The sequence below is a fragment of the Microcebus murinus genome, chromosome 9, assembly GCF_040939455.1.
Source record: "Microcebus murinus isolate Inina chromosome 9, M.murinus_Inina_mat1.0, whole genome shotgun sequence".
Classification (NCBI taxonomy): Eukaryota; Metazoa; Chordata; class Mammalia; order Primates; family Cheirogaleidae; genus Microcebus; species Microcebus murinus.
The window spans coordinates 77,562,033-77,634,121 of NC_134112.1; the positions used below are offsets into that span (position 1 = coordinate 77,562,033).

At 34.3% G+C, this 72,089-nt stretch overlaps 1 protein-coding gene and 1 pseudogene across 1 annotated transcript; one reads left to right on the plus strand and one right to left on the minus strand.

Annotated features, from left to right (window-relative positions):
- The first annotated feature begins 22,772 nt into the window (after positions 1-22,772).
- LOC105884818 (etoposide-induced protein 2.4 homolog pseudogene) lies at positions 22,773-23,921 on the plus strand (annotated as a pseudogene).
- Positions 23,922-37,307: 13,386 nt separating this feature from the next.
- Positions 37,308-38,006, minus strand: LOC105884808 (chromobox protein homolog 3). The gene has a single exon (XM_020289622.2). It carries the CDS (start codon positions 37,944-37,946, stop codon positions 37,395-37,397), a length of 552 nt encoding a protein of 183 aa, XP_020145211.1. The 5' UTR covers positions 37,947-38,006; the 3' UTR covers positions 37,308-37,394.
- Between the last annotated feature and the right edge of the window lie 34,083 nt (positions 38,007-72,089).

Genomic DNA, 72,089 nt, shown 5'->3' on the forward strand with positions numbered 1-72,089 from the left:
TTGCTCTACAGAAGGCTATGCAACCTCTTAGAGACTCTGAAATGTTTCCCATTTAATTGTGAACTTGTTATCAATCCAATTAGACTTTTCACCTATTTCACTACTGAAATCACCTTCAATTTTCTAATTTATCGAAAAAGAGTCCCACAGATTTCCTTCCTGTGATAATATCAAGGCAGTTTGTCTGCTGAGTGGCTGGCAAGGATAGGGGGCTGGAATGCATGGCGGGAGCGAGATGGCCCCTTGCCATTGGTATGACTCAAGAAGTTCATATGGTTTTCCCTCTCCACCCCTCTCTTCAGCCTCCTTGCTGCCTATAAATTAGCCCTCAAAGCTGTGGAGCTAGTGATTAAGTGATTTTTTCTTTTTAGGGCCACCATGTCATGTTTTTCCTGACACAAGAATTTACCCATCATGAAATTATTTTTGTCTTGTGCAAAGGTAACAGTTTGCAACCTGGTTAGCAAACAGAAACTATCCATCTAATAAATTCAGTGTTTTTTGTTTTTTTTTACATATATGTGGCACAATATGTCTTAACTACATATTCACATCCTTTAACATTAAACATGATATCCTTTACTTAAGAAACTTACTTCGAATCCAAGAAGTAATAGTTGTTAAGTCAGTTTTTATTGGACTAAATATAATAAGTTAATCCGTCTATTTGTTCATGTAGTTAAAAAAAAATCTGAGAGCTCAATACATGCCAAACACTGACAGCTGACTGGGAAGCTTTTGGCATTTGGAGACATAAAGACAAGTTAACAAATAATTATAGTATTCTGAGAAGTCACGCAAAGGAGGCATCTACATTTTGGAAACAAGTACCAAGGGACTGACTCTACTTGAAGATGCACGTCTCCATCTACTTGACAGAAAACACATGAACAAAATTTGGAATACTTATAGATTCATCTGATGGATAAAGCTTGGAGGTACAATCCACTGGGGAGAAAAGACTGAGAAAAATGGCAAAAGGTAGCCTGGCAAATTGATATACTTTAAGTAGATTAATATAAAAGAAGTATAATATGCTTATGGAAGAATAGTCAACTTTTTAAGTCAAGATTCATAGTTGAAAGCTATAAAAATCTGACTCTAGAGGTATTTTTTAAAAAAAACAACAGAAATGGATTGGCTCAATAGCCCAAGAGTAAATCCTTTGGATGTGGCTAAATCTAGGTGCTATTTTAAAAACAATATAGAGAATCTATAATTACATATTTCAATTTATTTAATGTATTCATTTTCCTGATGTCACATATATCTCTTGATAATGTCTTATGCAACTAATCCACTTTCTGCATTGTTTTTCCACTTTAAATCTATCTTAAATAAATTTCCAAATAACCATACTAATAAAGAAAGATGATACATATATAGTAATGTGTATATTTGCTTATACTCTTAAATGCAAACAACTGAATTCATTGGACACATTGACCATGTGAAGCATTTACTTGTAATAAAGGCTGAGTTCAATTTTAACTCTAATGTTTGGATAAGAACTATAGGAATTTATTATCCTCCAACTGTTAGGACATTAAATAACTTGAAGTTTCCTCATGCCTCATCATGCCTGTCATCATTCTCATTTAGTACAAAATATTTTTATCTACTGATCTCACAACCCATATATAACAAATCAAACAGTAGAAGACTTCCCAAAAATGACCTCGCCTCAGAGAATTCACCATGCTCAATTTTATATTTGGCTAGAATAAAACGCTCATTCCTTTCTAAAAATTTCATGTAGAAAAAATCTGACATCCATTATAACTTAGCTTAAATTTCTCAGCAAAAGAATAGACAAGAAACAAGGAAATAATTCCTGAAGTTGAGAGATAATTTTGGCCATACCTACACAAATCCAAATTGACTAATTATAATAGAAAAGTAAAGATCCAGTCTCATTGTTTTGTCATTAGCATGGCATCAACATATACTTTTTAACCTAAAATAATTTTTGATCTAGTTTTGCCTTGACAGCCAAAGTTTCTTATTAATGTCATATGAGATATACAAAGAATTTAACAATAACTCTGGTTCAAAATCTGTTTAATGTTCATAGACTAATATATACTTCTATTTTATATTTATTATACATACTCTGACCAAAATACTGCACAGTATGTCAATTTTTCTTTTCAAGGGTACAATTGCTAGTTGCCTGTTTTTATTATGAAAAACTGATATATGTGCACATTAAAATGCTTCTTAATTTTTAATCTACATCTTCAGAGAACAATTCATATTTTGCCACTTTCTTTCTTAGAAGGAAACAAACTTGGGCCAAATTATATATTATATTGCTCTTCAACCAGAGCCAGGTTTCTGCCTTAAATACATTTTCTGCAACATGTCATTTATACTTTAAAAATATTCTGTTGCTACCAGTTTTCTTTTCTTATAGAAACCAACTACCAATTGCTTCCAGCCTCTATTATTTATTCATGTAAAATAAATAGAGTGAAAAATGTTTTTTCAACTGCAGATTTCTACTAAAAAGAAATTATAAATAAGGCTCAGGAATGAAATTCCATTTCCTTGCATAAACACTACAGTGCAATGTGTAAATAGATAATTTTTAAATATTATCAAATCTAGAAGCTTAAAATTGAACTTGAAGGACATTTAGTCCAACCTCTCATACAATTTAAGATTCCTTTCAACAATACCCCTGGCAAACAATCATATTAAAATTTCCCAATTAAGCCCCTAAAAAAGTATTTCACATACATAGTGAATTTTATCTCACATCATTCAAATGTGTCATTAATTGACTATTATGGCTGTCAAACATTGTATGTTGAGGGAAGCATAGTGGGTGAAAGAAGGGAGGAAAAAGAAGAACTGAGACTCCTGTCTCTAAACTCCTGTCTCTAAACTCCCCTGCAGGACCTCTGTAGCCTGGCAAGTTGATAATCTTGAATGATCCAGAAAGATTCCAAATTGTACCATCCAGCCAGCCTGCCTGGAGAAGGCAGAATATTGGCTCAGGGAAAACCACAAGGGCATATCTAGGGCATTAGTTCACCCTTCTCTTGTAAGAAAAAAAATGCTTTTGTTCTAAAAATAGATACCTTAAATATATATATCTAGACTTACAAGTAAGTCTGATATTCTGTCTAGAAAATGGTCTGACTGATCAGGGCAGCACAACATTGTAAAGAAAATCCTTAGCATGTCGTTCTGGTAACACCTAAAGTTTCAAGATGTCTCTGAGCAAAGCTCTTCAATAATTCCACTCAGTTACCTTGGTATTATTTATGCAAAATAATTTTAAATCGCAAATTGATGATTCTTACTTTGTTCATGTCTCCTAGCATGCCTCTTCACTTCCGTTTATATGCATGCAAAAATTTTATGAATCTAAGAAATTTATGAAGTGTCTATTTTGTGTATCTTATGTAAGGTAATGGAAGTACAATGTAATAAAACCTAAATTTGATATCAGCATATGCAAAATATTTTTGAAAAATAAGTTCTATTTTCCAAAAATAACATAATTCACTCTGAAGTTTAAAAGTGTGCTGTATTAGTTGTAGTTTTGTGTGTACTCATTAATCCATTCTACAAATATTTATTGTGTACTCAATATGCTTCAGACACTATTTTGGGTTCTGTTGATACAGGACTGAATGAAAGAGATTTAAAAACGTACATTCTTGTTTTGAGAGAGACAGATTATAAGCAAGTTAAATTCAAAAATATATAGTATGTTAGATGCCACCATGATGACTACTACATAGGGAAACAAATGAGGGAAATAGGATAGGGGACATGTGGAGGTGAAATTCTAAACAGAACATGCAGGAAAAGTGTCCCTGAAAAACATGACATTAAAGACCTGAAGGCGGTGACTATGTAGATATCCGAGAGAAGAACGTTTCAGACAAAGGGAGAAGCAAATGCAAAAGCTCCGAGCTAGAAAACCATCTGGACTATTCAAGGAAAATCCAGGAGGTCAGTGTGGCTGGTAGAGAGGGAGAGGTCAGGGTAGCCATATGTTAGGTCCTTTTTGGGCATAGTAAGAACAGTTTATTTTACTATGAGAGAGATGGGAAGCTGTCAGAAAGTTCTGAGTGGAGGAATGATGTGGTTCACTCATATTTTAACAAGATCTCTTGTATTGTGGAAAATAAGGGCACAAGGACAGAAGCAGAAAGACCACTTACGAGGTTGTCACAATGATCAGCTAAAAGATGATGGCAACTTGGATCCTATCAACAGCACAGGATGTCTTTAGAAGAGAAAATCCAAACGAATTTTCCAATGAAATGAATGTGAAATTTGAGAGCATAAAATTTGGCTCCAAGTTTTTATTGGCTTTATCCACTGGAAGGATGGAGTGGCCATTAATCGAGATGGGAGAAACTATAGCGGGAAGAGTTTAGATATTAACGTTTGAGTTGCCTATTAGAAGTCCAAAAGAAATTTAGATGAGGCAATAGGCTAGATAAGAATGGCATTTAAAAAGACTTTCAGAAATGGTGACTACGTTTGGGCAGCACTGGCCTGTCAGAGGGATCTAAATCAATGAGACCAGATGAAGTCATAAAAGGAAAAGGTGCTGAGAGAGAAGAGAAGTTCGAAGACTGAGTATGGGTCATTCCACTATTTAGTGATTGGAAAAATGAGGAAGAGCTGCCAAAAGAAACTGGGTAGAAGTAAAACTCCTGAAAGCTAAAAAAATTTCTTAAGGAGGGAAGGATCAGCTGTGTCAATGGCTGCTAATAGGTCAGCCATGTTGGAGATTGACAGATGGCATCAGATTTAACTATGTAGAGGTCATTAAAGACCTTAACAAAAGTAGTTTTAGTGAAGTGGTGTAAACAAAAGTTAGTTAGAATGGTTCAAGGCAGACTAAAAGAGGAGATTTGGAGATTATGAATTTAATTTGAGATTGCAGATCAGAGATTGTAAGTAAAAAAACTTCTTGGGGAATGTTTATGTAAAGGAAAACAAATGAGAAATGGGGACTAGCAAATTTTCTTTTCCTTTGTTTTTAAATGAGAAAAATAATATGGATGCTCCTTTATGAGAACTCCATGAAAGTTAATTAAAAAAGGAAGAAAGGCAATTTGTTCAAGAATCTGTATCACAAATAAATATAATGTACAATCTTTTGCAAGCCTATTTTTAGGCCAGGGAAACATTAATATTGGGGGGGGGTGGTTTCTGTAATTACAAGAGCAGTGGTTTAAAGTCCATAAATATAATCTGACCTTTTGCCTTTCTCAAACACACTAAGCTACTTCTTTCTATGTTTACAAAATATTAGAAGCAAAGCCGAAATCCTTGAATAAATTTTGAGAGACAGGGAGGTTGAGACTAGAAGCAGTGTTTTAAGAGCAGAACTTCCAAGGACATTAAATTTCCTCACTTTTATTTATGTTTTGTCTGAGTTACACTAGGAAAAATGCAAGTCAAATATTAGTTTAACAAATGTTTTTATTTTACAGAAGCTGACAAAACCTAAAGGTATAACTTACTTTTGGCATATTTTTAAGTTAAATTAAAAAATACTTTATTGCTGAAAAATGCTAACACTCATCTTAGCCTTCAGCAAGTTGTAATCTTTTTGCTGGTAGAGGGTCTTGCCAAGATGTTGATGGCTGCTGACTGATCAGAGTGGTGGTTGCTAAAGTTTTCAGTGGCTGTAGTAATTTTTTAAAAGAAGACAAATAAAGTTTGCCACATTGATTGACTCTGCCTTTCACAAAAGACTTCTTGTGTAGCATGTGATGCTGTTTGATAGCATTTGTTGTTGTTGTTGTTGTAGCTGGAACTACAGGCATGTGACAACACACTCAGCTAATTTTTCTATTTTTTGTAGAGATGGGGCCTCGCTACTGGCCCCATCAAGCAATCCTCCCATCTAACCTCAAGCGATCCTCCCATCTCAGCCTCCCAAAGTACTAGGATTATAGGCATGAGCCAATGCTCCTGATTAACCATTTTTTAATGAAATGAAATTCTCTTTGGGGAAATAATCTGAACACTCTTATGGTATTGTCATGAAAATCAAACAATCATTTTGACAGCAAGTGAAGGGGGGAGAGGACTACTGCCAGCTAGCTGTCTACAGTTGTTATTCAGTCCTAGAGCCAAAACAATCTTAACCAGAAAAATTCTTTTTACTGTGCCTGTATCTGCAAATTCAAAGCCACTCATACTGCCAGGAAATGCAGAAAAATTTAATGGTACAGATTAAAGAAAAAACCTTTTAAAATTTTTGGTTTCTGACACTATTGCCAATATTAAAGTAATTAGATATAACAACATACTTTTGTTTAGAATTCCTAATACACCACACACACACACACACACACACACACACACAGCTAAAACAAAGTCCCTAAAGTAATAATTTAGCTAAATAATTTAGCTAAATTAGCTAAAAAGTAGTAATTTAGCTGTGAATGTAGACTAGATAAGAAAGGGAAGAAAGCACATTTATCCCACCCTTAAGAGAGTATATTTTTATTGTGAAGAAAAGATTAAGACCAAGAAAAATAAATTACCAAATGTTCAATGAACTGGAAGCTGTACTAAATTAGCACTTGTTTTGCTGAGGAGAGAAAGTCACTCATAACTCAACATGAGCAATTACAACTCATCTCTTGTTTTTATCTCCTTTGAAATAAAATACATTCTATATGTTCTCAATATGTGGGGAATTATACTAATGTCAATAGTAGAGAATAATATAACAGTGGAATTAACATAATTATGCATGGGGGAAATGGCAGCATTCTAATCATGATATATCTTGCACTAACAGATTTTTCACACTACCTTTTTCAGAATATGAAAGCCATTGAAGCTAAAATGTAAAATTAAATAGTGTGGAAAAGTTCAATTCCTTTAGTGTTGGCATGCTAGAAAATAAGTCTGGTTTTCAAAAGAAAGAGTCAGTATGTTGAAATTTGTGTCAACTTTACTTACTTCACAAGTTATAGGCAATTCCTGAGTCCAAGTGATCAACTAGAGTCCCAACGCGTATGATTTTGACACATTAGGTTTTCACCTTTAATAAAAAAAAAAACACCTGGACTGTTATGGCAAGAAGAGAACTATCTCTGGATAATTCTAGAGGAAAATCACAATTTCTTTGGAGGTAAAGGTCTTATATTTTCCTTCGTAAGCTTAAACAGGTGGTGGCTTTTATGAGGGGAAGGGAGAGGATTTCAGTCAACATTTTAGAATGACAAAATAATACCAATATCTGTTCTCACAAAATATATTTTAAGATTATGGCGGTAAACTGAAAATTAAAAGGTGACTTAAAACAGTGGATGTTTCTATTAACAATAATAATAATAGATATTCATGTGTGAAAACTATAGAAACAAGACAAAATACAAATCAAGGTTGCAACAGTCATGAGAAACATTTAATATATAACATTTGATGTGTTTATTTTAAGGTATTTTCTGTTCATATTATATCGACTAAATTAAGATCATATTGTAATAGAGTCTTACATCCATTAGGTTAGTTATGTTATATCATAAGAATTTGCCCTTATCATTGAATATTATTTACAAGAAATCATATATCTAAACAATAATATATTTAATAATTTCTTTATTGTTTTATATTAAGATGTTTCTTTTTTGGTATTCTAAATAAGCCTGAGATAAATATACATATATTTAAGTTTTACTTCCAGTGAAGTGATTTTATAATTTTATTCATTCAGTTAGTGATATTTTAAATATAGATTATTACCCATATTGCATCCATGATGGAATGAATGGTTAAGCATTTGATTTATTTATTAAGCCTAACTTCAAACATTTTTACATGTATGAGAGACTTCAAATGAAAGAACTAAATAAAGTAGAGCAAGAATAATGTGACCTGGGAATAAAAAGGGCGTCCGAGGAAGATCCACACACAAAATACAAAGCATGCAATCTCATTCCATACAGTTAATAGTGTAGGTCACAATGTTGTTTGGAGTCTTTGAGTAGTCACACCAGAAAGGGAAACATACGTGTGAGTTCCAAACAAACATGTGAGTTCCAATTCTTAGGATTAAAACAATGCTATTGTCATGGGTTGCTTCACTTTTTCTAAGATACTGGAACTCAAGCAAAATTTCTTCCTTGAATTTTCATGAAGACAAATCAGATTGACAGAATGGATTTTATTTCCAATGACACCCCTGTAAGTGATTTTGACAAAGCAGTTTCTTCTACCATCTCTCCTTGTATACCAAGGACATAATGACAAGATCAAACACATTTAAAATACACAATAATGGGTATCTACTTATGAGTTCAATTTCTATTTGAAAGATTCTATAAAATAGTGATCACATGGCTGGATCAAAACTGTGTGCCCATTATAACTTTTAAATTTAATTTTATTTGGCTTTAACATGCTTCCAAATTAAAATATTTTGAACCCCTTTATGATGGTGGGGGGGGGGAAATATTTTGACAGTTGGCTTAGAAGCTGTTGTTACAATAAGCATTTAAGATACATTGTTTCTTTTCCAAGAAAGTGATTTTGTTTTTAAATTGCATATTTTACCTAACTCCAAACAGAATTTGAGTTGGCTTACAGTCGAAAGCAAGATGCATGTAGAGCCACCACCATTAAAGTGAAATAACATGAGTCATGAAATCATCTTATACAAGTTTGGGAACAGATGCTTATATTGAAAAATCAGGCTGAGTAGAACTATTGTATTAAACTCCTTGGCAACCAAAGCAACATAAATCTAATTAAACAAGAATTCTTTGAGTTTCTTTAAAAAATAGACATTTTGTTACCACAGAATCCAACCTTAACCCCTAATTAAAAATCAGCACCAGAATTCCAGGTAAAAAATGATACACTTCTCCCTTCATCAATATCTAGTGAAATGAATAAAAATGAATAACCAGAAGAAAAAAATTACCACCCATGAGCAAGTAAGGAAAGAGCACAATATAGTGTGAACCTTAATCACAATCTCACCTTATATAAGCAATATTGGAATGTTGATTAAATCCTGACAATTCCTACTTAATATCCCCAATTTGAATTTTTTAACAAGTTTGGAATGAAACATGGTGAAATAGGGGTGGAATGACTAAGTGAAGATGACTGTCATTGAACAACACATAGAAACATCGCCACCGCACTTCAGTGGATCGGGAAGTCTTGGTCTCTACTAAGTAAAGAGAACATTTGCAAAGGAATAACAACATTCTCAAAAGAGTCCTTTCACTCCAAAGATTGCACCCAGCTCATGCCTAGTTAATAAGCAAAAGAGAAGTAAACAGACCCCAATACCTAAGCCCCAAACTGGAACTCAGAGAGTAACACATATATGTCAGAGTTAAAGTTAGACAAAAAGTCAAGGAGAACCATCCATAATATATTAGCAGAAATGGACTATCTAGATCCAGTAATAGTCAAAGGAATGATCTTACAGGCATCCAAAAATACTAAATAATTCCTCCAAAAAAGAAATTTAGCATACAAAAGATAGAACAGTTTGAAACAACCAAATAAATAAATAAAAAGAAAAAAGGAAATAACAGCCAAAAAATAAAAACAAAACCCAGAGGAAATGTTCCTACCAGTGCTTTCCAGTATAGGAAAAATTAATAAGAACAGATTTAATACATAAAAACTCAAAGATAAGATGATAAAACAATGGAATTGGGTAAATATAAAGATTATAGAACCAAGGAAATAAATTGAAGGCCAAAATGATGCTATTACAGAAGAAATTAGAATAACAAAGTACAAAATAGATATGGCTTAAAATTGAGATAATAGCATAGAAGAATGGCTTGAGATAATTGCAACAAATGCAGAGGAAGACTAAACAATCAAAGCAATTTCAGGAGAAATAATATAGAAGCATGCCAACAAATAAGCAGAAAAAGGATTTGAATATACAATATTACCAAAATTTCCTGAGTTGAAGAAATATCCAAATTGACATAAAAGGGGCCACCACATTTCAGAGAAAAATGTTTTAAAGTGATTGCTAAGGATTGGTGTATAGTTTGATAACCATATTCAAGGCTAAAGAGCATAATGTTAAATTGTTGTACTAGGAAGGCATTTTAATATGCAGGTAAAGAATGACTGTCCCCAAATTACCCTATGTATAAGATCTGGACAGGATTCACTAAGCCTGGAACACTATGGTGAGACTGCCCCCAGGGCTGTGGAGCATTGGACAATGTGACAAAAAAAAAAAAAAAAAAAAAGTAGCTTCTGAAGACAAAATCAGAATGGAAAGGTATGGTAAATACTTTTGATTGGCCCTTTACATCTTTCTTCTATTTGAAAAAGTGGCACAGGCTTCAATCATGCTCCAATAACTGGCACTAGACTCAATTTTCTTATAAATAAACAAATAGAAAACTGGAAAGAAAATATCAAACAACTATTTTCAGACATTAGACAAAAGGCAGTATAGGGCTGTCATACCTGAAAGAAGGGTAACAAAGCAAGTGAGTCCTACAATCTCCTTTATTTGGCGCACAGAGCAAATTTCTAGACTGCAGCACAGGAAGAGGTTCCCAATATGAGTACAATCACTTCTTTCCCCTACTACAAGACGCAGTCTCTTAGAAGTTCACTCTGAGCTTCAATATCCTGACAATTACATTACCCTTATTTAGAATTGTTACAAAAACAAATTTTATATAAGTATAAGACCACCAAAGTAATAAGTGCCCAATAAATTTTAGTCATTATGACTATTAATTGTATATATCACAATATTTTCATTTTAGTGGTTCCTATACTTTAGATGAAGAAAATTTACAATTTCATAAAACAGAGTGCTTATCACAGACTATAAAATAGGGAGAAGTCTGTCAAAATCTATGGAATAGCAATTACAGTAAATGGAATTTTTTAACTATTAGACTTTTCATGAAATAGAATAAAATAGAACCAGCAAAAAAAAAAAAATGTTTGCAATTGCTTATTGTGTTGTGCAATTTATGAGCTGAATAGTGATGGCATTTGCTTGGCAGTGGAGCCTAACAGGAAAAATTTATGCCATATCTTGAAAATAAACTACATGATCTTGAACAAAACCCAGCAGCTATGAATCACGACCTGTAACTAAAACACCAGAGTGAGGCACTTGTGGAAGCCTAGTGCATGAAGATGCCTTAGAGACACTATTCCTCTTAATTAGCCCAAGGAACTAAAGGAAGGCCTTTTACATATTACTCTCATGTGTTTGATAGTGCTTCATGGGCTGAAGAACCTAATCATATGAAAACTTTTATCTTCTTGGTGAGATCATTATCCTTCACAAATGGGTTGCTTGAGAGTAGTAATTCAACATTTAATTGTGTTTTCTTTATTTCTCCTAGGGGACAAATCTATGAAAATCTGAATTGCATTGTTGTTAAAGTTTCAGTAGATCTCACTATGAGAATAATGTTCCCAAATGACATCTTTCCTGTTATTAGTCAAAGGTATAAGCTTAGAGTATTTGAGTGCAACCTTTATAGGACATGGCACCATAAGGTAGTATAACTTTAACTCTGTACTTTCCTGTGGGGTTTTAATAGCTTTGAAGTAGTTGTGCTCTGTGGAAGCAATAGAATATATATATATATATATATATATATATATATATATATATATATAGTATGCATTTTCTGCTGTAGTAAGTATGATCCTAGGACAATCACAGTGGTAGATTGCAAATGGCTCTAATTCTTTACCCCTTCTTGTACCTATGCCCTTTGCCATATAGCTTGGTAGGACTATCTCTAAGTCACATGACTCTGGGGTCAGCCATGTGACTTATTCAGACAAACACAGGCTTGAAAATTACTTGTTCAATCCAGCTTACTCTCTTTCGCGCTCTCTGTCATCCATGAGAAGGACACGCCAAGGCTAGTTTGCTAGAAGACAAGATACCACAGCCATGGCCATTCAAAATCACCCCATCTCTAGCCCATCCTAGGAATATGGAAGAGCCTAGCCAAGACTAGAAGAGCTCTCCAGCTAACCTGAAGATCTGTGACCTAAAAAAATGCCATTGCTTGTTTCTCTGCTCTATCTCTGACTGACTTGTATTTTCCTGGATAGAGCTGGAAAGATCATTCTACTAAGTGAAGTATCCCAAAAATGGAAAAATAGGCACTACATGTACTCACCAGCAAATTGGTTTCACTGATCAACACCGAAGTGCACATATAGGAATAACATTTATCGGACCTCAGGCAGATGGGAGGGTGGAGGAGGAGATGGATATATACATACATAATGAGTGCAATGTACACCATCTAGGGGATGGACACACTTGAAGCTCTGAATGGGGAGGGAGGGCAACATACGTAACCTAAACATTTGTACCCCCATAATATGGAGAAATTAAATAAATAAATAAATGCCATGTCTCAAGCCACTGAATGTTGGAGTGGTTTGATAGAGGATTTATAGCAGCTAAGCCCCATCAAAACCAATCTATATAACTTGAGAATTAAATGAGAAATACAAGTCAATTTTTTAGAATATTTTTCATCTTCAGAATTTAAATTTCTGCAAGCTATTCTGTCTTACCTAGGTGCTGGGCACAACTCAAGTATTCTTTAATAAATGATTTGGCAGAACAAATACATACCACCTTGTCCCTTCTGTGTATCTCCAGCTTGATTTCAAAATATTTCTTTTTATTAGCATATGAAAATCTTTTCAAATGGGGTTTAAAAACAAGCTAGATTACATTTGGAGAGAGCAAGGTAAATTCAAGCTGAGAGATCTCAACAAATAATCATCAAAAGACTGTGAAGAACAAGCCTAATGCCAAAACAATTGTGTGTGTTCTGGCACATCTAAGAAAGTTATGTTTATATTATATTATATTATATTTAACTCACAATATAAAGTTAACTTTCTATTTCCAAAAATGTTGGCTAAATTAATGAATATGCCTAAATTACTCATAGAAATTTTGTGAATTTTATTTGATCTTTAACAGCTTTCAGGGGGGGGTTCAATTAAAATAGAAAGAATTATACATATTTAATGTGTACAATATGACTTTGGACATATGCAAACACGTATGATGCAGTTACCACAATCAAGGTAATTAACTTATCCACCACCACCTAGAGTTAGTTTCCTTTTGTCCCTTTCTTTTTCTTTTCTATTTTTTTTTTTTTATTGTGTGGTAAGAACATTTAACATGAGACTTACTCTCCTAACAAATTGTGATATTTGTTAACTATTATTAACTACAGATACTATGTCATACAGTATATCTCTAAAACTTATTCACTTAGTGTAACTGAAACTTTATACAGGTTGAACAAACAATTCTCTATTTCCTCCACTCCCCAGCCTCAGACAACCACTATTGTATTCTTTGTGTCTGTGAGACTGGCTATTACAGATACTTCATATAAGTGGAATCATGCAGTATTTGTCTTCCTGTGACTGGCTTATTTCACTTAGCATAATGTCCTCAAGATTTATTCATGTTGTCACACATAGATTTTCTTCTTTTAAAGGCTGAATAGTATTTCATTACATGTATATATCACAGTGCTTTAATCTATTCTATGTTGATGGACACTTGGGTTGTTTCCATACCTTGGCTATTGTTATGCTGCAGTGAACGTGGGAATGCAGATATCCTTTCAAGACCTTGATTTCAATTCTTTTGGATATATATTCAGAAATAGAATTACTGATAATAATATAGCAGTTCTATTTTTCTATATTTCTTCCCAGGCTCTGGTTGAAAAAAGGATTGAAGCACCCAAACCAAGATGCTAGAACACAGAGCTAAGGACCTACGGGGGAAATCTGCACAGGTTGGAAACAGAGAAAAGTAAAACAACACAGACCTCAGAAAAATTCCTGCAGAAACTGGGAAAGTAAATATCATTCTGTACACTCAGAGGAGACAGACAGTTGACACTTTAGAAATTTAAAATAATGTATGTTGTCTTTAGTGGATGAAATAAAGAGGAAGCCATTTATTGACCTAAAAGATTTCAGAATATATGCTGCCTAAATATTCCTTGTGGGGAAAAAAATTAAAACTATATTCCAAATAACTGAGAAAAGAAGAGATTAAAACTGCAGCAAGATTTGAATCTAGTATAAGTTATAAAAAGTATGAGTACAATTGTAAAAGTAATTTCATAGATTTTTCTTATAAAAACATATGATATAAATAAAATTTAATATAAAAAGCCTAAATTCAAATTGCCTAGATTCACTGTAAATCATATACATATGTTTATATATAAATATAAATTTTCAAATTGGAAATGGATATTAAAGTTGGCAGATAATGAAACAAAGCATATCGTATATTACATCATACATTAATTTCCCTTTGCTTGCATTACTGAAAAATCAGTAGGGAGATGGATCACTATTTTTTAAACAGTGATGAGAGGACTAATTGAAAATTTAGAAAAAAATAAAGTGAGCCAAATTTTTACTTCACAACTTCCACAGGAATAAATTCCAGGGGAAAATACAAAAATGCCAGAAAAACTTAATGAGATTAATAATATAGTTAAGTAACAAAAAATATTGAACAATGGAAAACATTTCTAAAGATAAGAGAAATGTTAAATTTCATTAGAAAATAATGGAGAAAGACTGAAAAGAAAATTCACACCCACCCACAAACTCTCTATTTCTCTCTCCTTCACACACACACACAAACAGCCTGAAACACAAAACATCATTGTCAATTAAAGAAACACCAAATATGAACAATACAATATTGTTTTCACTTTTAAAAAGCTCAAAAATGTGAAAGTAATGTCAGTAAGAATTTGAAGCAATGTGATTTTTATACTGCTGGGAAGGAAAATTTGTATACATTTTCCAAACAATTGAATAATCACCATTAAAAGCTTTATAATTATAGATTGTGATGAATATTCTTGATGGTAAACCTTTGTATATACTCACAACAATTTTTTTAGGATACAATTTTAAAGGTGGAATTGCTGGTCAAAAAGTATATACAATTCTATTTATATACCAGCAATTCCACCTTTAAAATTGTATCCTAAAAAAAAAATATTGCTGTCATCAAGGATATTCATCACAATCTACATAATAACAAAGAAAAAAGAAGTATCATGATTGACCAATAATGAGAAACTTTAAAAAAAATTAAAGCTATGCATATATAAATAGTAGAATATTACTTAGCCTTAAAAAAGGATATCTTGTCATTTATGACAACATGAATGAACCTGAAGGGCACTATTTTAAGTGAAATAAGCCTGGCACAGGAAGATAAATGCTGCATGGTTTCACTTATATGTAGAATCTAAAAATTTTGAATGAATAGAAACAGAGTCTGGAGTGGGAAAAATGGGGAGCAGCTGGGGATTGGGAAAAATGGGGAATGTTGGTCAAATGGAGCAAAGTTTCAGTTATGCAGGATGAATAAGGTCTGGAGAGCTAATGTATGGCATGGTGACTATAGTTAATATTGTATTGTATACTTGAAATTTCCTAAGAAAGTAGATCTTATGTTCACAAACTGGATACTTATGTAAAGTGATGGATATGTTAATTAGCTTGCTAGTGCTAATAATGTCACAGTATATATGTATATCAAAACATAAATTTGTACAATATATCAATTTTCATCAACTGTACCTCAATAAAGCAGGAACAAAAATCCATGCAAAGAAATATTGATACATATTAAAATTATATTGTAGAAAATTAATAAATGATATAGAATAATCATTTAATGTATTATTGATTAATTAATGAATAATTACTTAGGCTAAAATTTAAAAATAAAAATAGCACATGCATATGACCTACTTATTATATTATAGTGAATATATTTAAAAATATAGGAAATATATGCATATACACTTAAATTGTAACTGTTTTCTCTGAGCTATAGATGATAATTTTTTAACTTTTTATTTTTTGTATTTGACATGTTTTCTAAAATAAAAGAGTTTTTCTTTTATAAAAAGAGTTATAAATCTGCATATATATGTAAATTTGTGACTGCTTAATTAATCACACTTAGGCATATATCTAGAAGAAAAAGAAATCACCAGAGGTGCTGAGAATTATTTGGCAAAACTTATTTTTACTATAAGAATATTTATAATAGCTCCAATTTGAATATATACTTCATTTAGAAATGTGTTGCATAGATTATGGTGCATCTATATCATGGGATACTGTGCAGCCATCAAAATCCGTATTCTCCTGCAATATTTCATGACTTTTAAAAATCCTAAAAAGATAAAAACAAGAATAGCAAATTATTATATAGCAAATGATCCCAATCTTATGTAAACAAGAAGGGTGTTGGGTGTGTGTATTCAGAGCAAAACTTTGAAAATGGGAAGAGATATAAAAATTACAGTCCTGGATTATTTACATCATAGAATGATGAATGATGAAAGACTCATCAGATTTTTTCAACAAACTGCCCAATTAGAATAATTATCAACCATAGCAGAGTCAAGATAAGGCTAAAGATGAAAAGGTATTCATTATTGTTCATTTCCAACCTAAATAGAAGACTCCTGCATGCAACCATTTGTGTGTTAGGCTTTATCTTGATATACTTCTATGTGAGTAAGGTTTCTATTATTATCTATTGTATATTGAGGCATACTTATCAAATTATCGGATGCCCAGTGCTGAAATAAAATATTAATACATTAGATGATATAATAAAGATTGACAATTCCGAATATACTGGAGCAATAAGATGAAACTAATAACATAAAATTTGGCAACTAGAAATGTGAAGTCCTAGAATTAGGCTCAAAATATCATCAACATGATTACATGATCAGGGAAATGTATTTTAATAGCAAGTTGTTCCAATTAAAAAACTCAAATACTGTCATTGAGTCCAAGCCTAATTATAGGAAGGCTTTTCTAAATGAATACAATCCTATGCTGAATTAATGGAAACATAATGTCCACAATAAGAGAAATCTCATAATTCTTTAAAATATCTAGAATAGCATGTTCTGCTCCAAGAACAATTTAGGGCACCATGAACAAAACAGAGTGACCAAGATGACGCTCTTTGGGAAACAGCTACCAGGAAAGCTTGTAGGAACCAAGGTGCTGACATGGAAAAGAGATGCTTATGTGAAACACAATCTCTACTTTAAAATATTGGAAGCTTTGTCAATGACCAAAACAATTACACATTCTGTGCAGCCCAGGGAGCAGGAGTAGGAAAATTGAAAGGAAAATATAATATGAAGTGAAAGTTGACTTCAATATGAGACAGAAATTTCAGACAGAGCTGAGAGACTAGGGCAATCCCGAATCCTCCCTCCACATCCACAGTATTTCATCACGCCCTAAGCTGCCAGATGCTGCATCCATAATGAGATTGATGATAAGCAAAGATTAAAGGGATTAGGTCCCTTCCATCTGGAAAAACAACCATTAGGAGATGATATAGTCCATTTTTAGTTAACAAAGATGTATTCACTAAATCTCAAAATAATAGGAATCCATCTGTGAAGTACTGTTTACAGTTAAAAAATGATAATGTTAACAGAAAGCATTTGGTGAACATAGAGTATGTGCCAGGAACAATTCTAAATATTTTACCTATATTTTCCCACTTACCCCACACAAGAATCCAGTGTGCTAAAAACTATCTCCATTCTGCAGATGAGGCGATTAAAACTAGGAAATGTTGGAAAAAGAAAGTTATCCTTGGTCACAAACTAGGAAGTGGTGGAAGAGACTTTCATTTAATTCCCAGGTTTGTGACTTCAATGCCCATGTTTTTTCTACTTCAACATTGTTTTTTGTGGCACAAGGGAGGCAGAATTAGAGAACATAGTTCTGGCATAGGCAAGAACAAGAGTATCATTTTTGAAAGAAGATAATGAAATTTAGAAAATAGATTAGTGATTCATTTTCTTTAAGAAGTCTCTTCAATTCAAGAAAGTGACCTTGAGATTTTTACTTCTTTTTCTTAGGAAAAGCACATAAATTCTATTTATAAGGCACTTTACATTAACATATTTTTTACACTTAAATGTAGAGCATATTTCTCAGAGAATAGGATCTCTGTTAACTGACACTTCTGCATATTTACCTTAATAAGCCATGTTGTCCCTGAAATTTCTATATGATCTTCAATTGTTGTCTGAGTCATCTAAATAAAGTATAAATTAGGCTTATAACAAGATTATTATTAGGCACATTCTATTATTGTACTCATATTTCTTGAATATGTATAGCTTGACATTTTTTCTTATAATTAGAAGACCTCATTAGTCAATTATGCAAAATAACATAAAGCAGACATACCAAATTCTTTACATCAAGAGATAGTAGAAGTGAAAAAATAGATAATAAAGGTGAAAAACATAATTAATTTTTAAAATATAGAAAAGTTTACAAACCAGAAAAAAGAAAAGACAGTATGTTCTGGTGGGAGACAAGGCTGCTTGAAATCTATTCTTTGAAACTGAGGTGATGATAAAGCAGGATAGACACATCCTTGATGGAAGAATGAAACCTTGATTGTGTAGAACAGCTTGGGCCTGAGTAAATAGCTTATTCTTATGCTTTTACTTTGAAAGGTACTCTGATAATGGAAGATCCAGCCAGGGCTAAGTTGCTTACTATTGATAGACTTCAAGATCAATATGGAACACACATGGGGAGTCTCGCCTCATGACTGCTAAAAGCAATGCCAAAACGAACGAAAACTATTTTTTACAATTCTTGTAAAGGAGTCATAAACCCACACAAACCCATAACTGCCTCCTTCCTGATATTAGATTTTCCCACTTAAGTGGCAGGATTGTCATAAAGAAGGCCTCAGTTTTAATTAAGGCCACCAGCTGGAGAAAACAAAGGAAAGCTTAACTATGAATAGGCAGCTCAGAGAATATAGTAAAGGCATTGAGTCCAGGGGGCAGTTGAAGAGGAGCACTATAAGGACAGATCAGAGATTGGAAGCCTAAAAGTTTCTCAGGATGAGGCTGCAGGAAAGAGAGGATGCCTAGAGGCGTTTTCATCCTGGATGGTGACCAGAGATAATAATAATAATATGAGTCATAGTAGATTAAATTTATCACAGGGTTGCCAAGAAATTTAATCTCTATAGTTTGTTGGTGGATGGAATATAGGCATAGGAAGTGCTAGGGCCCCTCCTGCATTGCTGTGGTCTTGTTCACAACAGAGGAAATCCCTATTTCTAGTGGACAAAGACTCAAGTTTCCTTGGGAGGAGTTAGAAACAACCTGGATTGATGTAACTATTAATTTACTCATCTCCTTGTTTTAGAAACTACACTAATATATCTCTCAACCAATGGTGAGGTCAGGGAATGATTCAAATTCATATCTGTGCCTCTAAGCCCTATTTCAGAACCTAGCACGTGCCAGGTGTTCAAAGGTTGAATAAATCACTGAAGGTGTAAGGCAAGTAAGATATGAAGCATTCAGAGAACCACAATTGCTCAAAGACTTTAGAGAATAGGATGAATGGATAAAGAAAATGTGGTATACACAGTGAAATACTATTCAGCCTTAAAAAAGAAGGAAATCCTGTCATTTGTGACAACATGGGTGAACCTGGAGGATATTATGCTAAATGACATAGGCCAGGCACAAAAGGACAAATACTACATGATCTTGCTTATGTGTGTAACATAAAAAATATTGAACTCATAGAAGTAGAAAGCAGAATGGTGATTACCAGGAGCTGGCTGGGTGAGTGGAGGTTAGAGGGGTGTTTCTGTCCTCCCAAGCTTACTGAATATTCCTCACCTCTTTGGTTTATAAATCCATTATAAAATCAGCCTCCACAATGATTAGGAGATGTACAGGGAAGGGTGGGCAACACACCTATCAGTGCCATTTACCCTAACAATGCCATTTACTAATGAGTGAATTTGAGGAATTAATTGATATTCTATTATCCTGTTTTCCTCAAATTTAAAAGAGGGTTAATAAAAATACCTAAGGACCCCATATAAGATCATATGTGGGTAAACAGCCCAAATGAGATCATGTACAGGAATGTTCAGGGTAAAGTATAGAGTTTAAATATATTGGTTACTATTATCTTTTCGCACTTTACCACTTAGAGAAATGCCTGTTAATCCTGTTATTCCATCTGCTAAAGATTCCAGATACTAACTATAGACAGACATTGAGTCTTGACCAATGGCTTTCAGTGTAAAGTCACTCAGAAAAAAAGAAAAACATAATAAACACTGGTTTTTATAGAACTATAGATGACAATAAAAATTTTGTTCTCCATCAATTACTTGAAGTTTGCCATCTTTGCCACTGGCAAGCATACAAACATTTAAAAAGTATCTAATGAGAGCAAGTAATTGCACACCCTCTGCACACTGCTCAATTGTTCTCTGATGTACCCTTAATGTGCTGACACCAGCTTTCCTTCCTCTATGTCCCTCCAGGCCAGGAACCTCAGATGGCTCTATCAATAGAAAGTACATTGTGCTCATTCTAACTCAGGAAAGATGAACAATCTTGGAAATAGTAAAAAGTACCTCTCAAGTGGCAAGAACATGGCAGTGGAAATATAAAATGAAAGCCTGGCCCCAAACAAGCTTTGGATTGTTTCTTTTTTACTAAACTAATATCAACTATGGAATAAAGCTTAAGGCAGAAAATTGACAAATCTGAAATGTTTTTATTTATGGCCTCATCCTGAACCTCTCTAGCTGTGACTCAGAGCATCTATTTCTTCCTCTATGGGAGTTCCTATATATATGTGTATACAGTATACACATTATATATTCATATACATGACATAATTCCATACACATTGTTCACTCATTCATTTTTTTATTCATTTTTGAGTTTCATTATTTCATTCATTCAATTTAATGCATTGGATTGGTAGTAGTATCAGAATTCATTAAGCATTTACTGTGTTCCAAAAACCATAATGAAAGCTTTATATTAGTTATCTTATTTAATCCTTTTCACAACTCTTTAAAGTGAGCCCTTTATTATCCCCATTTTACAGATGAGGAAACAGCCCAGGGAGGTCATGTTACTTGATTAAATTCACCCAGATAAGCTAGTAAATGATGATTTACTCAGTGATTTAAACTAGGTCTTTCTTGCTTCAGAGCCTGAGTTTTTAAGTATTATACTAAACTGCCTAGGTGTCAGGGCCCTAAGCATCGAGAGAACATGCCCTGCTTGCTAATTCTAGTGGACGAATGCAGAGAAGGGTCTGGGAGACCTGTGGAGAGTTGGTGAACCTCACCTGAGATGAAGAATGTCAAGAGAAGAGATAGGAGAAGTAGGGAAGGAGATCAGGAAGGCCTTTAAAGTCATAATACCAAGTTTAGATTTTATGATAAAAATAATGGGGGAAAATGGAAAGATTCATCTTTTATGAAGATTACTGTGTCACGTTTATGCTGGCTGAACTGGAATAGGACATGGCAGGAGGCACAGGGCAGACAAGAATGCTATAGTGATAATCTAGACAAGAAATGATGAGGACTTCAGGCAATGATGATGAGAATAGAGAAAAATGGGTACAGATGATGAAAGAGAGGGAGTGACATAGAATTCCTCCAAAGTTTTTGCTTGTTTGTTTTGGTGGTACATTTACCTGTGAGGGAATACAGTGCCACTGCAAATTAGGATGACACGAAACGTCAGCTGAGGAGCTTATGGCATAGCACAGATGCTCAGATGAACAGTCAGGACTTTGAAAGCTAGTTGGAGCCACTGCCATATAGACAATGACAAGCCGAAGGATCCTTCTCAGATGTCAACTCTGATCTTTTGGTACTGTGGCTGCCTGGAGCACTGTGTGGAGTCTAGAGAACAGAGAACAGGTGATAAAAGCATTCAGGGTCTGGGGATAAGATGCAAAGATGCAGTTAAGAAAGAACACATAGGCCTCTGTTTGGAAATAGTAAGGAAATCAATCGGCCTAGAAAAGGAAGTATTTGGAAAGATTTTGAGAGTATTGTGAAATCAACAAGGCTGTAACATTGCAGCACATTAGAGTGGTTAAGAAAGTGGGCCCCAGAGCTGGACTGTCTGGGATTGAATCTCTGTTTCCTATTTGCTGTCTAAATGATCCTGAGTTAGCTACTGAATCTGTGTCTCCAAGACTTTTCCAGGAAAACAAGCATAATTATAATGCTTCAGAAAGTGCTGTGAGAAGTAGATATCTGGAGAAGTGCTTAACCATGTGGGAAAAAAATCAATAGTTGTTCATTTTGTAAAATATATATATGTATTATGTGTTATATATATATATGTATATATATGAGGATCTTAAGCACTAGACAGCAACTTAAAAGATATGATAGAAAAGGAGTCATTAAACATTTTAATGTGAAAACACCTCTCTTTAAAAAGAACATTTTTCCTCATACCAACTAACACAGATTAATGGCTATAAATCAGGGGTTATTCAATCAATTTTGTTTTGTTTAGAAAATAAATATGAGGCTCTGAGATGTCCAACAGCATAACTAAGATCACATCAAACCAATGCAGAGTCAAAATCAGCACCATTTCCTAATCCCCAGAAAGATGAATCTTTCACTACACGATTCTAGGTAATAATCTGTTTAAAGAAAAATCTATCAATTGGGTAAAAAAATCTTTATACCACTTGAACCTTATTCGTATCATTTGTCTATCAAAAATAACTTGCGTCGAGTGCGGGCGCAGCGGCCCGGCCCTGGGAGCTCCGGGCGGAGCGGGCGGCCGGCGCGGAGGAGCCCAGGCCCGGAGGGCGCGGGGCGGGCGGGAGCCGCGGGCGGAGCTGCGGGTCCTTCACGATGAGAGATTTTGGGGTGCTTCTTTCTCCTCCGTGTAGTTGATAGTTTGGGTGGCGAAGAGATGGCTGACAGTGTAAAAACCTTTCTCCAGGACCTCAGCAGGGGAATCAAAGATTCCATGTGGGGCATTTGTACCATCTCAAAGCTGGATGCTCGGATCCAGCAAAAGAGAGAAGAGCAGCGACGAAGAAGGGCAAGTAGTGTCCTGGCACAGAGGAGAGCCCAGAGTACAGAGCGGACGCAAGAGAGTGAGCCACGTATTGTTAGTAGAATATTCCAGTGTTGTGCTTGGAATGGAGGAGTATTCTGGTTTAGTCTCCTCTTATTTTATCGAGTGTTTATACCTGTGCTTCAGTCAGTAACAGCCCGGATTATCGGTGATCCATCACCGATAATGGAGATGTTTGGTCATGGCTGGAATTCTTCCTCACATCAATTTTCAGTGCTCTTTGGGTGCTGCTCCTGTTTGTGCTTAGCAAAGTTGTGAATGCCATTTGGTTTCAAGATATAGCTGACCTGGGATTTGAGGTATCAGGGAGGAAGCCTCACCCATTTCCTAGTGTCAGCAAAATAATTGCTGACATGCTCTTCAACCTTTTGTTGCAGGCTCTTTTCCTTATCCAGGGAGTGTTTGTGAGTCTCTTTCCCATCCATCTTGTTGGTCAGCTGGTCAGTCTCCTGCATATGTCCCTTCTCTACTCACTGTATTGCTTTGAATATCGTTGGTTCAATAAAGGAATTGAAATGCACCAACGGTTGTCAAACATAGAAAGGAATTGGCCTTACTACTTTGGGTTTGGATTGCCCTTGGCTTTTCTCACGGCAATGCAGTCCTCATACATTAGCAGTGGCTGCCTCTTCTCTATCCTCTTTCCTTTATTCATTATCAGCGCCAATGAAGCAAAGACCCCTTGCAAAGCGTGCCTCTTCCAGTTGAGACTCTTCTCCTTGGTGGTTTTCTTAAGCAACAGACTCTTCCACAAGACAGTGTATCTGCAGTCCGCCCTGAGCAGCTCAACCTCTGCAGAGAAGTTCCCTTCACCGCATCCATCTCCTGCCAAACTGAAGGCTGCTTCAGGCCACTGAGTTGCCTGACACCCAAAGGGGATGGGTGGGATTGGAGGAAGGCTGTGGCAGCTCTGTTCCCTGCTCACCTCTGCCTGCCAGGGAAGGCAGGAGCCACGCTGCCAAGGGCCCTCTGCATATTCAGTTCTTTCTGAGGAAGTGAAAGGTTTGTCTCTGGTGCACATAAGGCAGAATCTTCCTGACACCAGTGTGTGGATTCTTACCACCACCGTGAGTCTGAAAGGACCACAGGTTTTTCTGCAGCTATTTTCTAGCATTTGCCATCCCCTGTGCCTGGACTGATTTGAATACTTTGTTTTTTCTCCCTGCGCCATTTTACTCTCCCACCTTTCCTGCCTTCTATCACCCTTGGATGAATGGATTTTGTAATTCTAGCTGTTGTATTTTGTGGATTTGTTATTTTGTTGTTTTTCTGTGAAGCACATATGTTGGATGTGGGAGGTAAAGGAGTACCTCAGTTGCTCCTGGTCACTCCTTTTATAGCCATCACTGTCTTGTTTCTTGTAACTCAGGTTAGGTTTTGGTCTCCTTTGCTCCACTGCAAAAAAGAAAAAAAAAAAAAAAAGCCTGAAGAGATGAAGCGATGGGACAGAAGGAAAGATCTCATAGCCAGATCTGTCAGGTTTTGGAGTGATTTTTTTTCTTCCCCTTGAAGGGGAAAAAGCTTTTTTCACTGGTACATTTAAAGCCCTCAACTATGGGGAGGTACTAATTTTGGCAAGTGCCACTGCAACACAATACTTGGAGAACCTGAACTTTTCAACTCTGGGGGAGCAGAAATTTACTGTTGGCCACTGCTGGGTCTGTCTGGTATTTCAAAGGAATATTGGGTGCTGCAAATAGGAACTGAAGGGGTAAACTATTAAACCCATTAAATCCTCTGATTGGTTGATGTTTTCCTGTCATTATAAGAGACTAAATACGGGGGGGAACGTCAAAATACTTGTACAATTTTAAAATTTCACAATTAAATGTGAGCTGGTTTCCCACAAAAAAAATATAAATAAATAACTTGTGTCAAGATGTTCTTAGTATATGGAGAATTTGAGGTTATTTTGCCCTCTGGTGAAAATCATACACACTGGTAAATTTTAATCTTTTTGTAGCCTGTCTCTGGAAAGTTTTATTTCGTATGAGGCACTTTTTTCAAATTATCTTTATGGATGGATTGGAAAGAAGATAGAAAGAAGATGGCAAGCTGAGTGCAAGGTATAAACACAAATAAGTGAATTACAACGCTGGTTCTCTCATATGATTGCCATCTTTCCTTTTCCCTTTCGTACTGAGACATTTTAATAATTTGTGGTAAAATCAGGTTAGAATTTCTATCAAAGATAGAATATAAATTTTATAATAGTAAAGCTAAAAATCTAGACTACACTTATCCAATGATTTCATTACATATAATCAACAGCCAGGAATTTTGAAGATAGCCTCAGTTTCCTGAAGATATACAAGGAGGTTTTTTTTTATGAATACATAGAATAGAAAAGTGCTGCTTTGCAAATTATTGTTTCAGGGCTCAGTATTAAATTGATTTTTACTCTTACTATATTTCTCCACATTTCATATGTCACCAGCAGGTCTTGTTCTCTGTTTAGTTTTTGCCTGTTAGATTTATGTAGTTTTTTTTATAGGTTAAAAAATTCAAGGATGTGGCTACTTGAGTATTGATTGGGAAGTTTAAAGACATAATACTATATATTTCCTTCTCTTAATCAACAAAGAATTGGGGGCATACTAATACAGAAAGAAAAATGTAACCCAGATGTTGGGACAATGATTTCCAAGAAATTCTAACAGCTACTCTTAAGGGATGACCTCTTAGCACTTAGTCCTTTTTAGATGCATCAAGCAATTTTAAAAAGAGAATGAGAAATTATGAGATAATTCAGAATAAATGGTAATGCATAAATACAAAGCATATAAATGGTCTTTAAATGCATGCTTAAATAATGAAACATTTACATTTATGGGAAACAGTAGATGGCTTGATGCCAGTAAAATTGCTATTATTATATAGCACTTATTTGGTACTTTCCATTTTAAAAGTGTGCTACTGCTACTGAATTAAGAAAAAGAGTTCCAATGCTTTATATGAATTATTGTCACCCACAGATTATGCAGGAAGGGAAAGTACATGAGAAAGTTGCAGAAAATGCTATTGGTACGCTTCATTTCATAGCTAAGAAAAAGAAAGTTTGTAAATTTACAGGACTGAATGTTGATTTTAGAAAACTGAGGAATAGGGGCCAGGAGACGCAAGAACAGATCTTTTCAATTGGATTACAAATAATGACACAAGAACCCATCTGCCTATGTTTTATAGTGAAGAATGCCATGATTATTTGATGAGTAGGAGGGAAAGTTTGGTGGGATGAAAGATGGAATCAAACCAGGGAAGCTGGCTTCTTCAAGTTCAACAAGAAAATGTCAAATTAAATGTGTGTTCTCTTCCTGAAAAATACCCACCCTCGTTATGCGTCCATGTGTTGATGACTGATGAAAATGAAAATACAAATGCATTGCCTACTGATGTCAGCCTTGTGAGAGCCAGTTCCTAGTAATACATACAATTAATTTTTTAGCCTTACAAAGGACATGTAGACTTTAAATGTTTGTAGACACTATCTTCCTTTCCTTTTCACTATATTCCAATGTAATCACTGAACTAGATTGGAAGAGTTATGGCTTTGGATCGAAAGTAATTTGAATTCTGGCTATCACTTTTATGGGAAAAACCAGGCTTCGGCTATTTCCCTAAGGCAAACACATCTGTGATTTAAGCTAATCAGTCCCTGCATGTCACTACTGCTTCATACAAACAGGGCTAAAACAGCATATCTTTGCAATGAGAACCTGTAATCTTAAGGAGAAATCATATCTTTTTTAGTAAAGCCCACCTTATCAGAATGACATATTTGCATGCCAATTAGTAGTAATTTCCAACTGAACAAGTCAATGGGCATAAAGGGACACTTTGATATATATTGTCCATTCGGGTTTAAAACTCTGAGGTACTGTATTAATTCTTCAATTTTATTTTATAAGACTAAAAATTATGTTTTTAGAAAAAAGTGGGAAAAGTTTGAATTACTTTGTTTTAGTGACTGAAATCTGAAATTTACCTTTATCAAAAAGTATTATTGTACTGAATACTAATGTAAACACTGAGGCACCAGCATCATAAAACATTTTACACAGGAAAGTATTTAAAGTAGGTAGTTCAGCAAGTTAATTAACTTGTTTTTAAATTAATAAGCAGTAATTAGGGAAAGTAACAGTGATAACAAATACAAAACATCAAAGAAAAAACTTTAATAGTATTTAATCTGAACATTTTCTACAAAGTTGGATTTTGAAATACTTTAAAGTTTTGTTTCAAATTTATTCATAATTATCAGCATATATATTCACTTTAATAATTTAACTATTTTCCATCTTAGCCACATATTTGTTCCAATTATACTGAAAATTACACAATAACAATATTCAGTAGCAACTCTAACATCATATACTGATATAGCAAGTTATTTAATATTTAAGGAAAAAAACCCTGAAACTAATTTGTCCTGGGCCCTTTTGTAATTTCCTCATAAGCATGCAACAAAATATAGTCCTGCTAATGCCAATAAAATAGTATCTCATTGTTCTTTATGGAAATTAGCGATGCATAAAAATGCATGTCATTAGCGATAGTGAAAACCATTGGAGAGATCATTATTGCATTTTAATGAATGAGTTAAATGCCTGGGATTGTCAACTATGCTAAAGGAATAATTATCTGAGAAAAATTAATTCTGGCATTTGGTAATTACTAGTTGAAAAATTATAAATTTCACTGAAAGGATACTTTGTTTAAATGTTTTATGCTATCCCAAATGCCAGAGCCACAAATTACATTGTGTACAGAAAATATTTTATTATACAATCATAGACTAACTACCATGGTTCAAGGAAATATTTTAAAAGACTTAAAAGAAATCTTACCCAAGTTATAATAGTGCTAATAATAAAAACTATATTTTCTATCAGAGATAAATATTCATAATTATGACAAGATTAGTTGGACATTTTTAGAGTAGGAAATTTTTTAAATATATGCGATAAAACATGAATTAAAACTTTGATAATGAGTTTAATTTGCTTGAATGTAGTAATCACTTCACCATGTATAAATCCACCAAGATAAAAGTATATCAAAACATCATGCTGTACACCTTAAATATATACAATAAAATTTTTTTTAAATGTTGATTTTTTTTTCTGGTGTTATGTGGCTAGTAAAATAGCATTTTAAGTTTATTCACCACAGAATTTATTAAATCAGATTTGACATTAGCAAATATATGTTGAAAAAATTTACTTTTTCACTGCGTTAACGTATCTACTGATTATGCAAAATTGGCAGTAGGCATACTGCTTGTGCCTTAACAGGAATCAAGGCAGTGACACCAAAACGTACTAGTAGTACTAGTAGTCATCGTGTTCTTCACTTTCACACACTGGGAGAAAAAAGCCAGTTTTTCTTAAGAATGTCTTGATAGGCTGGACACGGTGGCTCACGCCTGTTAATCCTAGCACTTTGGGAGGATGAGGCGGGAGGATCGCTCAAAGTCAAGAGTTTGAAACCAACCTGAGTAAGGGCAAGACCCTGTTTCTACTAAAAATAGAAAGAAATTAATTGGCCAACTAAAAATATATAGAAAAAATTAGCTGGGCATGGTGGTGCATGCCTGTAGTTCCAGCTACTTGGGAGGCTGAGGCAGAAGGATTGCTTGAGCACAGGAGTTCGAGGTTGCTGTGAGCTAGGCTGACACCATGGCACTCTAGCCCGGGCAAGAGAGTGAGACTCTGTCTCAAAAAAGAAAAAGAATGTCTTGATAAAGCAGTAAAATTTATTAATTTTACTAATTCTTGATCTATGAGTATGCCTCCTTTAATATTTTTGTGATAAAATAGAAAGTAAGCATAAAACAGTTCTGATACATGCTATACAAGAACAGTTTTCTGAAGGAAAAACTCGTGTGATTCAGTTGAAGATTAAATTAGCCACTTTTGTCATAGAACATAATTTTTACTTGAAAGATGTTCTTCAAGACATCAAGAAACAATGGTGATATAGCACATCTTGTATATTCCTGGGTACAGCTGGAACCCATTCTACTAAGTGAAGTATCTCAAGAATGGAAAAACAAGTACCACATGTACTCACCAGCAAATTGGTATTAACGGATCAACACCTAAGTGGACACATAGGAGTAACATTTATCGGGTGTCGGGAGGGTGGGAGGGGGGAGGAAGGGATGGGTATATACAACCACAACGAGTAAGATGTGCAACGTTTGGGGGATGGACATGCTTAAAGCTCTTACTCGAGGGGGGAGGGGGGTATGGGCAATATAAGTAACCTTAACACTTGTACCCCCATAATACGCTAAAATAAAAAAAAAATTTAAAAAGACATCAAGAAACAAACTATGGTTATTCATAGTGGGTATTTGAAAACTATAACAATTTTGAAAAATGATACAGTTGTAGCACTCACACGTCTGGATTTCAAAATTTACCACAAAGTTATAGTAATCAAGGCAGCATGATCTAAGGATAGACATACAGATAAATGAAATAAAACTGACATGCCTGAGCTCAACCCTTCCATTCACGGTCATTTGACTTTTGACATGGGTGTCAAGATAATTCCATAGGAAAAAAAGAGTCTTTTTGACAAATGGTGCTAGGAAAACTAGGTATCCAGATGCCCCTCCAGCCAAAAAATAAACTTGGAATCCTACTGCACATCATTCACAAAAATTAACTTAAAATGGCATATACCTAAGTGCAAAAGCTAAAACTGTAATGCACTTAGAATAAAATACAGCAGTAAATCTTTGTGACCATGGATTAGAAAATAATTTCTTAGATATAAAACCAAAAGTACAATTGACAAAAGAAAAAATAGATACATTGGGATTTATTAAAATTAAAAACTTTCTGTGCTTCAGAGGATACCATCATAAACTAAAAAGACAACCCATAGAATGGGAGTAAGTATTGGCAAACCATTTTATCTGATAAGGATCTAGTATATAGACTTCATAAAGAGCTCAAAACTAAATAAAAAGACAAATATCTAATTAAAAATGGGCAAAGGTTTTGATTACACATATCTCAAAAGAAGCTATGTAAATGGCCAATAATATATGAAAAGATGCCGAACCTTATTAACCATTAAGGAAATGCCATGGGATCCCAGTAGGCATATTCACTAGGTGGTTATAACTCATCCCCACTAGAATAATAATAATAATAAATCCACCCAGTAGGATGATTATAATGAAAAAAGACAGGAAATAATAACTGTTGTCAAGGATATAGAGAAATTGAGCCCTCATACATTGCTTGTAGGAATGAAATGTAAAATGGCAGACATTGTGGAAAACAGTTTGGCATTTCCTCAAAATGTTAAACATAGAATTACTACATGATCCAGGATTCCACTCCTAGTTCAGTTAAACTGAAAATGTGTCCACATAAAAACATGTACATGACTGTTCATAGCAGCATTTCTCATGATAGCCAAAATTAGAACTAGCCAAATGTCCATCAACTGATGAATAAATAAACAAACTATGATATATCCATATAATGGAATATCCTTTGGCTATAATAAAAAATGAAGTACTGATTCATGCCAGAACACAAATGAACTTTGAAAATATCATGCTAAGTGAAAGAAGACATACATAAAAGACCATGCACTGTATGATTCCATCTCTATAAAATGTTCAGAATAGGCAAATCCATAGACACAAAAAGTAGTAGTTTTCTAGGATTTGAGAGGTAGACTAAAATGGCAAGTGACTGCTAATAGATATGAGGTTTCTTTTGGGAGTGATGAAAATGCCCTAAAATTGCTGTGGTTAAGCATAATACCATTGAATTATAAAACTCTAATTGACAAATTTTATAGTATGTGAACTGTATCTCAATATAACTGTTTAAACCTATGGCCATATCAACCTGAATGCACCTGATCTCATCAATAAAGCTGTTTTTAAAAAGAAGTAGGTATTTGGCACACTTTCTCAAAAATGAATGAAGTAAGTCTGTCACTTCAACGAAACAACAGTATCTGTTGCCAGTGCTATAATTAAAACTTTCAAACAAAAATTAAAATTGTAAAAAATTTATACCTGCTACCATGTGCTTAGCAGCTTACTGGTATTAGATTTTTCTAATGAGATTTTTGGGGATATTAATAACTGTGGGGTTGTTTGTATTTATGAAATGTGTCAACACTTAGAGGATATGCATAATCCAGTGAACCAATATTTTTCAAATGACCAATGCACGTTACAAACTCATGTGGGGTTAAAAGATCCATTTAAAGTGCAAAAAAAAATGTCAGTAGATTTTAAATTAACAGAGTATGAAAAGTTTATTGATAGAATATTAAAAGGTTATTAAAAGACAGGACTTCAAATCCACATTGCGATTAACCTTTATGAAACTACTACTTACTGAGTTTAAAAGAGGAATTATCTGAAAAGGCAATTCATGTACTTCTTTTTCCAATTCCATGTCTACATGAGCCAAATTTCCTTTTAATACTTGAGCCAAAACAGCATATCATAATAGGATGACTGCAGCCCAAATATGAAAATCTCATTGTCCTCTAGTAAGCTACACATTAAAGAGATTAAAAAGTAAAACAACACAACTCACAACTCTTCTCACTAATATTATTTTTTATTATTGGAAATAGTTATTGTTCCTAAAATTTATGCTATATATGTTAATATGTAATGGGTTAAATAATATTTTTAATGAAATCAATATTTAAAATGTTATCAGTTTAATTTCTAATATGATAAATATTGATAGCTATAACACACCTAAACAAAATTCTAAGTTATTCAATATTTTTCTAAGAAGGTAAAGGGGTCCAGAAACTAGGATGTTTGAGAGCCACTGCTCTATTCCTTCACTCTCTGGAAGGGGCAACATTGGGCCTTGTTCTGAAGGATTTCATATAGATACAATGTGCTGGATAAACAGATCAGATGATTGAGATACTTGGAAGTAGAAGGTTGTTTTTTTGAAAAAAATTTTAAAAATCCAGTTTTTAAAAAAGAAAGCCACATGTCTTCAATGATAATGAATAAAAATAACAGAAATTTTCTCAGTTGTTGCAGACAGCTGAAGATGTGGTTATAATAGACAACATTAGGAGTCCAGAAAAAGAAATAGGGAAAAAGGATAGTCACAGAGATATTTCAAAAAGGGTTTTCTTAGTATGTTGGCAGAAATACAAACTACCTAGATGTGGAGAAAGGGATAGATCCTAGTATACGGGAAAATCTTTTGTACCATTGGCAAATACTTTGTAAAGAGAATACAATCATGAGTTGCAATTTGGCAGAAATTCTCATTGAAAATGGGATAGTCATTGAAAAGGTAGTAGCACATAACTGAGTTATGTGGATTGATAATACAGACTAGGCGAATTCAGGCTTTCCAGAATTGTGTGTGTATATAAACTTTTGTTACAAAACAACAGGTTTATATTTTTTTAAATGTACTCTGTTGATAGACTGGAACTGAGAATGAGCCACTTATAACAAAACAAGCAGAAGTTCTAGTATGATTCTGAAAATAAGAGCAGGTGAACTGATACAAAGCTTTGGAAAATTTCGGAAAATATTCTACTGATGTTTGGGCCTTTGGTGTTTCAAAAGCACCAGACTAAATCAAGTTTCTTCATACTGAGGATTGTCAACTGGGAATTTGAAGAGGTGTGGGGTGGGTAGTGAGGCCACATGTTTTCTTGATCTCGTCCATCAACCTCGTGTGTTACCATAATCTTAGAGCCCCTAAGAGGTAGGGTGTCATCATGGGAATTTTCTCATCAAATTAAGATCTTGAAATTAGAGAAACTATGGTCCAACCAAAGTATACAGAAATCCCTATTCTTTTAAAGAATAATCAACATCTAAGCAACTAAAGAGGAGATGCTGAAGGACTTCTAATTCCCCAATATCCTCTGACCCACAACTAAATACCTACTCAGGTCCTCCAAAATTCACTCCTTGTGGAGGCTCCAGTACCACAACATGCCCCTTGCTCTTTCCTACCCATACCGTGTTTTCATTCCAGTAAGTATCTCTAAGCTCTCCAACTTAATTTCTGCCTTAATTTCTATTTTCTAGAAGCAAAATAGTTGGCCCCACCCTGTCAATATTTGCTCTTGCTTCAACCATAGACTGTTTCTACCACCTTTATCATGACAACTTCCTCAGCATTGCTATATCCATAAGTATCTGGGACAACCACCACCACCACTCCTTCCATTACCTACTAACTTCAAAATTAACTCCCCATAGCTCCTGAGTGGAACCAGAGACTGTAAGTCTTTATATGGGATCCATATACTTTGTGGCAAAAATCATTCAGTTTTCTAAAAAGAAAGCCATATGTCTTCATTGATAATGAAATAACAACAGAGAAATATGATAAATCTTATTTCTCCCTCTAGAATATACACTATTAAGTCTATTTATAATCTAATGGCACTTTTCATAACAAATATTCACAATATATAATAATGTACAGAATCTAAGAAGTCATTATAATGCCTTAAACATAATATGAAAAGATGCAAAAAGAAAATAACTTATAATAAAGTAATCATATCAGTATTAAAATATTTGGGTACTTAACAGGATGACCTAATGCATTTGTCAGGTTTGATCCTATGTTGCTGTGCTGGGGACAGGAACTCCAGTAAGAAGGTGTCGCAAACCTCCTGAGTGTGGTTTTACTGTTTTCTGGAGTTACAGGAGTTTTCCTCTTAGTTTCTGGATTTCTCACAGAGAATTTGTCAACAAATTGTTGATGAATTGGTGAATTGGTTGGGGAAAGAAGTTTGGGGTTTCCTACTCCACTATCTTGCTGACTTAAATTTTTTCTTCCATTAGTCGGGTGTTTGCACCTTATATATAATTGCCATGAATATACAAAGGAAACTAGGAGTTATCTACTGTAATCCATGGGTCATTTTGCTGATGGTAAGATTTTCACAAATGCTAAAGAATTCCTGAACAAAATGAAATATAATATTCTTTTGATCTGTAAGGGAATTGAATTCTTATAAATTTCAGTGTATATTAAAATCGTGTAAAAAGTAATGTTTTATATGCAACATGAAGTTTGTATGAATTATCTATCTATTGCTGCATAATAAATTACTCCCAAACATAGAGGCTTAAAACAACATTTTTGAAACATTTTTCACAGTTTCTTTGGTTTAATAATCTAGAAATGGCTTAGTTGGGTGCCTCTAGCTCAGGATTCCTCAAAAGGCTACAACTGAGATGTCAGCCACGGCTGACTTCAGTCATCTCAAAGCTGGGAGAAGACCCAGTTCCAAGTTCACTCATGTAGTTCTTAAACTGGACTCAGATCCTCTCTGGCTGTTGGTTGTAGACATCAGTTCCTTCCCACATGGGCTTTCCAGAGCACAGCTCCCAAATTGCTTCCTTCAGAATAAGGACATTGATAGACAAACTGAAAGGTCACTGGCTTTTTCTAACCTAATTTTGTAAATGACATCACATAACTTTAGCAATATTCTGTTTATCACAAGCAAGTCACTAAGGCCAGCCCATGTTCCGGAAGTCTAGAAGGCAGGATTATTGGAAGTTCAATTCTAGATTCGGATCATTATAAACAAGTTTTTTTAATCTACATTAACATCATGACAGACAACAAAAGGCTCAAATACAGTTGTGGATTAGAGGAAACAAGGGTCAGGAGAACTAAATTTAATACTTGATCTGGGATTAGATCCTGTATTGAATGAAAAAAAAAATGCTAAAAAGAGTATAATTGGGTCAGTTGATGAAATTGGAGTATGGGCTATAGATTAGACAAATTTTATCAATGTCAAATTCTATGAGGTGAATAACTGTACTGTGGTTATATAAGAGAATGCCTTAGAAAATGTACACTGACCTATTTAGCAATTAAAGAGATATAACTTCCTTTTTATCAAATGGTTCAAAAACAATACGCACACATATATTCATGTAGATGTGTATTATAGGGAGAGAGCACAAATGATAAAATAACTGGAGGAAAATATTAACAATTGATTGGTTAACCTCGTTAAACTTTATATGACAGTTCTTTGTACTATCACTGCAACTTTTCAGTAAAGAAAAATTATGTCCAAATAAAAGGTTTAAAAAAATAGTACAGTCAACATGGAGGGGTTATAAAGAGCCCAGTTAGAGGAGGAACTATTCTTAAATTTTACACAGTATTTATTTTAGTACAAACTACATAGAGAAGGTAGTGAATTGTAGGCCTTTTATGTGCCAGGTACTAGTCAAAGTGCTTTATTCACTTAATCTTGTACAGTTAAAATTTAAACTTACTTTTGTGAAGAATTATTATTATTAAGTAGCTTATTTCATAAATGAGGAAACTTAGACTCAGTGAAATTAAGTAACATTTGAGAGATGTAAAGTTTTAAGTAGCCCAGCACAGATTTAAACCTTAAGGAAACTGACTCTAACAGATAAGAAAATTATTAACACAATTAGTAAATAGAAAACTGGGATTCAAACCCAAATTATTTATATCTTTATAAATCACATCAACTACTATCACTAGCTAAAGTAATTAGAAGTTAATTCAAGTGATTTGTGCAGGTGAAAATCATGAAATTTCCCAAGAAATTTTTAATCAAAAATCAAATTACCAAATTTAAAGACAATCACCAGTATTTTACTAGAATTTTATGTCTTTTAGAAAAATATTTAGAATTCCCTACAGTTTAGAAAGCATTCGATTTCAGCCATTATGAAAAAGTCAGAATTTGAGAAGCCTCCAAAATGCTAAAAAGGATAGCTTCTATTTAAATCTATGCTCTTCCATTTTTACCTATGTATTTTTATAATTTCATTCAAGCTAAGGGCCAAAGACAATAAGCTATTCTACTGTGGTGCTACAAACAGTGGGTTTTGGCACGGGAACACAATGGATGGCAAGGAACTGGAAGGCCACATGCTTTCCCCGGACACGAGCTGCCTTGATCAAGGAATAGCTTTCTGATGACCTGCTGCCCTTCCTGTCCTGTGGCTGAGTTTCAAGTCTTCCTCCTTGACATTCTACCCCAAACTCCACTTTTCAGTGATAAAGAAAGATATGAACATAGATCAAGAACACCTGCTGTGAGAGAGAACAAGCTTCTTTCTATAAGTCTTGGATGATAAGATATTTGCTGATCTTGTTTTTTCCAGTGAAGGAAGATGGCCTTTTGTTTGTGCATCAAAAGCACTTATGACCATCAGCATTCACTGAGCACTCGCTCCATGCCTGGTATTGTGCTAACCAGTGACACAGGTATTAAATCAAGTCACTGGGATTTAAACCCAATTCTATTGGCTTTTGCTTAATGATTAACTTACATTCCTTCTATGTGGAAGAAGCCAGGATGGACACAAGGTTAAGTTTAACATAGACAAAAGTCTTAGGTAGATTACAATTCAGTAGTGGGCGTAACATATGTACATAAGTAATTAAAATATACAGTAAAATGTACTAAATATTATAAGAAAGGGTTATGGGATTTCATGAGTGTGAGATACTGATGTAAATGAGATAAAACCTTATCCAAGTGGGAAAAATTGAGTTGAACTATTTCAATATCAGATATAATTTATAGATAAATAAAAATGTCATTCTCATTAAAAACAAAACATAAAACACCATAAGGAAAATATGGTTGCTGGAAAATATGAGATAGGTCTCAGAACAGCAATTATTTGCTTTGGATGAAATATTAATTCCATGAAAAGCAAATTTTGAGAACAGTACATGAAATTTCTTGAATTCTAGTTTAGGATACTTTCATGGCACATTTTAAGCAGAGAAAATCTACAGAAAGTTTTGAATAGAGGAGGGACATGGTGAAGGCTATGGTTTAGAACTATAATGTTCATTGCAGAAGCCACCAGTGTGTATAGTTAAGTTTAAATTGAAATTAATTAAAATTAACTACAATGAAAAATTTAGCTCCTCAATTGCATTAGCCATATTTTAAATGTTCAATAGTGCTTAATAGCCAGGGTTAGGTCTATCTTGATATTCTCTAGTCCTCGGTTCCCAGTGTCAAGAGTGAGTTCTGGTACTGAGTTGAGCCAATGATGGAGTGATCACAAATACAAAGCAATCCCACACAGTTTTTACAGAAAAGAAATAAACTATACAAAGCAAAAGTGAAGAAGGAAGTTACTCGTAGTGAAAATACCTTCCAGAGATAGGAACCTTCAGTCTTCACAAGTGGAGAAAGGCGTTGATGACTCCCAGGTGGTTTCCTTTTTTTTTTTTTTTTTTTTTTGTATCAAACTTGATTTATTAGATGTAGTTATTTCTTCACACTAGTAAATCAAAAACCAAGACCCAGATTTTATATATATATATAAATATATATAAAAAGCAATACAAACAATTATTGAGCTTCATCTTCTGGACAAGAATGCCAAGTTAGTCTCTCTTCATAAAAAGCAATTACAATTTGAGGACACTTCATATTTGCCTCTTTTGCCAGCACCAAATCTGCCTCATCTGAATCTTTCCATTTCATAAGAAACATTAATTCTCCACTGCTATCTGTGGCACCAATTATTCTTTCAGGATCAAGACCTCTGGCAAAGCCTCTTGGTTTGTCAGCAGCATCTCTTTTCTTCTTTGATTTGCTATCATCAGATTCACTGTCAGATAAAGACTTTCTTTTTGTACCATCTTTTTCTTTACCAGCTTTTTGAGAATTAAGAAATGCTTCAATTAACTCTGGACAATCCAAATTTTCTTCAGGTTCCCAAGTATTGTCAGCATCTGTAAATCCCTTCCACTTCAGGAAATACTCCACTTTCCCATTTACTACACGTCGATCCAGTACTTTTTCCACCACAAATTCTTCAGGCTCTGCCTCTTCAACCTTTTTACTCTTCCCATTCTGTTTCTTTCCCATTTTTTGCAATGTAGTTTTATTGGAGGCCATTTTTTATTGCAGACTTGAAGAGCTATTATTCACCGCCTCCTGAGCTGCTCCGGGTCGTGGGTTTCCTTTTATTGGCCTGGTTCCGGGGCAAACTTATAGGAGGTGTGGGATATTACCAAGTGATTATCAGGTGTTCTGAGTTTCCCTGCAGTCCCTTCCCCTGATTGGCCCCCAGCTTCTCAACCCCTAAGAACCACCGTCCTGGCCTATATGCACCACCTGCAGATTTGATCCCTACCTAACACTAGAAGCTTCTATCTTGAACAGGAGAAATAAAAAAGATTTCTATTATCACAGAAACTATTGTGGGACAGAGCTACTTTAAAACATTAATTAGGTAGGGCATTATAAATGAATTGGACAGAAGAGAAAACTAAAAATGGAGAATTGACTTTAAGTTTAGAAGTCCTGAGTAGCTATAGTATAAAATAGAATTTAATTTATAAAATACACAGTTTTACCTTATACTCTTCTGAATTTTCTACAGATATTCATGGTAAGGACCATTTACTGCATACTCCAGGGATCCCAGTCAGAATTTAGAGTCCTTGCCTTCCTTAGGAGACTTTTTTGGCACTCAAGAGAAAAGGTAAAAAAATGAAATGATTCATCAGATTATGAGTCTAGAGATCCTAACTTCCAAGTGGAAATGGAGAATTCAAGCAGATGGACTTCCTGAGAGTCATCTCTTCTGGCTTCCAATTTGGTTTAATTTCAAGGGCAGTCCAAATTCATCCAATTGCTCTCTAAAGTTTGTTTATACATGGAGAAATATTATTAAAATTTACATTTTTTTCTACTTTTAGGTGTTACTTTGTGTTTTTCTGTAATCATTACAATCTAGAATGAGGGAATTTCTTATTTTACATATAGGGAAACTGAGGCCAAAGTTGATGACTTGGGCAAGATCACACAGTCAGTTCCAAAGCTAAGGCCAGAACCAGTGACCCAGGTTCTTTCCCCAATTCTGTGAACTTTTTCAGAGTAACCTAGAGAAATATGCATTAATTTCCTTTTCAGATGCTCCCAAGTTAGGGCAATAACTATGGCTCTATAGTTTAACTTATGGTCCAAACATAAATGGCATTTAATTATATATTATATATATATTTTTGATGACCATTTGCTTGAGATTAGAAGCATTGAGACTGATCATCAAGTTTTAAATGGGTCTTTGTAACAAAAAATTTGAAGACCCATGTTCCAGGTAGACATAACTACTCTCTCCTCCCTCAACCCTGCCTTTTTTAGAGTTCCGATGACACTTCATGGCCCTTACCTGTCCTGCATGTTATTCTCCACTAGTCTTGATTCTCTTTCAGAACAGGGTCTAAATTGTACTTGTCTTTGTGTCTCCAGTGCTTATCCTAGTTCTCAGCACACAGTAGAAAGAGTGATGAACAATGTACGAATGATATACGGGTAAAGGGGTAATTTCAAAACTCTGCTCATGTCTATTTTTAATAATCTCTCGTCTGACCCTTGCCAGGGTTACAGAGGAAAATCAGGCCTGTCTAGCACACCTCAGCAGGCAATTCAAAACTGTACAGAGCCACAGAAGGAGACTCCACAAAATTTTCATACTCTCATCCCTACAAAAATTTACCAAAGCAGTCTTTCAGCATGCCTGGGTCCTCTTAATATAAGACCAAGTTTCTTCAATCCATTTAGTTAACTCGTTTTCTGGGGACAAAAGCTAGCCTGCCAACAATTAGTAAAGGTGGGTCAGAGAGCCTCAATGAGATCCGTGGGTACAGGGGAACCTGTCTGCCTCCTTGCCAGGAGAGGGAGGCTGGCCATGCTCTCCACACCTGCACGGCTCATTCCTCTTGTACTGTCTAGGGTTGAAAGGCAGAAGTCAGAAAACACAACTCAGTCCTACCATTTCTTTTTTCTGTTCCAAAAAGCAGATAGTGATTTCATCAAGTTAAATCAAATGATTTGAAATTTAAAATATTTTTTCTATGACACTCAAATCTGAGCCAAAACCAAACAAAACAAGATAAAAACATCATTTGCTGTGTTTGTATCAAGCATCACGTGTCAAAGCTTAATTTAGCAGCACCACTATGTTTCTTGCACCAACCTGCCAAAGGGCTAATGAGCATTGCAGATTTCCTCATGATCCAAAGAACAGTGATCCAGATACAAAGAGACAGTGTTATTCTTTGTTTTAGGCACTGCCTTCCCATTACTGTCTTTCACCTTCCTCCAACACAATCATATTTCTGGGGACATCTCTGTAATTAGATGCATAAGCTCTCAGACATCAGGGCTCCCCAAGCTCCTTTTCAACTTTGTGTCTAGTTATTATTGGTGTTTATGTTAAAGTAAAGAAGTTGCAATGCAGGCATTATATTTTTTTTTTTACAAGGGAGACCTTTTGTGGCAATCAATGTTATATAAAGTTTGTCCTAAAAAGATACTCTTTTTATCATATTCCCATCAAATGACATAAAACATCTCATATCATAAAGAACTTATTCTACACGAATGACTATTTGTCAAATATCTATTAAAAACATATATTTACCCATCCCAAAGCAGCTAAGTTTTGTATCACTGATTTAAAACTACCATTTTTTCTCCTATGAGAGTACCTTCTTTAGCTGTACATTCTTTACAATGTTGTCTTCAGAGAAGAGACAGATTCTAAACCCCACACTACCAACCTCCATGCTAACAGACTTTGGTGCTGGCTATGACATTGTGTCATCACCAAAGGGAAGGAGAAAGCACTTGTTAGATGTGACATGACTTGATTAGTTTCACTTCAATGACTTAAAACAATTCTATGTCTATTTGATAAATATGCACAAAGTCAATAATTGTTTTAATCTTTATATCATTTTATGCAAAGAGCAGTGCTACACAATGAAAGTGTTCTGAGAGTAAAAGAATTCCTAAATACATAGTAATATGGAGACAGTGTCATAATAATTTCTAGTTTCTTTTTTTCAGTTTTACTGAGGTATAATTGACAAATAAAAATTGTGTATTTAGGTGTACCATGTGATAATTTGATATATGCATACATTATGAATTGATTACCACAACCATTACCTCACATAGTTACTATTTTGTGTGAGTTTGTGTGTAGGGATGGGGTGGGGTGAGGACACTTAAAATCCTCTATCTTCGAAAATTTCAAGTATGAAAGACAATATTATTAACTATAGTCACCGTGCTATACATTATATGCCCAGAATGTATTCATCTTATAACTGAGAGTTTGCATCCTTTAACCAACATCTTTCCACTTCCCCCATGCTCCAACCTCTGGCAAGCATCAATCTACTCTATGCTTCTATGAGTTTGCCATTTTTAGATTCCACATATAAATGATATTATGCAGTATTTGTCTTTCTGTATCTGTATTCCACTTAGCATAATGTCCTGCAGGTTCATCCATGTTGCAATCATGGATGAAATGAAATGAAATGAAAAATGAAAAACAGCAGGATTTACTTATATCTTATAGTCAAATAATATTCCATGTATAAACTGTGCAAAATACCACATTTTCTTTATCCATTTGCCATTGTACAATTGGGTTGTTTCCATATCTTGGCTATTGTAAATAATGTTGCAGTGAACATGGGAGTGCAGATATCTCTATGAGATATTGATTTCATTTCCTTTGTATATATACCCAGAAGTAGGATTGCTGAATTATGTATAGTGGTTCTATTTTAATTTTTTGAGGAACCTGCGTATTGTTTTTTCATAGCTTCTGCACCATTTTACATTCCCACCAACATTGTACAAGGATTTCCTCTTCTCCACAACCCTGCCAACACGTGTTATCTTTTGTCTTTTTGATAATAGCCAATTTTACAGGTGCAAGGTGATTTCCAATTCTGGCTTTGATTTGCATCTCTCTGATAATTACTGATGCTGAAAATCTTTTTATATACCCATTGGCTATTTGCATGCCTTGCAATATTGTCAATATTGTCTATTGAGGTACTCACCCATTTTTTAATCAGATTATTTGTTTGTTTGTTTTACTATTGAGTTAGTTGTATAATTTCCTTATATATTTTGGATGTTAACCTTTAATCAGATATATAATTTACAAATATTTTCTCTTGTTCTGTAGGTTACCTTTTTATTTTGTTGATTTTTTCCTTTGCTGTGCAAAAGCATATTAGTTTGATGTAGTCCACTTTATTTTTGCTTTTCTTGACTGTGTTTTTGGCATCATAGCCAAAAAAAATCATTGCCAATCCCAATGCCAACAAGCTTTTTTCCTATGTGTTCTTCTAGAAGTTTTATAGTTTCAAGTCTTATATTTAAATCCTTAATCTACTTTGCCTAGATTTTTGTATATGGTATAAGAGCCTAGTTTCATTTTTTTTTCCATGTGGGTATCCAGTTTTCCTAATACCATTTATTAAAGAGACTTCTTCCCATTTATCATCCAGATGGGTTCACTCAGCAATTGAACTGAGTGAGATACTGAGATATAAATTCTGAGAACCCATTTTGGTTCTCTTGAGCACAGCAGTACACAACTTTTAATGATAGACATTGAAAGATATGTTCAGCTAAACAGAAATGGAAACATTACAAATCTTTTGAAAAAAGTTTTGAAAAGGCCCCAAATATCATTGAATGTTCATAATAGACAGTATACATTCCATTCAATGATTAAGGTAATTTTCTAATGTTGTTAGAAAATTGTGTGTGTGTGTATAACAATAATTAATTGTGATTTTTATATTTTCCTGCATCTGCTTCTTGATTTAATTTTTAACTTTTTATTTAAGTAAAATATACATCCAGAAAAGGAAAAAAATCATAATTGTACCACTCAATAAATTTTCAGAAATTGCTCACATCAGTAAAATCAGGATCCAGATCAAGAATAAACGGGTTGCCAGCATCACATAACCCAATAAGCCTCATTCATATCTCTTTCTATGACTCTACACTGGCAAGGATAACATGACAAATATCCTTATTTCTAATGGCATAGGTTGGTTTTAACTGTTTTTGTTTGTTTGTTTGTTTGTTTTAGTTTGGGTTTGGGTTTTTGTTTTTTGGAGTGTTTTTGCTTTATTTATATGGAATTGTTAAATACATACTCTTTCGTGTCTGAATTTCTTTTTTCTTGGCCTACTTCATTTTTATGATTTCATCTATGCTGGTGCATATGGTTGTGAATCTTTATTCTCATTGCTGTATGGTATTAGTTGTGTTGACATACCACAATATATAGTAGAAAAATATGACATTGGCAATATTTGAACTATTTGACTTACAAAACCAACAACTCTATGTGGTTAAAGTGGACTAAAATATTATTCCATTCTACTGTTGATAAGCATTTTAGTTTCCAATTCTTGACTAATATAAACAGTGTTGCTATAAATATTTTAGCACATCTTTTAGTGAATATACGGTGAATGGTTGGATCAATGCATATACATAAGTTCAGCTTTAGAAAGTGATGGTACCTATTTATTCTCCCAGTGACACTGAATGAGAATTCCAGTTGATCCACATTCTTGCCAACACTAAATATTCTCTCTCATTTTGATTTTAGCCATTTTACTATTTATGTAGAGCTACTGCACTGTGGTTTCAATTTGCATTTCTCTAATAAATAATAAAATCAAGCCACTCTTCATATGTTTATTGATCATTTGGATATCTCTTTTAGTGAAAGATGTGTTCAAGTTTTTGCCCACTTTTTCTATTATTAGAATCTTTTTATCTTACTTATTTGTAGGACACTTTGAGATATTCTGACTGTGAGTTTTTGTCATTTATTTCAAATATCTTCTAATACTGTATGGGTTTCATATTCACTTTCTGTCTTTTGATGACAAAAGTTTGTAATTTTTATATTGTCCCATTGATCTTTTGTTTTTCCTTTGTGCTTAGCACTTCTAGGTGTCCTTTTTAGGTAATCTGCCAAATCAAGGTCAAAGAATATTCTATATTTTCTTCTAAAGCAGCAGTCCCCAACCTTTCTGGCACCAGGTACTGGTTTCGTGGAAGACAATTTTTCCGCAGAAGGGACAGAGGGCTGGGGTGGGAATGGTTTCAGAATGATTCAACTCCATTACATTTAATGTATAGTCAAACCTCTCTGCTAATGATAATCTGTGTTTGCAGCTTCTCCCCAGCAATAGCATCACTGCCTCAGCTCCACCTCAGATCAGATCATCAGGCATTAGATTCTCACAAGGAGCACAACCTCCATCTCCATCTGTCTCATGCGCAATTCACAGTAGAGTTCTGGCTCCTGTGAGAATCTGATGCCCCTGCTGATCTGACAGGAGGCGGAGCTTATGGGGTGATGTGAAGGATGAGAAACTGCTGTAAATACAGATAAAGCTTCACTTGCTCTCTGCTCAACTGCCACTGTGCGGTTGGTTCCTAATAGGCCATGTGCCAGTACTGCTCCAAGGCACGGGTGGTTGGGGACCATAGCTCTAAAGGATTTGCTTATCTTTCACAATTGATTTTGGTATATGATGTGAGATAAGGGTCAGGATACTTTTTCTAACAACTAACTGAACTAAATAATTTATTGAAAAGACCATATATTTCCAACTTAAAGATATTGTCGCCACAGCCATGAATCAGATGACCAAATAAATGTGAATATAGATAATCATAAAAATGTGTGATCTATTCTGCTCCATTAGTTAATTATCTACTTTAAACCAATACTTTACTCACTCAATTACTAGAGCTTCATAGTAGAGTTTAGTAGGTTTCAACATTTTGTAATATTTACAACCTTGAAGCATCTTTGTTCTTAAAAATGTTTGTGCCTATTCTTGGCCCTTTTCATTTGCATATAAATTTTAGAATCTTCTGTTTAATTTCCACAAAAACCTGTGCTAAAATTTTAGTTGGTATTTATGAATCAATAGATTAATTGGGGATAAATTATCTTTGCAATATTGGGCGGCAATACCTCTCCATTTACTTAGGTCATCATTACATTCTCTCAATAATATTGCTTAATGTTAGAATACAGGTCCTCCACAACTTTATTTTAATTTATTTAACAATTTTATGTTATTGCAAATAGTATGTTTTAAAATTTGGTTAATATTTATATGGCTGGCACATAGAAATATATTTGATTTATATATTGACCTTTTATCTAGGAACTTTTCTAAATTCACTTATTAGTTCTAATAGTTTGTCCATAAATTATTTTGGATTTCTGGGTATATAATATACTAATAATGAAATTTTCCTCTCTTTATGTATAATCCTTAGGGATTTTTTTCCTTACCTTATATCACTGAGTAAAAGTCTAGTCCAATGTTAAGTAAAAATGGTGAAAGTAGTGATACTTTTTTATCCCTTGGTCTTAGGGGAAAAGTTTTCAGTATTTTATCATTGGATATAATGTTGGCTGTAGGTATTTTGCAAATATTCTTTATCAGATTAAAGGAGTTCTTTTCCATAATTAGTTTGCTAAGAATTTTGTTAAGAATAGATGTTGAAACTTACTCTATTAAAAATAAGTTTGTATCTATTGAGAAAATCATATAATTTTTCTCCTTTTCTCTATTATTATGGTAAATTGCATTCAATTTGAAATGTGAAATCAGCCTTTCTTATGTGAAATAAACTCCACTTTGTTATGTTGTATTTTCCTTTTTCAATGTCACTGAATTAATAATGTTTTAAGAATTTTTACCTCTATGCTTATGAGAGAGATTGGATTCTAATTTTCCTTTTCATAATGCCTTTGTCAGATTTGGGGTTATGCTAGCCTCCTTTTAAAACAAAAAAGCTGGGAAGAATTTCCTCAGTTTCTATTATCTGAGGGAGGTTACATAAATTTGATATTAATGCCTTTCTTAAATATGTGAAAAATTCTTTGGTGAAGCATTTTCTTGATGGGAAGGTTTTAAATAATAGATTCAAATTTCTAGTAATGATAATTTATGTTTTCCCTCATTTTTATTAAACATTCTTGCTAGAGCTTTGTTGGTTTAATAACCTTTTCCCTTTTTTTAACAAAAACTTGACTTAATTGATTTTCTCATTTTAATCCATTGGTTTATGCTCTTTTTTATTTTTTCTTTTCTTCTCTTTTCCATAGGATTTGATATGCTGTTCTTTTTCTAGCTTATTTAGATAGACTTTTGAATCTTAAATTTTTAATCCTTTTTTCTAGTATGTGCATTTTCAAGTATACATGTCCCTGTAAGCACTGCTTTTAGAATGCTTTAGTTGCATTCCATAAATTGAAATATGTTGTATCTTCATTATGATTTACTTTAAATTAATTCTCATTTTGACTTCTTATTATTCATGTATTATTTAGAAATGTGTAATTTAATTACCAGTTGTGACTTTTCTTGTTATCTTATTATTGACTTCTAACTTAATTTTATTGTGATTAGAGAATATACTTCAATATTTCAAAATTTCTGGAGGTTCTTCATGGTCCTTCAGATAGTTAATTTTGGTAATTATTCCATGTGGATGTAAATTCTGTTATTGCTGATTGCATATGTCTGTGGTCCCCCAAGATTTCAGTTTGCTGCTCTAGACCCACACAATGGCAAAAGGTCTTCCTGATTCTCTCTCCTCAGCAGAGGCTCTGCACATGGGCCATGTCTGACCCTCTCTGCTCAAACCCAGAATTGGTAACTCTTCCACAAAGAAAAATATCTGGTGCTTCACAGCTCACCTGTGCACAGGTCTTTCTTCTGAAATTTTATTCCTAGTCCTTGTTGATTCCATAAATTTTTTTTGAAGTCTGGAACAGTATGATTTTCTTAATTTATCCAGCTTTTTCACATTGGTGCAGTGGAAGCATTGGCTTGCTGTGATCTACTACTTCCTACCTAGAATATGAAATCAAGACTCTTAAAATACCTGTAAAAATAAATATTTTTTTTTAAAAAAGGAATCAATCCAAGTAATTTTTACAATAAAAAGAATAGAGTTCCTGAAGCTTTGATTTACTTTGGCAAACAATTACTGATTATCTACTAGGTCAGCACCATACCATGTGCTGTGGAATCTATAGTGAGTTTTACAGTCCTGATACCAGAAGACCTAGTAGTCCACGGATAAGTCAGATAATGGAAATGGATAAAGTGCAATGCAATGTAACATGTGCTGTAGCTTGGAGATAAGACTATCTCCTGGAACCCAGAGAAAGCAAAGACTGTCTGCCTAGAGGATTCAGGAAAGAGTACACATAAAAATAAAAAGTTATACTTGATCCAAAGGCCTGAGCAGAATTTGCCAGGCATAAAAAGAGGAATGATATTCTAAGCAAAGCGTCAGAATTTACAATGATTTGGTCTCATGAAAGCATATGGAGCATTTATTGAAAATGAAACATGAACACCTATAGAGTCATGTAGGTGGGTCTGTGGAGTTGGGGGTGTACATGAAAATAGGGTCAGAGTGGTAAATTCAGGTCAGATTGGGAGGAGTGTTGGATGACAAGGCTTTTTGGAGTTGTCATATAGTCTCTTTCCTGAAGGCTATATGGAGTTAATGATGATTTTCAAAAAAAAAAAAAAAAAAAAGAAATGATGTAATCATGAATAAGTCATCTAAGAAAAAGTTGTGGAAATGATAGAGACAGCAGAAGCAAAAGAAAATGATCTAAGGGGAAGAAAAAATGTTTGCAGGAAACCCAATAAAGAATTTTTCTAGAATGTTATTTGTACATTAATTGTGGATTTTGATATGCTAAACCATGAAAATGACTGGTAAAATGACCCTCTAAAACCTATTAATTAAGATGACAATTGGCCCAAACACAAAGCTTACCTTGCTCTCTTTTCATTAATGTATATTTAATAGCACTAAGTGAATGGGACTCCCTCCAAATGAGGTTGTTTGTTTTCACAGTGTGACTCTGATTTTCTTGAAGATCCTGAGAGGACTCTTAAAAGCATGCTTTTAGACCTCTGTTTGTTTTATGTGCAATGTTTCTTAGTATCAGTTTATCTTATTTAGCTAAAAGAATTTTGTTCTCACCTAACGTTTAGATATGTAAATTCAGAGAGAGAGAGAGTGGTGAAGGAGGGGAGAGAAAGAGGGAGGGAGAGGGTTGGAGGGAGGGAGATAGAGAGATTGGTATAGAGAAAGAAACTAAATGAGAGGTTCATAATGCCATGAAGCCTAATTTCTAGTAAATAGCTCTGCTGCCTATCTGGGACTGCCACTTTGAGCACTAGAAATACCCTGCTGCAAAGCTTCTGTAAGATAGCTTCTTCAGTATAATTAGGATAACATCTACCTCACCTAACTTTAAAGTACTATTTAATACATGATGTCAGTGTGCAAAAGTAACAAGTAGAGACCATCTCCTTTGCCCAGACTTTATCTTCTTTCCATTTCATCTCATACTTTTTTCATGTAGAACAAAGATTTTAAGCTGATTAAGTTATTCCCCACAGACAGGTACCTCCTGCGACTTTAGAGTTTGGCTGAAGTGAGAATAGATACAAATGCAGAATCTCATGGAGCATTAGAGGTTCCAGATTGCATTTTATAAAGACTCTTACTTTGCTACAAACCCATTACCACATCCCATGCTGTGATTTGACTGTTGGAGCCATTTCAACCTGCCTCTTTCCTACAAAATAAATACTTGGATGATAGCTAGCTTGGAACCATTGGAAAATAATAACTCAGGCTATTATGGTTATTTATAATTTTCAAATGTCTTGAACATTTATTATTCATCCTGTGACGCTGCCCTCATTTTACTGAATAGAAAACCGAAGACCTAAAATGTTAGCAAAACCCCCCATACCACACAAGTCACACTGACAGGATTAGAAGAGAGAACTTTTAGATCCAAATTCAGTGTTCTTTCCCCATGCTGCTTCTCCTGGTTGTCTGTCTGAGTCATGTCTCTGGTATTCAACTAACCTGAGAACCAAATTAAATACCAAAATTATTCCTGATTTTGATAGACTGAACTTTTATTTTGTGATTCCAAGCCTCTCAGAAAGAGAAGGAATACTATGCTGACTTTGTGTAAATTCATATTCGGCAGGTGTTAAATGTTGTAAATAGCATTAATATTTCACATCCTCTAATCTCTGAGTCAAACTCATATATACTCGTCATTTCTTTTGTACTTGAGTCCTGAGGTGATTTTATTATGGAAAGTGCAATTTTAAAAATCTAATAAACTGTCATCTATCTCAAGGGCAGCATTTTGCTGACATAAGTAATATTTAGAATTGTGATACCAGACTATAAAGGCCAAATGACAGCAACCACTTAAAAACTCAGTGAAAACATTTTAAAGTTCTTCTTTCCAAAGACTTACTTGTTTATTAGGTTGGTTGGTTGTTTTTTTTTTTTTTAATAACCCTGAAGTTACTTTCTACTTTTACAAAATGAACCAAAATTTTTGGCCCATCTTGATATAGGTTTTGCTGTATATTCTAAGACATTTATATTCTAAATGCTAATTACTACTCTGCTTTAAGACAGAAACATATGTATTGCATAAATGAATTTCTTAAATGTTTTCAAGCTTGCTAGGATCACTTTATTGTCTAATATCTGAGAAAGATGGAATCAAATCATGAATGACTACATACATGGTAGAAAACCCAGATATACCCAATATAATCAAGCAGTCTTAATTACCCATAGCTTCAAGTTTATATTTCCACTCAATTCTCAGTCTCTATTTGTAACCTCTATGCAACAAACTTTTCTCAGGTCCTGAAACACTGAGGGGGTTTACATGCCAAGACATTATAGCAAGTAATTTTATGTTGAATTTTAGATAGCACTGATCATCACACTTACTAAACACTCAGATCTATAAATTTTCATGGCTTTACTGGAACCATCATGTTGGACCTCCCTTCTCTATCTCTTTTTACCTCCTTTCCTCTTTTTCTCACTAGTTCTTCCATATCTATGTCTCAGGCAGGGAAGTTTATTTATCTTTTATCTCATTTATTTCCCAAGTTGGCTGAGATTTGAATGCTCTTTTTTTAATTTCTTTTTTTTTTTTTACAATTTTTCCTTTTATTTTCTCGTATTATGAGGGTCCGAATATTGTTAGAGTTACATATATTGCACCTGCTGCCCCTCCCCTACCCCGCTATGCCAGAGCTTCAAGCATGTCCAACCCCCAGCAAAATGGTAGACAGATCTATTAGATGGTACCCAGTGACCTAAGCCCTTGCAGAGCTCCCCCCACCCCATACAGCTACACTTATAACTTACTTCTAACCAATAGTACATGACAAAGTGATGAAATGTCACTCTCATGATACTGTTGTATTATATAGCAAAGGTAAAGGGATTGTTTTAGATGCAGTTAAGACCCATAATCCATGAACTTCAAGTTAATCAACAGGGACATTTTCCTGGATGGACCTGACTTAATGAGGAATTTATTTTTTATAAGAGGATCTAGAAGTCAGAGACACTAGAAGTCAGAAACTCTTTTCTGAACTTGAAAAAGCAAGCCCTCATGAATTTTAAACCTTCAATAAAATAAATTCTGCTAACAACCATGTGAGTTTGGAAGAAGACCCTGAGGTTCAGACAAGACCTCAGCCTGGTTCATTCCTTGACTATGGCCTATGAGAAGCCAAGCAGAGGACTCAGCTAAGTTGTGCCTATCCTCCTGACCTACACAGAATGTGGGACAATAAATGGGTGTTGTTTTAACCTGCTCAGTTTGTGGTGATTTGTTACACAGCAATTAAAAAAAATGAAGACAAGACTTTGTAACACTGATTTCTTTGGAATTCCTGATGTTGGAGCAGAAGCACTGAAAATCAACTAATTGGTCATAAAATGAAACAAAGGTGAACACATCTGAGAAATAAAAATAATCAGCCAATCTGTAGAAAATTTTGTGATCATTTCAATATGAGAATTGTTAAAAACTAGTGGGCAGTTGGAGTATCAATCTCCATCCAAATAAATTAATAGTTAGCATCTTTATTGAAACAAAAACACATGCACATGCTAAAATAACTAGATTTTCCCTTTCCTTATCATAACATAATCCTCATAAGAAAAATGAAGCTGCAATAATATCATCAGGACACTTCATTTAAGAAATTTTTAATAATGGTAACAGATTGTATCTAGTTACATACTCCTACAGAGTTGTACTACATGACTAACCACAATCATCTCTCCAAGATGGGAAATCAGGATTAATTTCTAGCCTCAGAACAGAAAGTAATAAATTGACATTTGGGCCAAGTAAGAAAACTTAATGTATTTAGAACCAGATAAAACTGAGCTAATTCACAGAACCTTATTACCAAGATAAATGCTTATCTTATGAGTTATGGGATCTATCCTTAGACGTATGAGGCATCCACTAATTTTAATCATGTTTTAATGTTGCCAGATTTAAGTTTGAATATCAATAAATGATATGTACTTTGTTAGTATAAGTTAGTAAAAGTATGGTCCCATAAAATGAAGCTCAAGATTATATATTTTTAGTAAGTGTCCCAAGTGAGTCTTAGAAAATTTAGGATCTGAGAATAATGGACTTTATGTTAGATGCTGTGCTCAGATCTGGAGATGCAGAAATAATCTATGCTACTCTTTCCTGGAACATTTCATTGATAAGCATAGGATGTGGGGAAAAAATAATTACCTCATCTTCTCTCCTCATACTGTCCTATAAACATCACCAGTTTCCAATTTCATTAGTTTTATTATCAGAATTTTACAGAATGGCATTCATTGTTAGCCTGTGACCTTACTCAAATTTTAGAAATATGATTGATGTTTTTTGAACACTCGGAGTATATACAAAGTGCCAAGCAATTATCAATGAAGCATCTATTTCTTTGTTGTTTTCAAAATATCCTAGTTGCTCTGTCCTACTTTCTCTAAATTGGTTATTATTAAAGATAAAAAATGTCCCCAAGAAATGAACATGCTCAAAATGTTTTTAACAAGAGATTTTGAAATATTTGACCTGTCAGAAGCAAGGATTTGAAAGGGTGACAGTCAAGTTCATCCAATTCCCACACAACTGCAGTGCCATTAGAATTCAGTGCTAGTGTCTTCAGAATAAAAACATAAAATGTTATACATACTACATAAGAAAATTCTTCCTGCTTCCTGCTGACTTTAAAGTCATTCTCTGCTTTGAGAATATTCATGTCCTTATTTAAAGTGTTAGCATCAAAGAGGAGATTTATAACTAATATAATCTCTCTACTCCCAATCCCCCCTACCCTGATGGATTTCTTTTCTATAGTGCATATTAGCTTGTAACATACTATATCATTTACTTGTCAATTACCTTTATTGTTTGTTGTCTATCTGCTCCCACTAGACTATAAACTCCACAAAAGCAGATTTTTTTTTTCTTTTGACAGTTATGTGCACTAATACACAAAGTGGAGGAGGACAAACTAGCACATAGGAAGTACTCATTAAATCTATTGAATGAGTAAATTAGCTAATCAAATAATGCCCCGTTACTCTTAGTCCTAATCCATTTCCAAGGGATGAGGCTATTCAAGCACTGTTGTGCTGGTTTTTGTCTATTTCCAATATTCTAGAGAATACTTTTATTTGTGTTATTTATTTATTAGAAAATACTTTTAGAAGGATAAAAATAATACTTACCGTTGTATATAGAAAGGAGCTATTACCCAGCAATGGGTCCTTCCCTTTGTATTTTGACAGTTGTAGGGCTAAATTTATGCTTATTTGTGCCTACCCCTTACCTGGAGATCATCTGACCAATGCCCAAACTCTGAAAATATGGTTGTCAGGGGTTAAGAGGACAGCAGTGAAGAAGGATCACAGCAAGAACTGTCAGTTCTCTCTGATTTGAAATACTTTCTTCACTTGGCTCCCAGAACACCACACTGTCCTGGTTTTCTTTCTCATTTGTGGCCATTTGGCCTCCTTTTCTTTTACAGCTTTTTCCTCATTTTCCCAATCTCTTCCAGTCATTTAACCTGTCATCTTTTACAGCTACATTCATTCACTAGGTGCACTCCTTCATTCCAAGGGCTGTAAACATCCACTGATTGATAAACTCCTAATTCACATCTTCAGCCAAGACCTCCTTGCTAAATTCATGACTTATAGACTCAACTTCCTACTTGATTTCTTCTCTTAGATGTCTGCTATAGTTTGCTTTGGTGTGTCCTTGCCAAACCTCATGTTGAAATTCAATCCTCAATGTGGCAGAGTTGGGAGATGGTATTTAGTGGGAGATGGGAGATATATGGGTCATGAGATTGGAGCCACATACCCTCCACATCTAGTTGAGTCCTTCCAAGCATGTCCAAGGCTGACTGCTTGGAATTTTATTGCATTTTAGTTGATATGGTCCCTGGATTCAAGGCGCCATTGGTTTTAAACATTGCTGATGCCCAGAGAAATAAGCATTTGCCCTGCAATTTCTGCTGATGCTCTTGAATAAACTTATTTGTTTTTCTTTCATTACTATTCAAACCTAAATAGCACTCAATGTCTAGTTATCTTCACTCAAATATGAATGGCTGTTCCCAGAGATTACTTGGCATAGTTTTGATTAAAGCTTGTTTTCACACATCCAGGAAAACAGCACAGTTAACTGTGGAGACATAGAGTGTGACCCAGAGGATTAATAAAGACCAATGAGCACTGACAAATGAGGCTTATTTGTTCCCTTCCTATTACTTACTCTTATTTTCTAGGCAGAGGGGCTGCCTAGCATCAGCAAAAGTTCCAAGTCTAGTGAGATTTAAGCATTAACCAGACATTGTAGCAAAGAAGCAAGAAATAAGAAAGAAAACAGAAAATTGTTGTATAGTGCAAATACAACTTCTGCAAAGAAAAAAACAGGTATCTATGGGTATTTCACATACATTTACCTAAAATTCAGTATAAGAAAATTTTTATGCAAATGCATAGTATTTCTTTACTAAACCAAAAATTATGTATCTATTCTTAAATAGCATAACATCTACATTAAATCTTTTGTTGTCATCAATTCACAACCACTTAAAGCTTCTTGAAAAGTATACTTCTATAAGTAATAAACAATTCTAATAGTACATACTAATTTTGAAAAAAAATCTTTGTTTTCTGTGATGCTAATGAATGAGTTTTTTTAAAAACTGGTAACAAATGTCTGAGATTTTCTTTAGATCTCTCTCTTACCAAAATCCTCCAGATCAGAGATTTTTAAATGGGAGTATCAGGATAAGTTTGGGGGAATTTTCTGAACACAGTGGTTTGTGTAAATGTGCAATTTTCTCAAGAATGCATAGCTCCTCAATTCTCTAGATCCTCAAATGTGTCCTTCATGCGAAAACAAAAACAAACAAAAATGTTAAGAGGATACTTAAAGCAGGTAAATTTACTTAAATGTATTTAAGCACCTGATGTGATGCTCAAGGCAGTAAGCTAGAATGATGCTGTTTGTCTAAGAGAAGAAAAAGCTCAGAATATCAAAAATAGTTTCTTATGCATTGAAAATTATCATTGCTACTTTTAAAGTAACACAAACCATATTCTACTTACTTGTTGATTTCTTTTTTGATATTTGAAAATGTCTTGAAAGAACAAAGGCATAGTGGACATGTAGGCAAAGTGAAAGTTTCAGACTTGGCCCAGGCCAACTTCAAACATAAAACACTGTGGCCTGTGCTTAGGCCAGTTATTTGACCAGACAAACCTCAACCTCCTAATCTAAAATAGCATCTAACATAAAATAGATGGGGTACTTCACACATGATAAATATCCAGTATATATTACTTTCATTCTCTTCTTATTTTCTCTCAATTGCCATAAAATTGTATAAACAGTATCATGTTCTCATTTTTATGTATTTTATCAGAAGTAACTTTCTAGTTATTGCTAACAGAATCTAGTGACCGATTCAATTCTTCCTCATACTCTTCAGAGAAGTATAAGTGACAGGAAAAAGGGTCAGTGCTTCAGGGACTCACCAAACCTATTTGTATCGTGGCCAAGTTAGCTTTTGCAAAACACTGAAAGCAAATTGATTGAACTTGCCTAAATTTAATTGCTATTTAACTGGGCCAGAATTCTGCATACACCTAATAGACTACCACTGAATGAAACAATTTTAGAGGTATTGGGAATGTTATCCCCCCAAATTGCCTTCCTGTTCTACTTAAATAAGTAGTTTGAATTTCCCTGAAAATTTCTGTTTGTTGTGTTTAGAGCAAAACTCCCCTGTCTCTATTTTCTCTTTTTCCCATTATCTCTTCTTCCTCTTTGCTCATTTTCTCTCAAAACTACTCCAATCAGGCTTTTGTCTCCCCCACATCATCATACCACTATAGTCAAGGTCACAGGTAACCTCTAAGTCTAAAATGAATTTTTTTTCTCAGTCCTTCTCTTTTTCCATTTAATACAATGGTTGACTCTTTTATTTTTAAAATATGTTCTTCATTTGATTTGTGGAACATGTGGTTCTCCTGCTGCCAATAATACTATCTACTCCTCATCCTCCTCTGCCAGATCTCCTGTTTATTTCCAACCACCAAATGTTGGAGTGCCACAGGACTTGGTTTTCTCATTCACCTCAATATACACTCATTCCCCAGGAAAATGATCCATGTCCATGGTTTAAAATAACGCTTTTATGCTGATGACTCCCAAAGCTACATTTCCAACTTCTACCTCTCCTCCAAATAGTCTCAAATTCATTTTCCTACTCACAATCTCCACTTGGAGGCCTATTTGGCATCTAAAACCTAATAATCACAACAGAATAGCCACAACAGAATGCGTGATATCCCTCCCCCTTTCCAAAAGGAGTCTCTTCAGCATCTCAGGGAATAACAACTCTATCTTTCTGAATTGCTCAGGCCAAAAACCTTGAAGTTGATTTGTACACGTGTTGCTCAGTCATAATAAAGCCAGCGGCAAATCCTTTCAGTTCTACATTCTAGGAATATTCTGAAATGAACACTCCTCGAACCTCTGTTATCACAACCACCTTTGTCCAAGCAATCAACATCTTCCTCCTAGGTAAGTGCCTTAGTCCCCTTTCTGCTTTCCTCGCTCACATAGTTATTTTCTGCTTTCCTTTCTGCTTTCCTCGTTCACATAGTTTATTTTCCACAAAGATGGATTATCCTTTGAAAATGATATAGATTATGCCATTCTTCCACTTAAAGTCTCCATCACAGTCAAAACAAAAGCTAAAGTGCTTACAAAGGCTGAGGGGACATTGTATGATCTAGCTCCCACTTCTTTCTCTTGTCTCTACTATTTACTTGAGTGCTCTTTCTAAATGAAAATTGGTGGTTGTCACCCAACTGTTTTGAATCCCCCAATAACATGCCTCATTGCCTCCAGATGCCTCAGAAAAACATTCAAGGAATCCTCATGTGAGGCTCCTGCTGACTGCTGTAGTTTCAATTCCTAACACTTTTTTTCCAAGTGCACCCTACACCCCGTTCAAATTGAACTTCTTATTTCTTCCTGATTAATCATATACTCATATCTCTGTTTTGTTGTTTAAGCTGTTCCACAAACTTCAGATAATTGCCACTAGAATCCCCCTTTACTACCCACCCAAAATTCCCCTTCTTTGATTGAATAACCATTTGACTATCTTTAAATTTCTAAGATTAACTCCTTCTTTATTTTGCTCTAGACTGTGCTCTAGTAGAATTTTGTATACAGAATTTACATTTGTTACCACATTGTATTCAAATTGTCAGTCTATTTATCTATATACCCCCCTGAACAATGAGAGTTTCGGTTATAAGTGCTATATTATATATATCCTTAAGTCCTCAGTATTTAGCACAGTGCTTAGTACATGGAAAGTTTTCTAATTTCTTGCCTCTGAAATAACCTAGAGATTTTCATGTACCTCACAAATATACATCAATTTAAAGTACCAACCTTTATTAAAATTTGGCTGATTGTTATTGACTTTTTATAGTGTGATTCAACTCATTCACCCTAAAGCATATTTCTCAACGGCAAATCAGTACCCAATGATAACCCATTAGCTTGTTTTACAATTCTTCTTAGCATAAGAAGGACTAAGCTGACTTCAACTGCCATAAAAGCATCTCAGATTCTCCTGGTACAGTACTTCTTTTTTTATTGGGAGGGGAACAAGATTAATCACAAAAGAGAAAAAGAGGCAAAATACAGGGAAAGGTCATTAGCTGGTAACATGGTCTGTGTTGTCTTTACATTTATGCTATAATGCTTTGAGCAACTACTCTTTTTTTTTTCCTTTTTTTTATTTCAGCATATTACGGGGATACAAATGTTAACGTTACATATATTGCCCATTTCTCCCCTCCCCCCTTGAATCAGAGCTTCAAGTGTGACCATCCCCAAGATGGTGCACATCTCACTCATTGTGTATTTATATACCCATCCCCTCCTCCTGCCTCCCACCTGCCCGACACCCAATAAATGTTATTCCTATATGTCCACTTAGGTGTTGATCAGTTAATACCAATTTGCTGGTAAATACATGTGGTGCTTGTTTTTCCATTCTTGAACTCTTGTCTCTTCAGACATTACTGGCGATAGATTGTTTGTTATGGTAATGAAACTGTGTGGATTAGGTCAACTGTTATCACAGCACTAAGTGTCAGGACTTTGTCAACTCCCCATTTTGACTAAATGCTTGTGCTATCTATGCTATGCTTGCTTCATTTTATTCTTCACTTTCCATCTGATACACTACTTCCATAACAATAGTTTTTTTTATTTGTATGACACTTTCCCATATATAAAATGCATTCCAATCATCTCACATGAGCTTCTGGCCATCCCTGGGATGTAGCAGACCTTGCATTGTTGCATAAATTTAATAGAACACAGAAGTGCCATTACCAGTTATCATTTATTGAACATCTCCTTGATACTAAATACTTTATTAGGCACTTTAACCTTACTTAGTCTCAAAAACTCATGTTTTATAGCTGAGAACATAGAAGCCAAGCAACAGTGTCCAATGTCAAACAGTACAGCTGTGGCAAAATAAAGTTTTTAGAGCAACATATATGTGAATATATGAGGGCTGTCCAGAAAGTACCCAGCCATTGTTAATATAACGAGAACAGTTACACAGCTGGATACTTTCCAGACCACACTTATATATGCATATGAATACATATATACATTGTGTGTGAATATATATTTACTCTGCAGCCCACATACAGCATGAACTGATTTCCAGGGCTTTCTTTTTTATTCGTAATGACCTTTCCATTCTATCAGAACTAAAAGGCAGTTAGCAGCTTTGATTTCTAACAAAATACATTGCATTTGGCAAGATTCAGGGCAAGTGAAGGCAAGGCATTTCCTCCTAGGAAGCCACATTAAGGAAAAGGTCTTACCGTAAAAGAGATTAAAAAGGAGTATGCTGTGCGTTTTTAATCTGAGATGATGCAATTCCTGTTAATTCAAGAAAGTAACTCAACTCTCAGGTGTGGAAATCCTGGCTTCTTTACACAAAGTTATAGACAGCTGGAGCTCAAGAGTAGAATTGCTAAATTTACTAAACTAGCTATATATCTTCCAGACTCAAGAAAAGAGAGAGTGAATTTGCCCTCTTTTTAAAAAATACATAAAACATATTATTAAAATTAATGTTACCTTTTTATTCCCTTTTTTAAATGTGGCTACTAGAAAATTTATAATTACAAATGTGGTCATGAGACATGTCTGTCTACTTTGCCTCAGTCTCTTCCTGCTGCAATGCTGGTAGGCAGGATAGAAACCAGGACACCAGCTGACAGAGGGGAGAATGAAGAACGTGGGCAGATCTCTTCTGACTAGAACATAAGGAGTCAGCCGGTGACATAAAATGGTCCTCCATTCCTTTGAAACTCAAAATATATCCACAATGTCCAATGAAGCTAAGAGTGGATAGTTGCTGAGGGGCTTTTGATATTTGTGGAAAGAGGTAGAGAGATTATTCTGACACAGTATTCAATGGCAGTCATGATAAAAGCTGTATGTCTTCCTCAGTGTGCCTTTAGGTGATTGGGTTATCCCTATTAAAAATCAGCATCTCCCAGCATTGTGTTCCCAATAGTACAAGATAGGAAATTCAACCCAGGATTGATCCTATGGAAAGATTCTTCTGTTCAGACATTTTCAGCAACCACATCTACACACACACACACACACACACACACACACACACACACACACACACAATGTGAAAGTTAGGAAAATTAGATCACATTGTTTTGCTGTATTAAGCATTCATTTGTATATTCATTAGTATTAGTATTGCTTGTCCTTTGGTTATTATCATAATCCATGTTTATCATTTAGGTTATATGGCATTACAAATCCAATGAAGAAAATTTAAAAACTCTTTTGCTACTTGAGACTAATATTTTAAATGTTTTATGCAATATAAAACATTTATTTCACCTCATTGTTACAAATTTCCATTCTAATTTTCCACAAGGTTTTTGGCATCCTAAAACACTAGATTTCCACATTGCAGATGTAGATGAATTTCAAATTAAATAACAGTGATATGGAAGAATTTTCAAACTTTTAATAAATTGACATTTCTTATAATTAAATCTGATTTCAATATCAAACATATATTGCCTAAGAGAAATGGTGTCATTTTGATCCATTCTGTTGTTTTATTTTTATAAAGAATATAAATTCTTTATTCTTAGAAACATTCAACATTTTCTCTCAGTTCTGCATAATCCCTGGATCATAGAGTTCTGTGAAAACCCACTCATGTTGAAGACAAGCTGCCTTTTAACTAGTTAAAAGGGATGCTAAACTTATTCCACAGGTGGCTTTAATATGTGCCAAAAATAAGTTGATTGCATTCAGCTGAAAGTTTTGTCTTTTGGATGAATTATTAAGATAAAATAATTCATATATATAATAATTCAAATATATAGCTATTTAACTGCCAAAACTAGTTACCTACATTCTGAGTTACTGTCCCCCCAATTATCCAAGTAAATTAACAACTAAAACAATGCTGGAAACTGATTGTAAAGCAGTCTTCAAAATTCCATGCCATGAACAATGTTTTAACTAATGGCCAGACCCTACAGATTGATAAGTAGTAAGGTTTCCATAGCTTTTTCCACCCAAGTGTTTGGCCCTACTGACCTGCTAAAATGCTGCAGATTATCCCATTATCTTTCAATATAATGACTTTCACCATCACATACTATTTAAAATGTATGTTGCTTCAACAAGGAACTAACTCAATAAAAACCAAGTACATTATCAAATAAGTACAATGTTAAAGGCATGTGTTGAGGTCATACATTAGACCCTGCCCTGGAGAAGCTAGAGGAAGATATGAACAGAGGGAAATTGGTGGAGCAGGGGGAAGCTGAAAAATGAGGGAAAAAAAACAGATTTAACAACATTCCCTAGAAGGTCAAAAGCTAAGAATTTAAACCAATAATAGATTCTGGGGTTTGGAAAGAAAAAGAGAGAAGAGTAGAGGTGAAGGGGAAGGAGATTAATAGCAATCAGCAGTTCAGTCTGTCAATGAAATATTTAAGTGCCTACCAATATAGCACACTTGGTCTTGGATATCTATAAAATTTAGACAAGTATAGTACTGTATCAACAAGGAGTTTGGTTTATGACATAGCCTTAGGCTGGCTTCATACAGGTAAGATAAGGCTGTAATGAGTTCCTTGTGGTACATTCAACAACAAAATCCTTTGGAAGAATCCAAGGCAGATTTGCTCTTGCTGAATCACAGTTTCTCATTTGTTAGAGAGATGCTCCAATGGGTTGCAAACATAATGCTTAATCATGCAAAAATTAAACAGATAGATACCAACAAATTTAGGAGCCACTAAATTTGAACATAAATATTAATATTAGCATTTTTCTTATATTAATATAAAAATTTTGTATATTACAGAATTGTTTTACTAAAATGCAATTTTACATTTTATCATCAGTTTTCATGATGAAAACAAGAAACTATTGCTTGAAATGTGCTAATGTGTTTATTTTAAATGTTACTTAAAAACATTCTTCACTACAGGACAGAATTTCATTTATGAGGATTCATATGAGCAACATTTTCAGTCTTATCCAGAGTAACTGATTGGCTCTTATGTTATTAAAATTTTGAAATATGCCCTTAATTTTGTTTCCTTCTTTACTCTCATCATTAGGTAACTGAGAAATTAATTTTCTTCCTACCTAATGTTGAACAGGACTGTATGACATGACTTTTTGTGCATTCACTTAGTACATAACTTTGTTTCTTATCTATAGATTTGTTTTCTTTGTGTCATGAATGCTTTCTTTTTTTAATCCTCATATATACAATTTTATTCTGATATATATCATATACATAAATAAACATACAATGAACATATAATGTACACAATATAAAGAAAAATATAAACACCAAAATCATATTCAAGATTAATGGCTTATAAATGTGCTAGTAATTATGTGTTTAGCTTTTGAGTGACTAAAATGCAAATACCTATTCATATACACACATATATACACACATACATATATGCTCTTCAAAAGCAGCAAGATAAAAGAAACAAATAACCTATAAGAGAATCCCAATACACCTAACTGCAAACTACTTGGCAAAAAATTTAAAGGCCAAGCAGGAGTGGATGATATATTCAAAGTGATGAACAAAAAAACCCTGGCAACCAAGAATACTATACCCAGAAAAGCTGTACATTAGAAATAGAGGAAAAATAAAGACTTTTGGAGAAACAAAAGCTAAGGGAATTCATCATCACTAGACCCATCTTACAGGAAAGGCTAAAGAAAGTTCTTCATGATAAAGGAAAAGAACACTAATGAGTAAAACAAAAAACATCTAAAAGTATATAACTAAGTATATAAAAATGTAAAAGTAAGTACACAAATTCTGAATACTCCCATAATGTAGTGACGTTATTCAAATACCATATCTTTAGTGTGAAGGTTAAAAAATCAAACTATTAAAAATAAGAATAATAACTACCATCAATAATTTATTAAAAGATATGCAATATAAAAAGATGTAAATTGTGACATCAAAAATTCAAAGTCGGGGGGGAATGGAGTTAAAGGATGGTACTTTTTTCTTACCCATTGGGTACAATTAACATTGTCCTGGTGGCAGACACACTGAAAGCCCTGACTTCAGGGTGTGATCATATAGCAAAAACTTTTCTATCCCATAAACATTTTGGAAAGAAAAAAAAAGAAAGTGGTGTTTTGTTTTCCTTTTTGTGTGTAATCAAAGTTACATGGTTATCAGACAGTTGTTATCAGTTTAAAATGACCTACACAACTAGAGAAAAAGCTCCATGACTAAAAATAATCTGCGTAGCAAAGAAAACAATTAACAAAGAGAAGAGACAATCTGCAGATCAAGAGAAAATATTTGCAAACCTTATATCTGATAAGTTGCTAACATTTAAAATATGTAAAGAACTCAAGCAACTCAATAGCAAGGAAACAAATAATGGTAAAAGAGCTTGAACATATAATTTTCAAAGAAGACATACAAATGGCCAGCAGGTACCTACAAAATACTCACCATCATTAATGATATGGATATGCCACTTAAAACCGCAATGAGATCTCACCTCACACCAATTAGAATGACTTTTACCAAAAAGATGAAGGATAACAAGGGAACTCTTATACACTGTTGGTGGAATGTAAATTAGTATAGCCATATGGAAAATAGTATGGCAATTACTCAAAAAATTAAAAATAGAACTACCATATAATCCAGTAATCTCACTTCTATGTACATATCTAAAGTAACTGAAATAAATATGTTGAAGGAATATCTGTACTTCTATGTTTATTGAAGCATTATTCACAGTAGCTAAGATACGGAATCAACCTAAATGTCCATCAACAGATGAGTGGATAATGAAAATGTGACATTTATATACAATGGAATACTGGTCAGCCTTTACAAAGGGGAAAAACCTTTAATTTGAGAAAACATGGATCAATGTGGAGGTCACTATGTTAATTAAAATAAGCCAGGCACAGAAAGACAAATACCATATAATCTTAGTTATATGAGGATTCTAAAAACTTTCAACTCATAGGAGAAAGTAGAATGGTGGTTACAAGAGGCTGTCAAGGTAGTGGAAAGGGAGGGAATGAGTGATTGTTGATTCCTCCTGGAGGAATAGGTTTTGAGATCGATAGCACATCAGGGTGACTATAGTCAATAATAATGCATTGTATATCTCAAAATAAGAAAATAAGCTTCAAATGTCTTACCATAAAAAGTGATAGGTAAGTGAAATGATAGATATGTTAATTAGATTGATTTAATCATGAACATTATATACATATATCAAAATATCAAATAGTACCCATAAATATATACAATTAGGGTTTTTCAATCAAAAATATTATTAATAACAAAAACATTTTTTTGAGAGAATTCCAATATGTGACTGAAAATAATGATGACCTGTGTGAGCAGTTTCAGGGTATCTGTAGAGTAATGGGCATTAAGGCAAATTGTAGTGGGTTGGGAAAAAAAACAGTGAGAAAGTGGGAACAATGTGTATAAACCACTCTAAATTTGAGAAGAAATCAGATTTCAAAAGGCCAGGGACAAAAGAGTCACAAGGCTTTTTTACTAATAAAAAAAAAAATTCTGCATGTATTATTTATGAAAGCATTGATTGTAGAACTCAAATGTCCTATTTAACACTAAACCATGTATAAAATTGCAATAAATTCCTTCCAAATTAGTTCCATTTACTAATCAGCTTTCATCTCCTAATTGCAGAAAGGATCACAATGAACCACATTAACTTCATTAATGAATACTCAAGTGATCAAGCGATTTCCATATGCTTCTGCTGTCAGAGTCCCTGCAAGGTGGCCGCACATCAACTGAGTAGTTTACTGATTTTCATAAGAAAAGGCCTTGACATCCCCTAGAACACATACTTCACACTGAAGAGTAAAATGAGGAGCAATAAATTAATTTCAACTTTCAAATTCAAGTCCCCATGAATGCTTTTATTTTCCCATCTATTATTAAGTGTACAGAATTTTCCTTTTGAAGATTTTTCTAAGTGATAACTGTATTTTTGGCACTAAACCCAGCCCTTGAATAAAGTATATTTTACATATGATAAAGAGGCAGATAGTAATATTAGCCATTTCTTATTCACCTCTGTTCTGGATTCATTTATGGTCTGTACCATATCTTATCTGACTCTAAAATTCTATTAAGCCCTTTAAAATAACCAAGTGTGTCAATGTTCTTTTATGTCAATTGTCCTAATTTTACCTTCATGGTTTGCGGATCTTTGGTGTTTTGAATATTTAAGAATCAATTTCTCTACCAATTTTTTTAACTCTTCAGAAATACATCTCATTCCTTCCCATACACTTTGCCATCACCCAAACAAGGAAGTCAATTTCCTCCCTCTTTTTTTTCAGAGCCCCAATGAGCAAACAAATCATTCTTTCTATATGGATTTCAACAGGTTGTGTATGTGTGAATGAGATAATAACACACAAAGTATTTAAGTGCTCATGCCTTCTCATGCTGTGCTGAAGCCAGAGTAACCATATACTTTATCATCCAAACCAGGACCCTTGGGAGAGTGAAAAGGGATGTTATGCCTAAGTACCTAAAAAGGCACGCATTGACTGGGACAGAATGAGGGAAACCAGAATGTGACCACTCTACTTTTATCTATTTTATGCCAAGAAAAATAAATAAATACTAAAGGAACTACAGCAATTATGGAGTGGGACAATATAGGTTTGTGTCTTGCTTTTACAAACCCTGTGAGCTACCACTCTCATTTCAATGTGCAACTATCACTTCAGGTTAACGCTGGCACTATCTGAAAATGATTGACCTTAGTCATAAACCACTAGTCCTGACCAATTCCTTAAACTACCTTACAACTTTTTATTTTTCTCCAGCCGTATGGCTTCATTGTTTATTTTTTCCCCAATCTTAGCCTTGCTTCACTCTTTGGATCTGCTGTATATTGTACTTTTTTTTACTCCAAACCTGTTTCCCTTTCAATCATGATTTGGGTTTTCTCCCAGGCTAATCTGTGCCCAATTCCAACATGACACAAACAAAAAATTCTGCAGTTACCTACCCAACTTTTCCAATACCCTCTAGTCATAGAAAGATATATGGGGGCCATAAATTATTTCCTTCTCAATGACTGAATGCCATAATTCTGAATCAAAAAATAATTAGTCTTCTCTCAGAATATGACTAAATAGGTATAATATTCCTGACTTTCATGAGAAAGTGCTGTCATAACATATCCTTATCACTTTTAATTTTAGTTACTTCAACAGGAAACAGATGCAAACAAACCTATGGGGTTGAAATTGGTTGCTAATTTAGAAAATGTCATCAAACTTTTTTATTATTCTCTAAATAGCTCTATAAATAAACGTGTCATTTGTAGTCTGAAAGAGTTTGTTGGCAGGGCTGAGTGATATCCAATTTTATTTTAAATCAGGGCTTCCAGTTTGGGAGTTTGCATGTAAAGAATCCATTTATGACTATTTTTGCCTAGTGCCAATGGGAATGGAAAATAGTGTAGTGTGTATCTTTGTCTTAATGCTTCTGAGAGGCATACTGCAAATTATGATGACAGATGGGAAGAACTACTATTGACTTGGGTGATTCAGAAAGGGTTGCCAAGAGCCCATTAATTTTGTGTTCCAGAAGTTTAGGCACCAGCTTGAAAATAAATTAACAGCAATAAAGTAATGAAAAACCTTTGCTTTTTTACAGTGAAGAAAAACACAAATAAATACACTTATTTATTAACACCCAACCTAATGGATGTTTCTTCCTTTTTTATTCCCTAGTAGTTTATAAGCTGTGATACTTCTACTTTGAAATGAAAATAAATTTTAGTTAAGGACATTCAGAAATTCTAAAGGACACTTCTGAGACTGGAATCATTCCAATTCTCATCATAGTATTTCTCAATTCTCAGAAAAGAAAACTAACATATATTTATGTGTGAAATTCCTATTCTCTAGATCCAACCAACTGCTTACAGGACCAGTGTTCATTGCAATGGATTAAATGTAGTAGATGGTCAAAGAATGGTGAATAGAGTGAGAATGGGCTCCACAGAACTGTTCAAGGACAAACTGCACTAGACATTGTGGAAGAGCAATTTTTCTTGCATACCGCAAAGTCTTAGATCCCATTTTTCTGTGAGTCTCCTTGATCTACCTTTTGCTAGGATCTCAATATGGACTTATAGTCCTGATTTCATCACTGACCTTTTGGATGAACCTGAGGTACGATGGCATAATTAATGGTAAGAGATTTGGGGGTCCAAAGTCATGCTTTCAAATTACAGCTCTGTTGCTCAGTAACTGTTTAGCCTCTGTGAGGTTTTCTCCTTTACACACACAGTGTTGTGAGAACAAAAGATTGGGCTAGTTGTGAGAATGTCCAGCAAGGAGCATAGGAGTCTATTCCTAAGGGTTAGTTTCCCTTGGTTCTTAAGACAACCCATTTCCCATAACAGAAGAGGATTCACTACTGCATCAGTACATCATGTTAGCTGTAGTTAATAACAATATATTGCATACTTGAAAATTGCTCAGAGAGTAGATTTTAAGTGTTCTCACCACACACAAAAAAAATGTTAAGTCTGTGAGGCAATGCATATATTAATTAACTTGATTTAGCCATTCCACAATGTATACATATATCAAAACATCATGTTTTACAATATAAATATTGTAATTTTATTTTTCAGTCTTAATTAAGTCATTAACATATTTTTAAATAAAAATACTTTCTTAAATGAGGCAACTATTATTTCCACTCTATCTTTATTGATAAGTTCTGTTCCTTTCCACAATATTACCAAGAGTGGAGAATTGGGAGTGGAGTGTTAGAAAATCTCTAATAAATTGTGAGCTCTGTAAAGTCAGTGGGATATTCATATTTTTATTCTTCAGGTTGCATTTTATGTTCATATTATTTCTTGAAACAATGAAGAAAACTATGTAAAGTGTTATCACCAGGCTTATAAAGCAAGGTACAAGTAGAGAATAGGAAACATTCTGCTGCACTCAATGGTCTCAAAAGTAAAGAGCCCTGGGTGGCACAGAGGGTTGTTTCTCACATCAGCATAGCAGTGAGCAGGCTCTACATAATCTTGCTCCTGCCTATCTTTTGATTTCATCAACATCCTCCTCTCATTTGTTCTGCTCTATCCACATTGGTCTTGCTGTTTCAGTATTCTCACCACAGAGCATTCGCTCTTGCCCTGTCTCTCTACCTGGGCACTTATTCCCCAGATAGTCACAATTGTTCCCTTTATTTAGGTATCTGCTCAATGTCACATTCTCAGAGAGCCCTTCTCCAGTGGTCAGAAAACACTGAGTTTTCAATGCTTTACATATGATACCTTGTACAAATCTTATAAACTTATAAACAAAACTTATCAACTTTCTGAGGTTCAATTTCCTTTTTTACTAGTTATGTATAATTAATTCGTATAATAAATTACCCCCAAATGAGCAGCTTTTAAAAATTAGCATTTATTATTGATTTTATGTGATTCAGGGATCCAAGTGCAGCTTAGCTGGTTGTCTCTGGCTCAGGGTGCCTCACAGGACATGACTAATATGTAAACCAGAGTACAGTCACACCAAGGCTTCACCGGAGAAGGTGCACTTCCAAGCCACTTTCATGGCTGTTGGAAGGGCTCCGGTCCTTTATGGCCATTGACTACAGACATCATTTTTTTGCCCCATAAATGTCTCCATAGGGCAGCTCACAAAATATTAGCAGGTTTTTCTCAGAGCTAGCCAGTGAGAGAGGAAGAAAGAACATGCAAAATGGCAGCCACCATCTCTTTGTAACTTGATCTGGAAAGTGTCAACCTATTACTTTTCCCATATTATATTCTTTAGAAATGAGCCACTGGGACCAGCCCACACTCACACAAGTCAAAAGGGATGTGTGGATCATTAGAGGACGTCTTAAAGCCCACCTACCACGTTTAAGTATAAAGTGGAAATAATGTCTGCCTTACAAGGTGGTTGGTTATAAAAATATAATAGATATATTCTCACTGACTTCTTTGTGCATAACTTAATTCAAATCTTTGTTGCAAACCATGGAATTAATATATGTAAGATCAACAGAATAGCTCTCTTGCAGACTAAAACTATTTCTCAGGGCACAGAAATTATTCTTAGAGATATGAGCAGAATTCCAAAGATAAAATGCCATCCTGTGTCTTACCCACTTATTTATACTTTGATTTCTTTATCCTTAAGTGGTGCCAGATAGTATTTTTTCTTCATCCTCCAACAAAATTCTAGATGCCAAATACAATTACTCAAAATATTTAGAATCTTCATAGGAAAACAAATGCACTTTCAGTATTGAAAATATAATGAGTTTAGCCACAGATTTTAACTTACAAAGTTAAAATAATCATAGGTTTTGTAACACACATATAGGGTCTAAAGTACTTGCTAAGAAATTAAACTAAACTTTAGGAAAATTAAGCTAACTATATCATATAGAGAAGTATTTTATAGATGTTATTTTAAAAGAATGACTCTTTCATTCTATAGAAATATTAAATAACCCAGACATTCTAGAAATAGAGACACGGACAAAGTTATTTTCAATAAGCAGTCTCTATAAAAATTTGAAGACTCAGGATTTACAAGATCCACAAGACAATAACTTAAATATCTTAAAACTAGGACATTTTTCATTCACAATCCTTCACGTTTTTCACTCTTGTACAAAAAATTCAATGAATATGTGGCAACCTACAGTGTACACAATGTGCTATGCATAAAATGATTAATAAATAAAAAGACAAGAATACCCTGCTAACTCAAAACTTGAAATATAGTTGAAAGGATAAGACGTAATCACATAAAATGATAACTAACTATAAGACCATGAATCCAAATGTCCACTTGTGCCATATTACCCCTCAAGGTCCATATAAGATTAGTTTGAACCTCATTGTTCATCCAGTAGGAAATTTAATGTTTTCCTCTGAATTTCTGCAAACCCCAGCTATTTCTTCCAGCTCTCTCTGGTTCTTATCTACCCCTTCTTCTTAATCCTGCATATTCTAATGGCAGGTTGTTCCTTCACCCTCTCTGTTCCGCTCTGATTCCAACACAGACCTCCACTGATTTCATCTGATTTCCACAGAAACCACTCCCATTGCACCTTTGTGTGTAGCAGGCTTCACAGAAATGTTTGGGAAGAAGAAAGGAATCTATATCACAGCCACACAAATGACTGAAAATTCAATCTTAGATGGTCACTTCCATCAGTGTCCAGCTCCCCCTCCCCTGCAAGTCCACGTTGTGTGTCTCTCTGTTTTTCCCTTCAGTTTCTACTCTGCTCCACTCTCAGTTTTGGTTCAATTTTGTTTTTGTCTTGTCCCCTAGCGATACTCATTCTCATGGTCTTATAATCTCTTCCCAAGTGGATATCTAAGAATTTCCTTAACCAGAAATAATCATCTCCGTAGGAGAAAACCTGGTGCCAGTTGTTCAGAAAATAATGTTTTTACCCTTTCACACCATTTCATATCTCGAGAATACTTTTATGTTTCCAGAGAAAAGAGACTGAGAGATTAGCAAAAGTAGGGCAATAAAGAAAAGCTTCAAATAGGTGATAGCACTTAAACCAGTATTAAATGATTAGATAGGCTAAGAAGACTATAAGGACAGGGTGTCTTGGAGCATTCCAAATGGAAACTGGGTGAGCATAATTCATTCCCGGTTGCAGTGAGCTGTGATTGGTCTACTGCATGTGAGTCTGAGCAACAGAGAGTGAGACCCTGTCTGGAAAGAAAGAAAGAAAGAAAGAAAGAAAGAAAGAAAGAAAGAAAGAAAGAAAGAAAGAAAGAAAGAAAGAAAGAAAGAAAGAAAGAAAGAAAGAGCTAAACTTAAAGTTTTATGCAAACATAGGCAATCTAAAGGGCTTTTCTTTCTTTAATTGTAGATTTTTCTGCCCTAGCGTGATCCTTGAGAGAATTCTAGGAAGGCCTTAGGATGTGATATTATTATGTATGTCTTTATTTTTTCTTTATAACTAGTTTAAAAGATACTGGTCAAAATATATATATAGAGAAAAGGCCACTTCACAGAATTCAGCTTGAATATTGGGTTGTTTTATATGCGGGTCTTAAGAAAGTTGTATGGAGAAGTAAGGCATTAAGATGCAGTAGGGGTTTATTTTAGCTTTATGGGAGCTTTAGAGTATTAACTCTTGTCTAGAAGCAAATGCAATACAGCCTTGAATTGTATAAGTGGCCACTCACCTCAAATAGATCTGTATTTATTTTGCTTTCTTATTCCCCAGCTAATTTTGATCAATGAAACAGTAAGTCATAAACACTTAGCAACATTGGGCTAAATTGTTTCACTGCCATATAATTATTTATAAAGTAGTATGTGCATGATCTGAGATGATTCCTGGTTTCCTTTAGTGACAGGAGTAGGTAAGAGCATAGACTATGCAGCTCAACTTCAGGATTTGTGCCTCTGGTTTCAGGATTTACTTCCTGTGTTTCTTTGTGAAATTTATCTACTCTTTCTGTGTTTTAGTCTTCTTCATTTGTAAAATGAAAATAGTGACAGTGGGACATGGAAAGGAAGACTAAACTGGCATTTGGGAAACACCTTAAATATGTGAACCTCACGTTCACCATATGTTGCATTACAGACATATGCTTTACGTATATGTGTATGCAACCTCATGATCAACTTTTTGTCTGGACATTTTTTTCATCAATTTTTAGAACTATCCTCTTCTAATTTCTCCTAAAATAATGATAACAATATTAAAATTTATTGTTTTCTTTTGATTCTAAACTCCCTACCGCAATTGCTTGTGATCATTTTCTAATTTAAGATTTGCTTCCTTCAGCTCTTGGTATAGAAAAGTAATTAATTCTTAGATGTCATCATGTGTAAGGATCACTTCATTTGCTAGTTAAAATACAGATTCCCGATTCTCATCCTTATTTTCTGAATCAAGAGCTATGAAGCAGATTTTAGAAACTTTAACTCTAAAGGTGATTCTGATACAGGTGATCCAAAGACACACTTTGAGATACACTGATCTTTGTCATTGATAAAAACATTAAATAGCATTGGATTCAGTTCACACCTGCAAGAAGTACAATGAGTGATGTCTCCTCAGATTGAAAATAATTCATAGTGATTTCCTTAAAAAGTTATGCAACCTTTAAAATGGTAAGGTTGGTGAAAACATTTTGGAATTTTTGCTGGAGTTTGAGGGTGGAAAGAACAAAGGAATATATATATATATATAAATGGAAGCCCTGTGTAGACAGAGATTTTTAACCATATAATTCACTGTAAAATTCTTGGCACCTAGATTCACTACTTAATTCTTAATATGTAAACCAATGTCTGTAATATGGTAGTTCCAAATACATGTAAGAATGTTAAATACCGTAAAAATCAATTAGGGAACAAAAAGCTAGGATCTGAGATTATTTTATTATAATTTTTGAAATATTTAAGAACCAAAGATAATAAAAGCCAAATAATGTGCGAAAACAAGTAGCAAGGTGTTTAAAAATATGCTGCTCTCTTAATATAGGAAAGAGAATTATTACAGATTGGGGAAAGCTCTAATTTGATTCCTTTGTAAGATGTCATCACATAGACATAAAAATAATCTCCTTATTACTATAAGAAATAAATTTCTGGAATGTGCCTGAGAAAACTGAATTTCAAGCTAGATCAAACTCTTCTGGGAAAACTGAGTTTTAAGTGAGTTTGTACTCTACATGCATTTTTGGTCAATCTGATGTCACCCCATAATGGGAGACTTCCCAAGGGCTGAAATCAGCGCGTTCCCGCTTCACCTCACGAAATTTTAAAAGTGTGTGTAAGAGCAGAGGTCTTTCATAAGAATGCCTATTTCTTAGGAAAGTGGAAATCAATGAAGATAGAGACTTCATTTTATATATTAAAAAAATCTGATCTGATATCATCCTCTGTCCAGAAATTAGTTTGTCAAGAAAACAATTAGTAATTCAAAATATTTCTCCACTAGTACAACTCTGTAGGCATTTGGTAGAATAAATACAACCACTTAGACACATCGGCTCCCTACAAAAAGAGGACTCTGCATTATATAAATATCCTTGTAAAAACACATGATG

Excerpts from the sequence above, each read along its gene's own strand:
- LOC105884808 (XM_020289622.2), bottom strand. The coding sequence starts at position 37,946 with ATGGCCTCCAATAAAACTACATTGCAAAAAATGGGAAAGAAACAGAAT.